The 52460-nt window shown below is 33.2% G+C and overlaps 2 protein-coding genes across 2 annotated transcripts; both read left to right on the forward strand.

Moving 5' to 3' along the window:
* Positions 1-5359: 5359 nt before the first annotated feature.
* Positions 5360-10239, forward strand: LOC139497825 (cysteine-rich venom protein ophanin-like). The gene is made up of 4 exons (XM_071286061.1): positions 5360-5464; positions 7213-7333; positions 9820-9962; positions 10222-10239. Exons 1-4 carry the CDS (start codon positions 5360-5362, stop codon positions 10237-10239), a joined length of 387 nt encoding a protein of 128 aa, XP_071142162.1.
* Positions 10240-34186: 23947 nt separating this feature from the next.
* On the forward strand, positions 34187-41185 carry LOC139499097 (elongation factor 1-alpha-like). Its single transcript, XM_071287774.1, has 6 exons — positions 34187-34350; positions 34988-35156; positions 35943-36121; positions 37854-38133; positions 39220-39476; positions 40803-41185. The coding sequence occupies exons 1-6, from the start codon at positions 34201-34203 to the stop codon at positions 41157-41159; spliced, it is 1392 nt and encodes a 463-aa protein (XP_071143875.1). The 5' UTR covers positions 34187-34200; the 3' UTR covers positions 41160-41185.
* The last annotated feature ends 11275 nt before the right edge of the window (positions 41186-52460 follow it).

The following is a 52460-nucleotide window of genomic DNA, read 5'->3' on the forward strand; positions in this document are numbered from 1 at the left end:
ATATACTTTATACATTACTATATGATTTATACCCTTTTTGACCCCCGAACACGATGAGTAGATATCAAACAATGTCAACTCGCCCCACTGGCCAATCGGCCCAACCTATATCGCCACTTATGAAAAAAAATCGCCCCACTCTTGTTTACCGACTCGCCCCACTTTGAAAAAGTGTAAAATCAAACTAAACAATCACTGACAACTCACTTATTAACGAAAAGTGTTCAAACCCCATTGAATAAAGGTCTGCAAACTCGCCCCACTTATGAAAATATCTTGCTTCCTTTAAGTATGTTAAATTACTGATAGTTCGTATCCAGTCGTCCTGGTATAGTGGTTGTGTCGTGGCTTGATATGCTAAAGGTCTTGAGTTCGAATCCCAGCATATACACTGGATTTTTTCTTCGTGAATTTTGATAGATAGTCTTTTCCGTATAATTGTATATTCAATTATAAGCTTTATAGTGGATTTGACATTCCCGCCAAAATGTTACTGAACAAAAGAAAGCATGCATAACAAAGAACTCAAACTGGTGTGATCTGGTAGGGGCGATCCGGCTCAGATCACTCCAGTTAGAACAAAGGAGCTGGGATGTAATCGAGTTTTTCTTTATCTAAAATACACGTTAATATTTAGGATTTGTCAGGCTACAAATCGTTCAATAGTCCATAAAATTATCAATGAATGAAACTCGAACAGTTGTCATGACCAACAATATGCCATGAACACTAATTCCCTAAAATGAAATAATTAAATCCCGCACTTCGTAGTCTTTTTGCTTCAGGTTTAAATTGTGTACCTCATATTAAAAGTGCGCATATCGTCTGGATTTTCTTTATTTTTGGTTCATGACAGGTTGCTGGATTAGGCATTTTAATAAAATATGAAAGGCACGAAGAGTACAGACTCCGGCTTACATCTCCAACATGTGGAATTTCAAGCTGAAACTTTTATATTTCGCCTTTTTTCTTTCTTCAAAGAATGCATATATGATCTCAAGATTTGTTTTGTAAATAATTTTCCACAAATGACAGACTTTTGAACTTTGTGAAATTTCGCATAATGTTTGCAATAATAAAATTAACGGTACCAATTTTCTTGCACCAGATGCGCATTTCGACAAAACATGTCTCTTCAGTGATGCTCGTGGCCAAAATATTTGAAATCAAAAGCTTATAAAAAAGATGAAGAGCTATAATCTAAAAGGTCCAAAAAGTATAGCCAAATCCGTGAAAGGAATCAGAGCTTTGCATGAGGGAAATACATTCCTTAATTTATAATAATTTCTATCATTTTGTAACAATGTTTGTCCGACTTGCTGAGCAACCAACTTACACATTCACACCAAGCAGAGTAAACTATACTAATGTATGTAGCAAGTCAAGACTATAAGTTTTGAATTTTTCTTTGAGTTTGTTATGTGTATTTTTTCAGAATCATTATTTTCCCTCACAAGTTTCATAATTAACAGAATGTTAAAACTTGTGCTTCAAATGTGTCTTTTATAAATAACTGTTTTCTAAATTGTAATGTATCGTCCCGAACATGCATGAACTATTTGCCACTGAATGTTAATCGACCATCAAAAACCGAGCAACTGTTAACTGAATCAACTCTATTTCTGCATTGATGAAGCAATGATACCACCATTGACTTAAAGGATGGAGTTAAAAAAAAACTCAAATGAATCACACGTACAAATTTTCATGTTATTTTCACGTGAACTTTACAAAATTATGAAGGTATTTTTAATGATGTTAATAAAATTTTAGAATAAAGATATTATTTGAATAATCTAATTTAAAAATTTACGTGAATTTAACGTGTACCAAATTCCGGTAAATTATTTATGAATTATTATCATAAGATTCACGTGGAACCAACTAAACCAGTTCAAGCAAGTTTCAAGTATATGCTCTTTTGGACGATCAGACGAGATTAATGTTAATTCATGTGAGTGAAATTTCCATGTGCAGGACGAAATAAATTATATCAGTAGAATTTTATTTTACATTACTAGGAAATTTACGAAACCCGACATGGGAAATGAAAATAAAATAAACACTTTTCAAATTCCGACACATATTTTGTTTTCCATATTTCTGAGTAGGAATAACGTTACATTCTGTATTCAATAACGTCACACGTTTTCGGTCAAATTATAAGGGTATCAATCAACTTTGAAGCCATTTATCTCAAAAACAAGGATGGTGATATATGATTTTCTATGCGGGTATGGATTCAGCCTGCAACCTGGATATTATGTTAGTTTTTTGTTGTTCTCCGTATATAAGGACATAGCCATCCATTGGAAAATCTATAAAGGTAGGCCGAAAAATAGGCATTTCCCCTATCTATCTATGTAAAGTTGTCGCCAAAATTGAAGTTTCCGTATGAAAATACCAAAAAAACAAAAATGGTGATCCCTATTTTATATTACATTTTCCGATGTAACTCGATTCAACGAACACGTGTACCAAAAAGTTTGGAAATCGGGAGATATGCCATTCGGTATCGTGTTACTTTAACCGTGTTTTAAGCAAAATTCCTGAAAATGTTAGTAATAATATGCAATCCCTAAAATTAAAAGCTTTATTTCATACTTCGTGGAATTTAAAGATTTAACACATTACCACAAAACAAATATGCATTTCAAATAGAAATCAGTATTACCAAAATGTATGTAGACACCATGTAACTTGCGGTAAAGAAAAGACGATGAAAGTTGGCGAACAACGGATTCGTACAATGCACAGACATAAAGTTAAACGAGCAGAAACACAATCGTGGAAATAGAGACCTCACATTAAATAGCCATCGTTCATTAAACGGCTATAAAGGGCAATACTGGAATCTGACCATGAAACATGAGATTATGATCAGATAATTAGTAATGCATCTTCCGATGTCTAATTGACCTATTTAGCAGATGTTTTTAATGAACAATTTATTTTTTCGTCTAAGTGTAGTTAAATCAGAATCATTGTGTGAAGGCTATTAAAGGTGATTATTTCTGTTTATTTAGATTTTTTAAACGAAAAGGATAAGCAGCGAAAATGTTCAATAGTAAAGGGTCTGGATGATGTTCAATAGTAAAGGGTCTGGATGATGTTTACTGAATAGCGAATAATGAATAAAGAGTGCAAAATAAAGGGCTAAAATATAAAGAAAAGACAAATTAGACAAATCAATAAGAATTAGGAGATAACTGTATTGTATTTTAAGCTTGGCCTTCGTAAAACGTAGATTTTACTGTCTCAAATTGAGTTTACCTAGCGACGCGGAGCGGAGATAGGTAAACGGATATATATTTGCGACAGTAAAATTAAGTTTAACGAAGGCCAAGCTTAAAATTCAATACAGTTATCTTCATTCTAATGCCACATATTAAAATATATTTAATTTAATAAATGTTTTAGCTTGAAAATGCCATAAATAAAAACGTCCGCGAAACTGTTGCATCGTCCTAAGCATCTAAACAATGTGATGTCATATGTATACTCATGATGTCAAACATGAATACAAAACATTTTTTTAATTTTCGAACGCTTCAGAATGGTTTTAAAATAGACTAGCTTGTTAACTTTTTGAGAAATACATACCCCAAAAAATATCGGAATTTCAAATGGTAGCTTTCTTTGTTACGGACTGGTAGATTGAGGAATCTAACCCTCAAAATATTTGTCAACGTCCAATGAAAATTATCGTTACAAACTAATTGCATTAGAATAGAAAGTAAAAGTGTGATAAAATATACAGAATAGAGACAAATTAATAAAATGAATAAAGTAAAGAGAAAAATGGTCTTACAAATTAATGAATAAGAAATTAGGAACAAACGATCGAGACCCTAATAGTAGATGTCTTCCAACTTTACAATGTTATTTGTAAAAAAAGAAATGAGTTATACTTCATATTTCAATTTTTCTGTTTCTCCGGTTGTTTAAATATTAATTTATAAAAAACAACAATATTTTCCTTTTAGTCGTTGGAATTTTATTCCTGTGATTATGTATAGTCCATGACATTTTGTCTAGTATTTTTAAAAGAAAAAATCCTGAAAATGTAAGTAATATTATTTTAAAGTTAACAACTTCAATATACAATTCCTGAAAATTTCAGGATTAATACACAATCTCTTACTTTACAAATTCACTGTAAAATTACAAACCAGAAGCAATGCATTGACTGCATAATATGTATCAGTATTTTGTATGTATTATATTCTAGACAGCAGATAGTTAACCATCTAGATGAGCTACTACGACTGCCTACGGGAAGTATAAATATAGATATAAATATATAAAGAGCACGTTGGAATTGTCTAGGTCTAGATAACAAAACATTATGCACTAAACATGTTAAAGTTTAGGCATTACTACATAGCGATGATTTATAAATCAGAAAGGAGAAGTGGTATGATTGCCAATGATACAACTCTGCACAATATCCAAATGTAGTTGATGCAAGTAATTATAGGCAAAAGTACGTCAATAATGACAAAAAACATATCGTACAGTCATCTATAAAGGATTTCTACATGAAAAATATGATACAATTAAATTAAGAAAACTAGCGGCCTAATCTATAACAAAACCATCTGCAAAAAAAAAACAAATATGAAAAGAAACGACAACCCCTTGCACTTAAGGCTTCTGGCTTGTTACACTTCTTATGTATTATTATTATATCTTTTTGTTAACTTATAGTCTTGTGTTTTCCTTTACTGAATTTAATTGGGCGTCCTTTAAGTTTTCATGAGTAACTGTAGAAATATAAGACACACGACTTTCTGTCAGACACTTGTCTGTTGTTGTGATATTTAATTTGGGGGAAAAGTGTCCATAGCATATTGTTGAGCATACAATTTAACAAATATATGATTGTGGTTATAGTTGATAGGTGGCATAGATATATTGAAATGAGAAAAGCTGACACCACATTAAAACAAAGTCGATTTGACAATTCAATCGTTTATCGAAAACAAATATGATTGATTCAATGAAATGAAGTATTTGATTGTTAAAAAGCTGACACTATTTCGAAAATTCAATCGTATTTCAAAAGCAAATATAATGGATGGATTATATGATGAATGTCTAACGGTAAAAAAAATATGACACCATTTTCGAAACAGAAAAAAAAACATTAAAGGGACATCAAAAAAATAATATGTAACCTAATCGCTGCACATGTTGATGTGACTTAACTATAAATAACAACAACGAAACAAACCAGAGCATTTACATGTCCTATTGTATCTTATTGCGCCTGTATTTCAAAGATTTCGACAATATGTTAAGATATCAGTTTGTTTTCTCTTGTATGCTTTTTGTTGCAATCTATGTCAACGTGTCTATGGGAGATGAGTTGTCACAAAAAGAAAAAGATCAAATTGTATCTATGCATAATAGGATACGTGGCGAAGTGTCGCCAGCTGCTAGCCCTGCTCTACCAAACTTGGTAAGTAGTTCTATATTTTATTTTGTAATTTACGAAAGAAAGAGCTTTACCAAAACTACATGATATCTTTATATTTACAGCCGATTGTATTGAGTATGTAGGCAAAGGTAAAATATTTGGTTCGCTTGCTTGCTAGCTGAACTGTGAAGTCATTATTAAATTAGGTATACTACCCCTCTTTCGAAGTTGTCTAGTTCTACAGACAGATAGATTGATTATCTGTCAGACTAGTCTATTCTTAAAAGAGGGAAGTTTAACAAGGAATGTGTTTTTTAATTTGATAGATGCTTTTTGTATTTTTTGTATATCTTTGTTTGTCTTGAGATTGTAACATAGTGATGACTGCTGTAACCATATTTTGACTGTTTTACCGGTTATGTCTGTTTTGTTCACGCATCGTTGTAACACAGAATTTGATGCAACTGTCATGCGAGTTTAAGCGTTATAAATCCAGGTTCAATCCACCATTTTCTGCATTTGAAAATGCCTGTACTAAGTCACAAATATGAAAGTTGGTGTCTATTCGTTTGGTGTGTTTTATTCTTTAATTTTGCCATTTGATTAGGGATTTTCCGTTTTGAATTTTCGTCAGAGTTCAGTATTTTTTGTGATTTTACTTTTTACCTAAGGTAAATAATGACTTCATGCCAGTGAAATAATGTTTTTTTTAAAAGATTTTAATTAATTCTACAATATAAACTGGAATGGAACATTTTGAGTTAGATATAAATGTACAATAAGGTTTTAAGTAAACAATTGAGTGTAACAATAAAAGAAGGGAAAAGGAAAGCTTCAATTTCTTAATTGAAAGAGAAAAATGAATTTTAGTTTAATTTATTAACCTTATTTTAATTATTCTGTTTCTATTCTATATATATGATATACACGTATTCTATTAATATGCCAAAAAATAACCTCATCCAAAATGAAATCATTATTTTGAAGATTGCCAATAGACTTTTAATATAATCTGGACTTTGTATTAGGGAGGCTCGAGGGTACAAATTTCAACCAAATTTTTAGCACTTTTATTTTAGTGAAAATTTTATTTATTATACTATTAGTTATTACTTTATAATATGGTACAAAATTAGAGCAAATGAATTAATTCGTGTTGGCCGCAGATGACTTTTAAAATGTTAACATCATTTAAAATGCTCCAAAGCATCTTCCTTTTGTACAAAAATGCCATTTTGTAGTCATAAAATTGAAATATCTTTTTTACTCATCGGTGACCTATATATTTTTTATTACTTTTATCAAATAAGCTGTCCTTAAACTAAAAAGTTGTAGAATTTAAACGATTCCTTTAATTAAGTTCTGTTTTCATTTCGATATTACCTCTATTTCTCTATTTATTGATTTATACACAAGTTCCCCTTAAATATAAACTAATGTGTAAGAATGTATGAGTGTTCAAGATAAAAAAAAAACAGAAAGAAAAAACATAGGATTTAATAATTAAATACAAAATTTATTGATTTATTTTAAAAACAAATCCAAATCATTTGACATAATTGAGCAACTTAATAATACGTTCTTACTTGAAAATAAATACAGTTATATATCATTAAAAAGAATGGTAGAATCTTCCAAACGAATTGTAAAACTCATAAGTCGAAAACAAACTGATAATTAACGTCATCCTAAAACCAATACTCGACAAAAAAAAAACAACAGTCTAATAAACTCAATACAGACCAAAGATTGCATTACATGTTGTTCAATATATTGATACGTTTTTGTAGGAATGGGAGGACCATTTAGCCAGTAAGGCGGAACAGTGGGCACAGGGTTGTGATTTTTCTCACAATCAAGACAAATCAAGTGCTCTCGGTACAGTTGGTGAAAACATTGCAATTAATCAAGGTAAATGATTATACATCTAAGATGATATTTAGTTTAATTTCTTTTGTTAATTCCTATTGATAGGCTCCGTTATTTTTTTTGCGCTCTTTTCCTTGTAATCACAAATGTCTTTTTGAGGGAACTATTAGTTATGCTGTAAAATACCTATGTATATTTTATCGGGAAATCCTGGATAATCATAAGTCTATTCTATGTTCCTTTGGAATTTCAACCAAAGATGAAGAACTGGATCTTCCATCACTGTATTGGATACCTACACTACATAAGTGTCCTTACAAACAACGGTATATTGCTGGGTCTTCCAAGTGCTCCACGAAACTTCTTTCTAAATTATTAACATCTATTTTATCAGCAATCAAAGACGGGCTTCAAAGTTATTGTCTATTCTATTCTAGAGGTTGCGTGAATCAGATGTGGATATTTTAGAGTACATACGATCTAACTCTCTTTCATCGTGTCATATCATTACATCATTTGACTTTTCTACACTTTACACAAGTATTCCACATTGCAAACTAACAGACAAAAGAGGTGGTATTGCTTTGTTTCATAAAAAAGAATGGCCAACCTAGATACAAGTATCTTGTCTGAGAGAGGGATAAATCCTACTTTGTAAAGGATCACTCTGGATCAAGCAAAAAATTCTCTGAAACTGACATTATCAAGATGTTTGATTTCTTTATTGACAACATATTTGTTACGCTCGGAGGACGTGTTTTCAATAGAATGTCGGCATTACAATGGGTACAAATTGTGCCCCACTTCTTGTCGACTTGTCTTCTGTTTATTATTATTATTATGAGGCTGACTTCATACAGGAACTTCTTAGGACGAAGGACAAGAAGTTAGCAATATTCTTTAACTCTACTTTCCGCTATATACATGTAGATGATGTTCTATCACTAAATAATTCAAAATCTGGTAACTATGTTGAACTTATCTATCCCATCGAACTAGATTTAAAGGATACTACAGATACAGTAAAGTCGGCTTCATATCTTGACTTACATCTAGAAAAATGACTATGAGGGTCGGTTGAAAACAAAACTTTCCGACAAAAGAGATGATTTCAGCTTTCTAATTGTGAGCTTTCTATTACAAAGTAGCAACACTCCAGCAGCACCTGCATACGGGGTAAATATTTCCCAATTGATACGATATTCCCTTTCCCGTGCTTGCATTTCTTGTCATGATTTTCTTGATAGAGGGTTGCTGCTCACATAGAAGCTATTAAAACAAGAGTTCAAAATGGTGAAGTTGAAATCATCCCTTTGTAAATTTTACGGACGCCATCACGAGTTGGTTGACCGTATTGGAATAACCGTTTCACAAATGATATCGGATATGTTCCTTACGTCGTAACTACAATCCCCTTCCCTTTCATGAATGTGACCTACCGAAAATACTATTTACCGAATTTGTTATTACATAAGCAACACGACGGGTGCCACATGTGGAACAGGATCTGTTTTTCCTTCCGGAGCACCTGAGATCACCCCTAGTTTTTTGTGGGGTTCGTGTTGCTTATTCTTTAGTTTTCCTTGTTGTGTCATGTGTACTATTTTTTGTCTGTTTGTCTTTTTTTTTCATTTTTAGCCATGGCGTTGTCAGTTTATTTTCGATTTATGAGTTTGACTGTCCCTCTTGTATCTTTCATCCGTCCCTCTTTTATCTGTTATGTTATCAATCAGATCAAATGTTGAATAATTTTTATTTACTATTTGTATGTGACAAAAGTATCAAAGGTTGAAGTTGTATCATATATATATAAGTGTTTAAAACAAATGTCAATGCAATAGGAAGAATGTCTGTTTCGTTGTGCGGCAATTTATTATTAATCTTGATTTTAAACTAGTTGTCTATACATTCAAACACATTTAATTCCTCATCTAATTGGTCTACCAAATTAACACGATCCCAGCAATATAACTGTAAGAAATTGGCAAGACAGTATGGATATTATTTAAATCAATCTGCCTTTATAAAACTTAAGAAAAGACTTAATTAAAATAATGTGAATAAAAACAAAAATTGGACAGTTTTCCCTATATAGGTACATCAACGTTTTCTTGAGTATTTAGGTTTATCTAGAATAGTTACAGAAAATGTTTCACTTCAAAATCGAAAATATAAATAAGTAGATTTTGTATTTTACTACTGCATGTAAAAAATGAAATAACAAATATACCGAACTCCAAGAAAAATTTAAAACGGACAGCCACCCATCAAACGGCAAAATGAAAATCTCAAACACAACAAACGAATAAAAAACAAATGTGATATTGATGACTAAATACAGGCATTTCCTCTTGTAGAAAATATTGGATTATACCGATCTTTGACACTGGATGTAGTTGTCGTTTTAACATGCCATTTTAGCATTTTTTATTTATACCTCACTACTTCACATTTACTTTCGTGAATTACATGATATATTTGGATAAAGTATAAGAAAACAATAAATATATTTTGTTTCAATTTAAAAGACCCGATACACGGTGGCATTAAGCATTGGGAATCGGAGAAAAGTCACTGGACATATGGCAATTCTGATACAGGATGTACAGGAGGTTCATGTGGTCATTATACACAGGTATGTACAGGGGGTTCATATGGTCATTATACACAGGTATGTACAAGGGGTTCATGTGGTCATTATACACAGGTATGTACAGGGGTGGTTCATGTTGTCATTATACACAGGTATGTACAGGGGGCTCATGTGGTCATTAAACACAGGTATGTACAGGTGGTTCATGTGGTCTTTATACACAGGTGTGTACAGGGAGTTCATGTGGTCATTATACACAGGTATTAAAGTTATCTGATATTGAGTAATTAACTTAATTGATATTGATCAGTTGTATGAAATATTTATTTGTTTATAGACATTACAAGGATCATAAAACAATCAATAACAGTCTAAAAGTTTTAGCGAAAAAAGGCACAAAGAACACTTTTAATGATATATATTTTGCAATTTCTAAGTAAGGTCATAGTATTTATAAATCTTTCCATGACATAAAACAGTTGAGTTTTAATTTGATTTTCATCTCATCGTTTAGAGGTGGAAAAAAACAACAACAAAACATAAAAACGAGAGCTAAAAAAACAATGTTTAAAAGTGTTCCATATATATAAGAAAACAAATTTTACGAAAAGATAAATCGATGATAATTTTAAATCGATAAAAACAGTTGTGCTATTCCAGCTATATAAAGGAAATATCAACAGATGATGTTTCCCAGTATATACAATGTTGAACAGTACCTCATATCTTTTCACAACCCACTCGTTTTTGGATCATATTTATCAACGGAATATCATTTTCATTACCAGTAACAGCATGAATGAAAGGCCATTCATGGATTTTATATTTATTTTTTCATATATTGTATATCTACAAAGATAATATGGGCAGCTACAACCAAAATAGGATGCGGCGTTTATACCTGTAGCCAATTTTCCTCTAGCAATGGCGGTGACATGTCAGGGTTTGATGGGTACAAATACTTAGTCTGTAATTATTACCAAGCGTAAGTTTCTTAATTTATATATCTTCAATTGTGTATATAAATATGACGACGGATATGTTCCAATTGCTGTAACCATACTCCAGTTCTGTTTTCCTGGGGTATGATTTACACAATTAGACTCGTTAATGGGTTTGTACTTACATGAGCATTCCGACGGGTGTAATTTTTGAAGCCGGATCTGTCTACCATTCCGGAGCTTCTGCAATACCCCCGGGATTTTGGTAAAGTCGTGTCGAACAGTTTTGATTTTAAAAAAAATAATGTTGTGTTTTAGGAACAGTGGTCTGTGGTTTGTTTTTGTTTTTGCCATGACATTATCAGTTTGTTTTCGACTTAAGCGTTTGAGTGTCCATTAGTAATCTTTTGTCTCTTTAATATATTAAGGATGTTTGCTACTCTGTTTAAAAATAACAAGCTTTTTAAAAGACTGTTATAAATTGAAAGTATATAAATAAGGAAAATAAAAAAGCAGAAAAAAACGGAGGGTCCGTGTGCTTGTTTTCGAGATATAAGCCGTTGAAAATTTGGCGGGAAATAATTCTCTCTAGATTTTTCTTTCACTTAACATTGGCACCTTTTTTGTTTAAAAAACTGAAAAATAACAAAGATTCCATAAGATTTTAAAATATGGCTTTTTAAATAATTTGTAATAAAAAAAATGAAAAGAAAAGTAGTGGTTAGTGGGCAATTTTTTTTTAATGTTAATACATGGATAAAACCAGAGGATTCTGAAAATCTGACAAAAAATCAAAAAGTAGAGGAGCAAACATCCTTAAGGAATATTCTTGGTTCAAATATTCATTGGAGACAGATATCATGGGTTCGATTACAAGTTAGCATGTTGATGGTCCTTTTCGGTTTTAAAGCAATTTATATAGGTTTAACGAAGTTTAGATTTTTTTTATTGTCGAAAAGACCGTACTTTGACCTAGGCCTATAATGATTTATTTTTATAGATTGTGACTGGGTCGGAGAGTTGTCTTATTGGCACTCATATCACAACTTCTTATATCTGTTATCTAATGTTTAGCTCACCTGCCCAAAAAAGCCAAGAGAGCTTTTTTCATCGCTTGGCGTCCGTCTTCCGTCGTGTTAATTTTTACAAAAATCCTCTCCTTTTAAATTATTTGGCAAAATTTAACCAAACTTGGCCTAAATCATCCCTATGGTATATAGTTAAAAGCTATATCTGACGACCCCGCCCACAAACCAAGAGAACCGACATGGCTAAAAATAGAACATAGGGTGAAATGCAGTTTTTAACTTATATCTTTGAAACTAAAGCATTTAGATCAAATCCGACATGGGGTGAAAATGTTCATCAGGTCAAGATCTATCTGTCCTTAATTGCCAGACGCATTAAACAGTCGCTGTTGGGTTGCATTCCCTGAATTAATAATTTTAAGGAAATTATGCAGTTTATGGTTATTATCTTGAATATTTCAATAGATAAACTGTAAACAACAAAGTCAATGTATTACAATTTTTCGTATTCTTTGTAATCTTTTACAAAAATTTGTCTCTGAAACTACTGAGACAAATTGAGCAAAACTTGGCATCAATCATCCTTATGGTATCTAGTTTTAAACTTATGACCGATTACCACGACTCCAACCAACATGACTTAAAATAGAACATAGAGGTAAAATGCAAGTTTTTTCTATTATTTTAAAAACCGTTGTAAATAGAGAAAATCTGAGAGGGCAAAAAGGTTTAGAATGTTGAAATCTACCTACTGTCTATTTACATCAAAATTGTCAGCCGATTTCTTATAGGAGTTATTGCTCTTAAATGACAAATTTGCCTTTTTTGATGTATGCCTATTATCTTGAAAAACTATCATAGATAAAGAGAAATATCAACTGAAGTTGCAAAATATTCAGCAAGACATGTTCTACTGTGATGTTTACATTGTCGAAATCTTCAGCCTACTCCTTTGGAGAATTATTGACCTTTGGTGATGATTTTTACAATATTTTGCGTTCTTGCCTTTTTTCGTAAAATTTTTAATAGATAGATACATAGAAACTTCAATAGGCTAAACAAATATCAGTAAGACACAGTCTACAATTAAGACAATAAAGAGGTAATCGTCAGACTTACTTAAAAGTCACATTTTGCTGATGAAGGTAGTAGACTGTCACTTTTATATTAATGATTACACAGCCCATTTAGGTGGTACCCAACAATTTCACTAAAACTAATTTGGCTTGTTTAATTTTCATAAAATTTTAACAAAGTATTAACTTTGACCCTTTGACAAAAATATAAAAAATTCAAAAAATTTGAACCAACCAATTTATCAGAAAAATTACACTGGTTAAATAACAGTTTGACAAACACTTATTTTGATCATTGAGAAGCTTAAAATTCCCTTAACAACACAATTATTAAAACGTTTAGCTGATTTAACAGAGTTATCTCCCTGTAGTGTTAGGTACCAACTTAATCAATGATTTGTTTCACCTTCTTTTGTGTTTTGAGCATACACTAAAGCAGATAGAGAGAAACTAAAGATACCAAATGATCAGCAATACAAGATCAACAAAATAGATTTTTTTTCCCATGAATTCTAATAGTGTCTTCAATGTCTTCAATGTTTGATAGTGTCATTTGTTGAATATGCACATATACCAAGGTGAGCGAAAGAGGATCTTGAGATCTAGTTGCTTAAATTCATTGATAAATCAATACCTTAAACACTCTATCTTATCGTGAAACTATCAAATCGGTTTCGTTATAATTTTACTAATGTCTTTTAGTGGTTTTATTCTATGCTTTTCTAGCGGTAACTTCCCTGGTGAACCTCCTTACAAAACAGGAAAAGGAGGAGAGAAAATAACAGGAGAAGAAAAACCAACAGAAGGTGGAACCAACTGGTGGATGGGAAACAATAGGAGAAGGAAAACCAACAGGAGGATGGGAAACAATCGGATAAGAGAAAACAACAGGAGAAACTAATATTGTATGTTTGAATAGATGTAACTTATTTATTTTTATAGGAATCTTAGTGGTCAAGTGGTCTGAGTAGATCGTGGTAAGGGATTAGAGACTGTTGACATCGAGGTTGTGAGTAAAAAACCCGCTCGTGATTGGTGCATTCATTTGATCGAATAAAGCACACACATACATATCTTATGACAAAATATCTCGTGAAAAGGGATAAGTTTTTAATCAAATTTAATAAATATATAATATTGTGTATTGAACTACTATATCGGAAATCGAGTTTTATATATCAGATCTACATGTATACAACTTCTTGAGGAATGCCTCGTGTTATAACTGTATTTATCGGGCAAGGAAAATTATTTGAGTTTTAACTTTGATGCCCAATAGAGTTTTCTTTCTATTCCATTCATTGATTACATATATGTGTGTTTTTATGTATGTGTGTATGAAAGTTTGAATGTATGTTAATCTAAGTAACGTAATTTAATTTTTATTTTGTTTCATTTTAGGAGAGTTTCTACTGAAGAAAAAGTCTTTTAATGATTATGCAGAATAAATAAGGACTGGATGAACATTAATTAATCATTACATAGAATAAATCTCCAAAACATTTATTGTTTATCTTATATCATTCTTTAAAACAGGTCAAACATGTCAAACGAACTTCTCACGGTTTTGGTGCAATAGTTTTTCTAAAAGAGATTTAAAAAATATGATTGAAATATAGGCAAGAAACGGATAGATTCCTGAATTGTCTTCTTCAAACATTAGTTAATGTATTCGCTATTTTCCGAATTTCTTTGATCTTACTGGCTTCCTTTCTTAACGCAGTAGAGTGATATAAAAAATTATCACAAGGAACCAAGGACGCACGTGCCGTTGATAATGAAATTAACAACGTTGTCATAGGTAAAATAGCGATAATCAGATTATCATTGGTCATCTCAACTCGATTGCTTTTCTCGCTTTCAACTTACCGGCTCAAGCGAGATAATCAATCTCGTTGAGATGACCAACGATACTCTATAAGTAAAAACAAATAAGGTATAGACTTTTGAACAACCGTCATAATCCTGAATTGGTACAACATTTTTATATGTAGAAAATGGTGGATTTTGGTTTTAAAGCTAGCTAAATCTCTCACTTGTATGACGGTCGCATTAAATACTATTATATTGACTACGATGTGTGAACAAAACAAACACATACCAGGTAAACATGTCAAAAATAGGGGTACAGCAGTCAACATAGTGCTTTAATCTTAATTACTATAAAACAAACAAATATGTCACAAAGAAGCAAAAAATGTCATATAGACCAAGCATATTAGCAAAAACTAAAGACAAGAATACACAAAATTACCATATTACAATAACACAATGACGGGATGTATAAGTACAATATGGAAAATGAAAAATTCAAACAAACTATATTTTTATTGGAACACAGTTAAAGGCAATAATACAGTTCAGTGAAAGATTAAGTATTAAATTTCAGTAATATAATCTTTTATGTGTGAATATCTGCTTGGCATTGAATTTGACACTTCAATCAGCTAAACAAACCAAATTGTTTTAGTTATCAAAATCAATTATACTATATTTAACTATACATACAATATTTTATGAACTAGAAATTAAAGAGACAACAGACACGGCTTCATCCGCCTCATCTTTAGACTTATTCCTCGAATTTGACATACACAGTCATCTCAGTACCAGAATCTATGACAAACGAGACGATTTTAAATTTGAAATTATCAATTTCCCCCACCTTATTAGCAATATACCAACTTCACCTGCATATGGAATATACAATTCCCAACTTATTCGGTATTCAAGAGCTTGCAGCTCCTACTCAGACTTTGTAAAACGTCACCAGTGTCTGAGTAGAAAGTTGTTGAACCAGGGGTATGTCAAAGAACGTCTCGTCCTTATTCTAAAAAAGTTCATCGGAAGGTACCAAGAACTTGTTGATACATATTCCGTATCAACTTCACAAATCATACACGATGGTCTTGAAGTATAGATTTTGCGTACTGACGTTGTTTATCATCTTAATAACGTGTTATAGTTATAGTGATTAACTCACTGTTGACTGCTGTATCCCTATTTTTGACATTTTTACCTATTATGTCTGTTTGTTTTGTTCACGCATCGTTGACAATGTAATGGAATTTGATGCGACTGTCATACAACATTTGTACAAGTGAGAGGTTTAGCTAGCTATAAAACCAGGTTCAATCCACCATTTTCTACATAAGAAAATGCCTGTACCAAGTCAGGAATATGACAGTTGTTATCCATTCATTTGATGTGTTTGAACTTTTGATTTTGCCATTTGATTTAGGACTTTCCTTTTTGAATTTTCCTTGGAGTTCAGTATTTTTGTGATTTTACTTTTTATGGCAATATTCTTTAAAAAGCACAAAAACCTAAAAACAGACTTACTTAGAAAGAATATAGTTACGACATTTATCAGGTCATTAAAGATGATATCTTATAGCTTTAATATTGAATCACGTATAGCATTGTATAGGGTTTTTGCATCGAACATAAATACATTTATTCTATTAAATGTTATCACAGAGATATGTCTCGCGAATTTGTACTTTTCATTATGCAAATGTTTACATTAAGATAGCAACACTTAACATGTTACCTAAGTTAGGCAAATATTCAAAGTCGATGAACCATGCCTGAGATACTTGGCTGAGCAATCTTCATGTAAATGAGATGTGCCAATGATAAAACAACTGCAAACAAAATATCATTGACTTATTATAAGTTTACTCTTTAAACACACATAATTACAAACAGTAACTTGTAAACTTTGTAAACGTTTCAAAGACAATGAACCGTAAAGATGGGGTGGAGCTATATAACCTCTGTGGAAACAAAAAGTCAAATACATTTGCATACCAAATACCATTGACTTAACATTAACATTTCATCTTAAGGTGATCTAATCCCAAACTAATACATATAAACTAAGCAAAATCTTTAAAGTCAATAGACCATGACTGAAGGGACGGGCCATATATTATCCATGGAAATGAGATGTGCTAATGCTGATACAACTGAATAACAATTACCATTTTTCCAATATGTTTTCCCTTTTATTTGTATTGTAGTCCTGTTATGTTGTTTTGTCATTTTAATGTGATAACATGCCATAAAACCAGGTTCAACCCACCATTTTATTCTTTCTGAAAAATGTCCTGTACCAAGTCAGGAATATGGCCATTGTTATATTATAGTTCGTTTCTGTGTGTGTTACATTTTAACGTTGTGTTTCTGTTGTGTCGTTTGTTTCCTCTTTTGTTTGAGTGTGAAATCACATTACTATCAGACATGAGACGGTAATTTCTATCCCAAATTCATGTATTTAGTTTTGATATTATATTTTTTATTCTCATCGGATTTTTTCTAATGCTTAGTTCGTTTCTGTGTGTGTTACATTTTAATGTTGTGTCGTTGTTCTTCTCTTTTATTTAATGCGTTTCCCTATGTTTTAGTTTGTAACCCGGATTATTGTTTTTTCTATTTCGATCAGCGGTAAACTACTGTTGCCTTTATCTACCACTAATGGTTCCCCTGAAATGACCTAATCGCAAACTAATACATGTAAAGTAAGACAAACGTGCAAAGTCAATAGACTGTGACTTAGGGGGTGGAGTCAAATATATCCATGGAAATGAGATATACCAATGTTTTTACAACTGCTTATCAAATATCATTGATCTACCACTAGTGGTTCCACATAAACTGACCTAATCACAATCTAATACATGTAAACCAAGCAAAAGTGTCAAAGTCAAAAGATCATGACTGAGGTTACAGAGCCAAATAATCGCCAACTAGATCTTTTTCATACGTTTACTATTTTACATTGGCTAGAGGTATACAGGGAGGGTTGATATCTCATAAACATGTTTAACCCCGCCGCATTTTTGCGCCTGTCCCAAGTCAGGAGCCTCTGGCCTTTGTTAGTCTTGTATTATTTTTAATTTTAGTTTCTTGTGTACAATTTGGAGTTTGGTATGGCGTTCATTATCACTGAACTAGTATATTTGTTTAGGGGTCGGTTGAAGAACGCCTCCGGTTTCGGGAATTTCTCGCTACATTGAAGACCTGTTGGTGACCTTCTGCTGTTGTCTTTTCTATGGTCGGGTTGTTGTCTCTTTGACACATTCCCCATTTCCATTCACAATTGTACTAATAACATTGTGACGCCGCCGCCGTAGTCGTCGCCAACGCTGGAAACATCACACCAGAAACAAAAACCAGTTGTTTATATGATACCGTAGATGTTCTTCTCATATATTTTATGATGGTATGATACTAAACCCATAACGAGAGGGATTGTGCTTGATAATTATATGATGACGACAAAACTGTTCAATCAGTTTAATTGGGGTCTGTAGCTGGCATGTCAGTAACTGCTAGTAGTTCTTTGTTAATTCATGTATCATTGTTATTATATTTAGTTCATTTTGTTACCTATTCTGACATCGGACTCGGAGTTCTTTAAAACAGATTTCACCTGTGCGTATTGCTGTGTGTTTGATTTTTCTATATTTGCTAAATATATGGGGAGGCTTGAGATTTTAAAAAAAATATGATTAACCAATCCGCATTGTTGTGCCTGTCCCAATTCAAGATCCTCTGGCATTTTGTGAGTAATTATAGTTTATTTATATATTTCGGAGATTAGTATGCCGTCCATTATCACTGAACTAGTACACAGTGTTGTATAGGGGCCGACTAAGGCACGCCTCCGGGTGCGGGATTTTCCTGCTGTATCGAAGACCCACTGGTGGCCTTTGGCTGTTTCGATTTATGACTTTTGAACAGAGGTATACTACTGTTGCCTTTATTCATTTCCTCTTCCTAGATTGTTTTCATAATTGAGTCAAGGAAAGTAAAACTTTATTAGCGTCGTTCGTCATAGCACTATTCTAAAAAGAAATCATCAGAAACGCTACAACCAACACATTTGTTAGCCAATGAAATTATGAGAACGCGTGAAGGGCTTTATCCCCTAAAGGAACTCCCGTGAATGCAATAATACGATATATTAAAACTGCACTGGAATGGTGATCCGATTCACAAATGATATGGGATAAGTTCCTTAACATGTTAAGTCGTAACTACAATCTCCTTCCCTTTTCACGAATGTGACATACCGAATTAGATTATTTATCGAATGTATAATCACATGAGCAACACGCCGATTGCCAAATGTGGGGCAGGATCGGAGTGCTCTTTGTGTTTGTTAGAGTTTTTGTTGCTTAGTCTTTAGTGCTCATGTTGTGTCTTGTGTACTATTATTTGACTGTTTGTATTTTGTCTTTTTTAGCCATGGCGTTGTCATGGTTTGTTTTCGATCTATGAGTTTGAATGTCCCGCTGGTATCTTTCGACGCTCTTTTCAAAATGAATGTTCAAGAATGTATGAGTTTCGAATGCGAGCACCTTGGCAAAACAAAGACAGACAGACAAACAAACAAACAAAAACAAAACACATTAAACACGAATATTATATATCATTCTTAATAGGTCTTGTATACAAAGATTGTCAAAACCCCGAAATCAAATATTATACCTGTATAGATGGATAATCCTTCTGTAGAGGGATAATTTTATCCCTCCATGGAGATTATCCCTCTATAAAGGTATAAACACCATATAGAGGGTTTGTTCCTAGCCTTCTAAGGACAATCTATTTGAAGATATGTGCGATAAGGATGATTGCCGTTATAATTATCATTGTTTTCTAATCACCTATCAGTATCACTAAATGGATATACAAAAGAACTGAGTGTACGATACAGGACTAATAACTGGACACTTCAATGCTGAATTTATCCCAAAACGCCTGTCTACAGATTGACTGATCATGATGAGCGAACCGGTTAAACCCCGCCTAGTCAAGGGAAATAAATTAAGTCACGCTAAAAAAAAAATTAAAATCAATAGAGTATTATCATGATTAATGTGAAAATTATTTTAGTGTATATTCGTCTTTATGCAAAAACAGGAAAACCGTTACATTTTAAAGAATAACATGAGAAAACGTTTTTTGTACGTTTTAACCTGTAAATAAATATTAATTAATTAATATGTATTAATGCTACAATTAGCAGTAACAGCTCGCTGACCATGCTCACTTATCATACATTAACAGCCCAACAGATATAGCTAGCCTTTATTTGTATACTATACAGATATTGCTGTAAAGCTCCTCTCAATGCCGTACTTTTATGTGTATTGCTGTTGACGAGTGTTGTATGAACTTTCATGACATCAGAATGTGTACTGCAATTGCATTCGAATGACGTATTTCTCCGTTAGTAAATGTTTCAGTCTCCGATCCACTACCCACTTTCTGGTTATAGACAGACATGAACATCAGAATTATCTCCATTTCTACAGCGCCAATCTTCAAGTTCAAATCTTTAGTTGTGTAAATGTGTACTAGAGTTAATTGGTTGTAAAGGTTGAGTTTAGATCACATAACTTACACTACAAACTGGTCAGAGTCCATATTTGGAGATCGACCAGTAAGGTAAACAGTAAACTATGGTCTTTTCAGACTCTGAGCAGTTTGTAGTGTAAGTGATCAAGTAGAAAAAAAGTGTCATCCAATTCGAAGAATTTCTTTTTCGTTGTATAATAATTTATTTTCGATTCCAAAACTGTGTGGAGAGGCATTGCCGCCAACATAATACTACGTTTTGATATCAAGGTAATAAAATTATGACAAACCTTTTGCAAGAAAAAAATGTGTTTTCTTCTATAGTTCATGTTGAACTGTTTTGCGGCTGTCTTAATTCAACTTTCTACTCCGATGTAGTAGTCAAAATAACTATTTATATCCGAGCAAGATTTTCCGGCAAACGTTCAAGAAAAATCTGAAAAAAACCACAAAAACAGACAAATGTACTAGTATATAAAATATAACATAGAAAACTGACCGACACAATTTTTGTGTTAACTTTTGAAAACAATACAACTCCATAGCTCTTCGATCTAAGTTAATCAAATTTAATCCATAAAATAAAGTTTATAATGATCTATAATGTGTCCTCTAGGTTAATACGATGCCAGCTCTATTACTTTAAGCAATTTGGTATTGGCATGACAGTATGGATAACGTTTACTTTAATTTTCCTTTTTAAAACTTAAATCTTTTAAAATAACCAAATGTACCATCCTTCAAGCTTAGCTCTGATCCTTGTTAGAGTTTTGCAATGAATTAGACATTTTCGATTATCATGAGTTATAAAGGTACCTTAACGTTTCTAGACGATTTCGGATTTCAAAGATATAAGCCTCCATTAACTCTAAAAACAAATATAAGGTCGAAATATCATTTTCAATATTGATCCTTCTGATCGATTCTTTATATACATTCGAGCAGAAACATTTTTACCGCGGTAGTTTTGGAACAATGTGAAACATCAACAAAAACGTATTAAAATTACAAAATGCGTTTGAAAACATAAGCAACACGGCGGGTGCCACATGTGGAGCAGGACCTGCTTACCCTTCCGGAGCATCCGAGATCACCCCTAGTTTTTAATGGGATTCTTGTTGCTTAGACTTTAGATTTTCATGTTGTGTCATGTGTACCATTACTTGTCTGTTTGTCTTTTTCAATTTTAGCCATGGTGTTGTCATTCTATTTTCGTTCTATGAGTTTGACTATCCCTCTGGCATCTTTCGTCCCTCCTTGAAAAGCATTTTTTTAAACGAATTAATGTCCATATGGCAATATAAGTATGAAAGCTTTAGAACATATGTTACTGTTTACTATACTGTTATATTTCTTTTAAATAACAATATAAGTTATAAAATGAAAAACCTTAAACAATGAATAAATTGTGTTCCCTTTAATATGCCATGTTTATATATTTTTGTTAATACCTTAATACTGCACTTTTATTACGTTCGTAAATTACCTGATAAAAGATGCCAAAGGGATAGAACGAAAATGAAATGACAACACCATGGCTAAAAATTGAAAAAGACAAATAGACAAATAAATTACCTGATAAATTTGGATGATAGAAAAATATAGCATGATTATATGTCTAACATATCGTACACCCTGTCACAACACATTTTCTTTTAATGTTACAGAAATAGTTGGTGGCATTCACCAATGGGAAAAGGAGAAAAGTGACTGGCTGTTGGATTCAAAATGTAGTTCATGTGGTCATTATACACAGGTATTTTATGTTACTGTAAACCAACTAATTTTCGCGAGCGATTTATTTTCGCGACTTTCGCGAGTGAAACAATAAATCGTCGCGAATATGTAAAACTTGGATTTTTACTCACATAACTTCACCAAGTCAATTTGAGAATAGCGAAATTAAATCGCTGCGAAATGGACTAGAAAGGGCTAAACGCGAAATAAATTATCCGCGAAAATAACTTGGTTTACAGTATCTAATATTTATTAATTTATTTAATTGATATTAAATTTTGTATGAAGTATTTATATGTTGGTGACAATTTCAAGGATTATAAAACAATCAATGATAGTTAACATTGTTTATGAAATCATAAACAAATAAACGAAAAAACAATAAAATGTTTTCAGAAGGCACTCCAACTTTTTATATTTTCAATTTCTTTTATCAAATTCGTATTCTCAAAAAAAATAACATCGTTTCATTATATGAAGCAGTTGAGTTTTCATTGATTTTTTAAGGGGGAAAATCGGAAAGACGAAAGCTTATTGAAATCAGTTTTTATGAATTGTTTCAGACATTAGATAAAAACATTCACGAATAAATGGAGTTTGCTTAGCACATCGTCAAATTAGGATAAGACACCTCAATTTTTCCTTTGTTTTCTTCTAATAGTTGATGTGTTTCCATCGGTTTAATATATAAAAAAAAAAAGATGTGGAAAAATCAAAAATCCACAGGTCCCAGGGGCGGATCCAGCCATTGTAAAAAGGTGGGGTTCCATCCACATTTCCCCATTCAAATGCATTGATCGTTCAAAAAAGGGGGGTTACTACCCCAGACCCCCCACCCCCTTGGATCCGCCCCTGGCTCCTTTTATTTTTAACTTTCATTGATAAAACCAAAAACTCTGCTACTCAAGCATTTTTTACATATTTACAGTATAAACCTATTTTTATAACGCTTTCTTTCTGCTTTTGTAGAGGTAATTTTGTTTGGTAAAGGACCCTTTGAAGCATAAACTGGAGATGGGTACTGGAAAAGTAGAAGAAATTGCAACTGAATAGGTATGATGAAATAGATATAACTATGGCAAGCCGTTCTGCTATCTATTCTTACTTCAAGATATCTCATAAACTTTATAAGATATCTTATATAGTTTATAAGATGTCTTATATAGTTTATAAGATATCTAATATAGTTTATCAGATATATTTTATAATTGTCTTTATAATATATCTCATAAACTATATAAGATATCTTATAAACTATATGAAATATCTTATAAACTATATAAGATATCTTATAAATTATATAAGATGTCTTATATAAAAAATGTTTATAAGATATCTCATATACTTTATAAGATATCTTATAAACTTTAAAAGATATCCTATAAAGTATAAGATATCTTATAAATTTTAGGAGATATCTTATATAACATTAAAGATATTTTATATAATATATAAGATATATCCTATAATATATAAGATATATCCTATAATATATAAGATATATCCTATAATATATAAGATATAATCTCATAAAAATGAAATAATATAAGATATCTTATATATTATAGGAGATATCTTATATAATATAGGAGATATCTTATATAATATAGGAGATATCTTATATATTATAGGAGATATCTTATTTTGTTTATAAGATATATTATATAGTTTATAAGATATCTTATATTCTCATATAATTGTCTTTATAAGAAATCTCAAAAACTATATAAGATATGTTAAACATTATATAAGTTTTCTTATAAATTATATAAGATATCTTATATGAAAATTGTTTAGAAGATATCTCATATACTTTATCAGATATCTTATAAACTTCAGAAAATATCTTATGAAGTATATAAGATATCATATAAACTTTATGAGATATCTTACATAACATTAAAGATATCTTATATAATATATGAGATATCTTTTAAAAATGAAATTATATAAGATATCTTATATATTAAAGGAGATATCTTATATATTATATAAGATAACTTATATATTACAGGAGATATATTGAAATTCGAATAAATATTAAAACGGCTTGCCATATATAACTCACATATTTTTGTTTCAATTCGATGGTTTATGTAGATGTTTTTATTGATCACAAGCCCGTCGTGAGTTCGAACCCTGATCATGGCTGGTGCATTCGACTCCTATCTTAATTGACCAGAATTGACAATTCTCCTGCCGCCGGTCAGTGGTTTTCTCCACCAATTATCAATGACAGCCACGATATATTCATTAGTGCCGAAAGTGGCAAGCTCAAACGAATAGATAACAACTGTCATGCTCCAAGACGACAGTCAAGGGACAGTCAAGGTATAACTATTATTTTATTTAAGTAAAATGCTTTCACAATGCAGCACCATGTTATGATCACATCATCTAAGCTTACGTCCTTTGTTTTAATCATGCACACAAATCATAGGACAAACTGTCGTTTCAAAAGGGATAAAATTGTTAAAATTTGTTTCAAATTCCATAACGTATGTTTTGTATTTAATTATATATGTTATCAAAAACCGAGTTTTAGTTTGGTCCTCGATGCTCTTCAATTTCGTACTTTATTTGGCGTCGCTGATGAGTCTTCTGTAGACGAAACACACGTCTGGTGCAAATACAAAATTTCAATCCTGGTACTTTAGTATCTATGATGAGTTTATTTAGATACAAATAGATATGAGAAGATTAACTATGTATGTATACAACTTCACGAGGAACATCTGTATATTCTGAAAACTATAATTGGAGTTGATTGGGAAACAATACATTTTAAATAGTAGCTTGTACACATAATGAATGTTTGTTTTTAAATTGAAAATAAATATACAATACTAACAAAGTCAAGGGGCTCCTGACTTGAGGCAGGCGCAAAAATAAGGCGGTGTTTTGTGAGATATTAACCCTTCCCCTGTACCAATGTAGAATAAATAAGTATGTATATATGTATGTATGTTTGTTTATCAACGTTATGCATCATTTAGTTAGGTCTTTCCTAGACCTTTTGTTTTCTTTTTTTTCTGCCGTCTGAGATGCTTTTTTGTCTTACAACATATCGAATGGATTTTTTGGCCAATGATGTTGTACAATAATGGGGGTTTCAAAACTCACCCTGTGTGACTGAACACTAAATCTTATAGGAGTTATTTCCCTGCGTCCCCTTTTTCTTGTTATCACTATATCTCTCAAACCGTAAAAGATTTTAGCAAACTGTTTTCACCAAATTGTTCGTCTACTCTAGAGAATGATTTGGTTTATTTTGACTTGAGTGATCGGAGGACATCTTATGGGAGTTCTTTCCCTTTGAAAATTTTAGGTAGGCGATTTGTTGGATAATTTCATACGTTATATGTTGGAGAGGCCAACAGTATTTTGATATGAAGTCCTTGGTCCATTTGAAGGAAATTGAGGTCAAGGTCAAAGGTCAAGGTCATGATCTAAATTTTGAATTTTGCTTGTTATCGTTATTCCACAGAAAATGTGACAGTAAATAATATGATGTGTTTGCCAAATAATTGTTTACAATAAGGCGCAACTTCAACCGATTTCAGTCAAAGTGTTTTGGTTAACCCTTATAGGAGTTTTCTCCCCTTATGTATTTCAAATCAGTACTTCTCCACAACCATACAAGTGATTGACCTCCAGTCTTCCGTTTGGAATTCACTGACCTATGACCTTGAAATTGAGATCAAGGTCGAAGGTCAAGGTCATGTTATAAATTTTGGATTTTGCTTGTTATCGTTATTCAAAAGAAACTGTTACAGTTAATGATATGATTTGTTTGCCAAATTACTGTTTACAAAAAGGCGCAACTTCAACCTATTTCAGTCGAAGTGTTTTGATTAACCCTTATAGTTTTCTCCCCTTATGCATTTGAAATCAGTATTCTCCACAACCATACAAATGATTGACCTGGGGGTCTTTTGATTTGAGATCACTGACCAATGACCTTGAAATTGAGGTCAAGGTCAAATGTCAATTTGACGTTCTAGATTTTGTCCTTTGCTAAAAATTATTTTCTGTTCATAATAAAACAATTAAGTCTTCTGCATATACTTATTAATCTTTATATCAGTTTGATTTACAACATAACATCAACACGGAATGACATTTTCAACATCGTTTTTTAAGTTTCATTCTTATTATCAAGGTGGAAAGACCTTCAATTGTTCTCTGAAGAATTGGTTTTTAATTTTATCTATTTTAATTTTAGCTGTATGAAATGTGAAGAAATTGCTGAAAAGTGTTAAATCAGTATGCAGAATAAATCTACAAAAGAAATGTTGCAAATTATTATTTTTTTGTTCATATAACGTATTAAGTCTGTACATCATGTGGACAATATAAAAAAGAAGATGTGGTATGATTGCCAATGAGACAACTATCCACAAACGACCAAAATGACACAGACATTAACAACTATAGGTCACCGTACGGCTTTCAACAATGAGCAAAGCCCATACCGCATAGTCAGCTATAATAGGCCCCGATAAGACAATGTAAAACAATTCAAACCAGAAAACTAAAGGCCTTATTTATGTAAAAAAAAAATGAACGAAAAACAAATATGTAACACATAAACAAACGACAACCACTGAATTACAGGCTCCTGACTTGGGACAGGCAAGTTTGTTTGTCAATCGTCTTTTGAAAACAATAATACAATTTCATGTTAGCCTACAAATAAACTGATCACAGATACCAGGATTAAATTTTGTTTTTACGCCAGACGAGCGTTTCGTCTACAACAGACTCATCAGTGACGCTCGAATCCAAAAAAGATAAAAAGGCCAAATAAAGTACAAAGTTGAAGAGCATTGAGAACCAAAATTCATAAAAGTGTTTACTAAGGTAATCTATTCCTGAGGTAGAAAAGCCTTGGTATTTCAAAAATTCAAAAGATTTGTTTGGATGTGTTTATTAATCCGAAAAAACAGGGGATCCCAAAAGTTCTTTAAAGCAGAAAGTGTAGTGGAGCGTTTTCAGATCATCGTACATTTTATAGATTATAATTGTTTATTCTATGGTCTTCAACTCTCCAAATCAGCTCAGATGGTTACTATGGTAAGATTGCAAATGAGACGATTATTTACACTGTCAAGAAGAAATGAAACAGAAATTAACACGAATGTGTCCATAATACACGGGTGCCCCACTCGCACTATCATTTTCTATGTTTAGTGGACCATGAAATAGGGGTAAAAACTCTAATTTGGCATTAAAATTAGAAAGATCATATCATAGGGAACATGTATACTAAGTTTCAAGTTGATTGGACTTCAACTTCATCCAAAACTACCTTGACCAAAATATTTAACCTGAAACTTGCACTATCATTTTCTATGTTCAGTGGACCATGAAATTGGGGTCAATACTCTAATTTGACTTTAGAATGAGAAAGATCAAAAGTTTTAAGTTGATTGGACTTTAACTTCATCAAAAACTACCTCGACCAAAAACTTTAACCTGAAGTGGGACGAACGGACGATAATAAAACGATAAACTAAAGGTCTACTTAATGTACATAAAAAGAAAAAAACGATAAACTTAAGGTCTACAAAAAATATACAAAAAATGAACGAAAAAAAAATATGGAACACTAGAACCGACAACCACTTAATTACAGGCTTTACAATGGGGACAGGCACATAAAAAGAGAATGTGGTTGGGTTAAACATGTTAACGAGATCCCAATCCTGCCCTAACCTTGGACAGCGATGTGACAGTTCAACACAACGACGAACTATAAAAGTCAGTTAAAAAAGGCTTAACTTATTAGATGGATACAACACAAAGAAATACGTCGAACAAAAACGCATGTGGATGACATCATGTGGCCGTGTACCTGTACAACACAACAAAAAAAAAAGATCTGAGAGTTCTCGCAGTTACTGACAATAAGCCAATAACATAAAACAAAACAATAGCATGCATCTAAGACTAAATTATCAATCAACCAACTGCAAAGGGATTTATTGTAAAGCAGTCATAAACAGTCAGAGAATAGCATGACCTTGTGCAATATCAGGAAATATGTGTCGACAAACTGTAGGTCCTTCAAAGTGCATAATGTTAATAACAAAAATATTTAGTTGGAATTTACTGAAAACAAAGTCAATATTAGTACCAATAGAAACAATATTCAAAAATGTAATAACATTGTTGAATTGGTAATCTTACAGAATAACTTTACTTAAAGGATCGATAAGTTTACCAAGATCGTTTCTAAATTTCCAGGGACAGTAAATATAATCTCCATAAAAATGGGGATGCTATCGAATTTATAAAAGTAAACCATTATAGGTCAAAGTACGGTCTTCAACACAGAGACTTGGCTCACACCGAACATGCTATGTATGCATGTTAGGTAAGTGAGATTCGACTTTGTATTACAGGTTGTTTTATATGTCAAATTAGACTGTTTTATGTTGTGTATATGTTTTTATATTCGGTCAAAAGCTCCATAGCTTATTATCGATAGTTGTTTACATATTTTTGACAGCACGATATAGTCGATTTAGAAATTTGGGGAATTAGTATTTACGTTTCGAAAAATCAGACGACATGTCTCTTTGTAATTGAAAAAAAATAGTATTAATTCTTTCTTTCCAAAAGCAATACAGCTTATAGGCATATGTGTATATCAAAATACATGCATATCAAATTTTAATAGACACAATTATGTAAAAACAGTAAAATCGATATACAATTGTATAATAACTAGCAAAGCATGATACACAACATTTATGAATTACGAAGTTTTTTGGCAGCAAACACATACTTCCCGAAATTGTTACAGCTAATTTCCTGAAGCTTGTAGAGCAAGACTTTAGTTAGCTTGCTTGCTTTGTTTTTATATTGGACAATTATTAGGATAACACCCAATTAAATTCAAATATTATATATACAGGTTAAACTATGCCTATATATATATTATTTAAAGATGTAAATCTTATTAACATAGCTTGTATGAACAATTATACAAACAAAGCAAGCAATCCAACCAAAGTTTTGCTTTACATGCCGTAGGAAATTAGCTGTAAGTTCTTTTCATTTTGTTCTACTAATAAATGAATACGTTTTAAGGCTGATGGAATATATGGAATTGTATGCGACTGTCATACAAGTGAGAGGTTATAAAACTATGTATATTCACCATTTTCTACATAAGAAAATGCCTGTACCAAGTCAGGAATATGACAGTTGTTACATTCGTTTGATGTGAACTTTTGATTTTGTCATTTGATTAGAGACTCCTTTTGAAATTTTCCTCGGAGTTCAGTATTTGTGTGATTTTACTTCATTAATTGTATTGTTTTATGTATCTTTTACGTTTATTTCCATATCACTACATTTTCTACATATTGAAATAAAATGATACTCATCTCTAATCAATCTATCGTTATACATTAAACAGATATATCATGCCATGCTTACCGATGGGCCTGATGGGTTATTTTCGTTCTACGTGATCGGCGCATTTTCGCTATCGTGATCCGTTTCTCTATAGATATTTTTTTTCTTTATATGTTCGTGGTCCGTGAGCATGAAAATTTATTTTCTGTGAATCGTGATTGACAAAAAAATCAACTCGTGGATCGTGTTGAGGACCACCCCCACCCCCACATCAGGCCCCTCCTTACTAATTAAAACACAAGAAGAGCGCGCATGTCACTTTAAATATGTTAATAACTTTTAAAACTCTTTAGATCATCGAACTAACTTTGAACATTATTTGTTTTTATTATAATGATTTATCTTGATGTCGCAGGGAAAATGAGGCACCAGATACTTGGTTTACAATTTGTATATTTGCAGATTAATATAGTAAAGTATTTAAACTGGACGACTCATTCACTGCAGCAAATGGCCCAATACTTATAACACGTCCATAGTATCAGTGGTTATTAGTGACTTATAAACACCCAGGTTGGCGATAGTATTGGTGTCCCATTTTTGCTGCGACATTGATCTTGGTGCATATTTATACCTAATTTCATTCATTCTATGAATTCATCAATCTTCAGTGGATTCAATCAACAATATGACAACTGGACACATTACACAAATTCGGCGCGTCCAATGTGAAATGTTAATAACTATTTCATTTCAGAATATATTTAAACCAACATTTGAATATATATATATGCTCTTCATTCAAAGCTTTATCGTACTGAATGATCTTGGTGCTTATATGACTGTTCCATCATGGAATTATTGCAGTTTAAGGAGCTTAAAGCACCAAGGCGACCTAGTTTAAAATAGACGTACCGTTATGGAGGTATATTTGCGAAGCAACTAAATTTTCATCCAAGCTTAATATTTGTTCTACCAGGGTTAAATGATTCCGCATAATAATGTGGTCCGTCTTTTTAACACGATCACTGAGCGGCGAAATACAAACGAAAAACTATTACAGTAGTAATTTGTGAAAGTTGTTTTAGTGTTATCTTTCCCTCATTCCACCCTCTTTCTAGTAGTAGCTGTGTCCGCTTAAAACTTATGTTATTATATAACATGCTGATATTGATACATAAAATTGAGAATGGAAATGGGGAATGTGTCAAAGAGACAACAACTCGACCATAGAACAGACAACTAATGGGTCTTCAATGCAGCGAGAAATTCCCCCACCCGGAGGCGTCCTTCAGCTGGCCCCTAAACAAATATATACTAGTTCAGTGATAATGAACGCCATATTAAACTCCGAATTGTACACAAGAAACTAAAATTAAAAATAACTAGAACACACTCGCGAAATCGCGGGCATTCAGAGCGTAGTTTAAAGTATGTAAAGTGTTGTTGGAAGAATTTTGTAAAATACAGAATGACTGGAGAATTTCAGCAAAAGTATCATAAGTCATAGGTTATTGGGGACAGGAAAATGTTTTTTACCCTCCACCTTTATTTCCAAAGTTCCCAATTTTTGGTTTTCTATCAATTTCAATATGAACATACATTTAGTATGTGATGAACATTTATTTAAGTAAGGAGCCTGTAATTCAGTGGTTGTCGTTTGTTTATGTGTTACATATTTGTTTTTCGTTCATTTTTTGCACATAAATAAGGCCGCTAAGTTTACTAATCGATCCATGGTGATCATTGATATAGTATACAGACCCTCTCTATTTAATAAACCCTGTGACCGCCGTGGATAGTAAACTTGAAAATGATAGCAGATAAAATTCTGAAAATACACTTTATTCGTAGTATATGTATGTTCAAAGTATACAGAAAAACGCAAACCGGAAGTCTAATCTGACTTAAAATTTCGTACAATGACGGTACAATATCCAGATGCCTTTTTTCTCGTTTTTCTCCTAAAATAACTCAATCTAAATAATCATATGAATGGATGACAAATGCGACTATACACTGTACCTATAAGACACAGAGGCGTGTTGATTAATTTATTCTGGAAAGAAGAGAAGCGACACCAAAAATGAGGTCTTCTCGTTTAATAGTATAGATACAAGACTAACAAAGGCCAGAGGATACATATAATCTTTATGATTGTTTCATATAATCTTTATGATTGTTTTGTTCATTTGTTTAATTATATAAAATGTATGCGATCCAATTTCTTGTTTGTTGTTTATTTTAGTTATATCATAAAATATTTATTTTAGTACGAATGATACTGAGGTAGTAAATAACATTGAGCCATCATTGTCCCTTTCATAGCTGATTACGTCTAGTAACGTTAACGGAGTGACACATCAAAAATGGTCGCTTATTTTAAAAGTTTATTGGACCGACACACCTCAAGGCTGAAAATCCACATACATGACATGAGTAAAAATTTAATTTACTGTCATTTTATATTAGTCCTGTCGTAGAATTTTCTATGGTGCAGAATTATGTTTCAAATTGCTATAAAGTGTAGTTTCCGATTTTTGGTTTTTCGCCATCTGACACTGAAATACTTATAATGAATTCCCTAATGATGATTATAACATGGTTTTGCTATAAAACGAAACCAAACTAGGCTACTATTCAACACCTAACTTAATATCCTACGATAGCACAAATTAAATTAATTGGACGATTTTCGAATGCATGTGACATTTTTTTAAATTGTATTTTACAGTCTGTCGAAGTGTATAAAATTTCTTTCATATTGCATTCATACTATAATTTCACAAAGCGTAACTGAATGGTAACTGCGCAAGCGAATGTATAGGGGAGGGGGTCTCATTGACTTCGTTTTCGATTTTCAAGCACAATGACTCGACTTTTCACGTGTAACGCTTACAAACTATAGAGGCTCTGAAGAGCCTGTGTCGATCACCTGTATTTACTGATGCTATGGAAATCATGTAAAATAAGGTTTAAATCATAATTAATAGTATTAGAAAAAGATACTATAATGATATCTAAGATAATAACAAAAAACTGCAAAATTTCCGTAAAATTACTAACTCAGGGGCAGCAACCCAACAACGGGTTGTCGGATTCGTCTGAAAATTTCAGGGCAGATATATCTAAATCTGATGAATATTTTTGCCACCTGTCAGATTTGCTCCAAATGCTTTAGTTTCAGAGGTATAAACCAAAAACTGCGTTTTACCCCTATGTTCTATTTCTAACCATGTCGGCCATGATGGTTGGAAGGCAGGGTCATCAGACACATGGTTTTTTTTTAACAAGATACCCTAATAATGATTATGGCCAAGTATGGTTAAAGGAGTAGGTTCATTAAGACCCCTTTTTGGCCCCAAAATATAGCAGTTTTACAAAATTGTTTAAATGTAAACTTTTAGTTATTTTTTGAAAGATATAATGCCTCTGTTACATAAATACTAAAATAAGCCTTCCGAGATGTTATTACTTGTGTAAACATAATCTTTAAAAAACTAACAGTTTGATGACATGATGCAAGGGATAAAACATAATCAAGGATGTAGGGCGATAATAACGTCCTTGATACGGACGTGTCAAGGTCTTATGCGTTTCAGGATGCGCACTGGCTATAAAGGTTCAATAAGGTCCCGGATGATTGAATAAGGTTCAACAGTTTGTCTCCATCGTTTGAAACGAAAGGTAAGATTGTACGGTTTACAAAAAAAAAAAATAAGAAATGTTTTAATTAGTTTTTTGATATTTTTTGGTTTTTTTGTTCGTTTTGTGTTTTGTTTTAAATAAAGGATAAAAATCTATCGTAAGGCCAATGAATTCAGTTTGAAGCGTTACGATATACGTAAGACTGTCTGGTTTATTTTCTAAAAACATAATCAAATATCATTATAATTCATTCTGTTTCAAATAAGGAACAGATCTATCGTATGGTCTGATTATTAATAGGGGTTCTATAGGTTTAGGAAGACAAACAAAATTAATGGAATAAATAAAAATTCTTCCTTTTTTCTTCCTTTTTTTGGGGGGGTCGGGGGGAGAAAAAAAGGAAATTGATCATTATAATGCGGGATATATATATAGCTAAGAAAATTTACCTCCGCGCAGAAGTAGGCCGTTCATTATTCTTTATTAATTTTTCGGAATTCAGTTTTCAACTATGAATAATTAAAGAGTTCTTTAGTAATTCAACTTTGAAGTTTGAATAATGAAAAAAGTTTATATTTTTCTATTCATGTGGAATAATTAATCATTTTACATGTATTGCACAGTGAAAATGTGTGTTCAAGATCTTATACCTTATTTAACTATTGCTGAATTTAAAACGTATTTATTCGACCGTAAGTTTTCCTGTTTGAATTGTTTTACACTAGTTGTTGTGTGACCCTTTCTAGCTTGCTGTTCGGTGTGAGCCAAGGCTCCGTGTTGAAGGCATTACGTTGACCTATAATTGTTTACTTTTTACACATTGTGATTTGGATGGAGATTTGCCTCATTGGCAATCATACCACATCCTCTTATTTGTATCCTTTGATTATTTGATTTTGTTATTAATCATTGTACGTCTGTTTTTATGTGCTCATCAAAAGTAAAGTATTAAAATATATAAAAATATAATTTATACCTTTCAGTTAACAACCGGATAACTAGAGTCGTTTGTTGTTCGGGCTTACATATAATTCCTTAAAATAAATTTCTCCTCCCCCCTCTTTTTCCAAGAAAAAAATTAAAAACTTAATTTTTTAATTGTTATGTTGACAATATCATGTCTTTACAAATAGATCACCAATCCGTCATGTCGGCAAGTAAGGCAAAGACACATATCAACATTGTCGTCATTGGACACGTCGACTCTGGAAAGTCAACATCAACTGGCCATTTGATTTACAAATGTGGTGGAATCGACAAAAGAACCATTGAGAAATTCGAGAAGGAAGCAGCTGAGGTAAGTGATACAACTCTTCCAGGACCCTTAAGCTTACTTCCGGTTTTATCTTGCGTTTAAAGACTTGTTCCCGATCGCAATATTCAGTATGTTACACCTATATCAATTTAAGCTACATGTAATACCGGGAACGTAGTACCGGGAACCAGGATACCGGAGCACCTACGCTTATTTTCGGTTGGCTTAAATGAGATAAAGAATTACAGATTTTTATCGTCTCAGGATAACACGTCAAATGCCGGAAAATTAACTATATGTCTATGACATTTCAGATCTACTGTCACCTGCTTTTATTTCTTATTTCCTACGGTAGTTTTGTGGTCGCGCCCTCTTTAATAACTTGATATTATCTGTAACCCGACAATTTGTTTGTCAGGATACCCTTCATATATGAAGACTACTTTATCAGGTCATTTGCCAGATTAAAAATCAACTAAAAATTAGTTTTTTTTACTAAATTTTGGTTGAAGATTGCATGAAATGCAATCAGAACCCTATGTTACTGACTTGATATCTAAATCTTCCAAGGCTGAAGAAACTGACCAACACAAATAAAACTATCATCGAAGTTATTTTTTTTGCAGATTCCGAACAGTTCTGATCATCTTTCAAATAAAATGTTTTATTATTTGTTTAGGTGGGGAAGGGTTCCTTCAAGTATGCCTGGGTTTTGGACAAACTGAAGGCTGAGCGTGAACGTGGTATTACCATTGACATTGCTTTGTGGAAATTTGAGTCGACAAAGTACTACGTCACCGTTATTGATGCTCCCGGACATAGAGATTTCATCAAAAACATGATCACAGGTGAGTTTTAAAAAAAGGGAAATCTTGTCAATGCTCCTTGACGCAGAGATTTCATCAAAAACATGATCACCGGTGAGTTTTAAAAAAGGGAATTTCGCCAACCAGAATTCGATCTTTAACTTGAAAGATGTCTTTTCGCAAAAATTGTTGGTATTTCTTTTAATTGTTGGTTAATTTTTTATATTAAATTTTTCAAAGTAAATTACCGTCCGCAGAACTCGCCTTAAAACGAAAACAAAATATAACAAAAATCACTCCAGTTAAAGAAAAATTATCGCCTTATTAATAATTTAAGGGAATAAGAGATAGTATTTCTTGATGGTCGATTATAGTTCTGATATAAAAGAAAAGAAAAAGATAAAAACTGTCTAATGGACTAAAAATGTATATAAGTTAATACTTTAGTAGTCTAAATAATTCTAAACTGTGATGGGTGAGGATTTCTGGGAGTTGGGGGTCTGGATAGGGTTTACAGAATAGAGAATAATGGGTAAAACGTGCAGAATAAACATAAAAAACATATAAATGAACTAAAATTAAAAAAACATAGTATACAAGACCAACAAAGGCCAGTACGAAACATATACAGAATAGAGAAAAATAGGCCATATAAAGATAAAGAATAATAGGGTGCTGAAATATAATTAAACGAGAATAAGGGTCAACATCAATAAAGAATAAATAAAAATGGCATAAAAAGTTAAAGAATAAAGAAATGAAGGACCCCCATCCAGACCCTCATCTCTATAAAGATCTTTGAAGGTATTTGATTTATCTTTTAATCAGGTACATCTCAAGCTGACTGTGCCGTGTTAATTGTTGCTGCTAGTACTGGTGAATTTGAAGCTGGTATCTCAAAAAATGGTCAAACAAGAGAACATGCCCTACTGGCTTACACGCTTGGTGTCAAGCAGATGATTGTCGGCGTCAACAAGATGGACAATACAGAGCCACCATACAGTGAAGTAAGCAACTAATTAAACCATATTGTAATCACCTTCTCCGTCCGTTCGTTTGTCCGTCTGTTTGTCCATTCGTTCGTCCAACAAAAACTTTCGGAAGAATTTTCTCAGAAACTTCGTCATATTAAGACCGCAGCTTGACTGTGGTGAGTTGTTACACGTGAACAAATTTCAGACCTGTCGGATCCCTAATTCCTGTTTGCCGATACTTTGAATTTTTCAATATGTATCAAATGAACGTTTTCGTCACACATTTCTCCAATACTACTCAACCGAATGACTTATCATTTGGCCATTAGCTTTAGGATGTTTGATACTCTTGTTTTTTTTAATAATTTTTTTTCAGATATTTGGAATCCTCTGGTTTTATCCATATAGTGCCATTAAAAATTTTACCCACTAACCTCTTCTTTTCTTTCCATAATTTTATTACATATTGTTTAAAAAGCCATATTTGAAAATCTAATAAAATCCTTGTTATTTTTCATAGGTTTTGAAAGAAAAAAGGTGTCAATGTTAAATGTATTGGAAATCCGCATGGAGAGAATCATTTCCCGCCAAATTTTCAATGGCTTATATATATCGGAAACAAGGACAAACACCCTTCATTTTTTTCTGCTTTTTTTGTTCCGTTATTTGTATTCTATCAATTTATAGCAGTCTTTTAAAAAGCTTATTATTTTGAGTAGCGAACCTCCCTAACCATGAAGAGTTGTAAATAGTGTACTGTTTTGGGGTCTGTCAGAAATCTTTTTTCCTGTTTTCCGATACTTTTAATTGCGAGCGGTTGTATGTTTAACACAAATGTTTGCTCTTCTGTTTAAAAATAATAAGTGTTATGAAAGACTGTTTTAAATTGATAGTTTATAAATATAGAGGAAGTTAAAAAGCAGGGAAAATATACAGGTCTGAGTCCTTCTGGCTTGTTCTTGAGTTTTATCAATTAAACATTTGGCGGGAAATGATTCTCACTATATTTTTCAGAGATTGAACATTTGCACCTTTTTTCTTTCAAACACTGAAAAAGTAGCAAGGATTGTATAAGATTTTTAAAAATGGCTTTAGAAAATATACGTAATAAAACTAGCGTTCAAAATTTGTATTGGCACTACAGAAATATATTAGATAGAATTGAATCAAAGTGTCCATCTTTTGTTAATGTGTTGCAATTTAGGCATACTCATACTTCAACAATAAGCAAAAGCCATACAATATAGTCAGTTACAAAAAGACCTGACGATACAATGTGTGAAACAACAAAACAGAAAACTAACGGCTTGATTTATAACAAAACGAACAATAAAATACAAACATGACACGCAGAAACCAACGAAAATACTTTTATCGAATCCTGAAGAATGCTTGAAAATCTATGACCTTACACCTGTAACAGGAAGGCTATGAACTTAATCAACGTTAACACCTTTTATTGATTGTTATCCCTTTTTTAATCTCTGAGGATTGTCCCCCTTTATCAAAATAAGTCGATAATAATAATTAAACAAAAATCACTTACAGCACCTTCATTACATATGGTTGCCTTAAAGTGCATGCTTAAACTGAGGTTTTGTCAGATGTTTTAGATTTAGAATACAAATATTGTACTTCGAAGATTTGATGGTCGCTAATGCGCAGATAGTAAACTCGATTTGCGACTATCAAATCGTCAATTGATGTTCACAATGGCAAAAATCTTCAAATACAATACAATTATCTCCCAAATTATTTTTTTCAGCCTCGTTTTAATGAAATAAAAAAAGAAATCGGCTCTTATTTGAAGAAAGTGGGATACAATCCGAAAGCCGTGGCTGTTGTTCCTATTTCCGGTTGGCATGGAGATAACATGGTTGAAGAATCTGAAAAGATGCCGTGGTACAAGGGATGGGACATTGAAAGGAAACAAGGAAATGCCAGTGGCAAGACCTTGCTTCAGGCTCTTGATGCTATTCTACCACCAGAGAGACCATCATCGCTACCACTTCGCCTCCCACTTCAGGATGTGTACAAAATAGGAGGTATATTTTATTAATGACTGTAATATTTTTTCTGTCTATGAAGAAATAACATAAAAAATTTGGTGCACACTGAATAACGTGCGTAGCGGGTTACTTAACAGTGTGCACCACATTTTTTATGTCATTTCACTTGACTAAATTATGTCTATGGGCTAATAACAAAATAACGTCAGCCAATCAGAAGACGCGTTACATCCAAAATTAAATTATATACATGTATATCTTCTTAGAAGGGGGCAGGACCTTTTTCGGGACGTCGGGATCGGGTGTTTTTAAGCTCGGGATTTCGGGATTTGAATTTCTTTAAATTCGGGACCTCGGGATTTCATGTTTTAAACCCGGGATTTCGGGATCAGGACCCCTCCGACACCCCTCCCCCTTTCTTACATATTATTGTTGAATAAGAATAGTGGTAAGGCCATAGGCAACATATACACTACCAACATGAAATATCAAGAATTATCAAATAGAGATTCTTGCTTTATACACAACGTGTATAATAATGTATTTGTTAGATCTTGTAAAGGGCTCAGTGGATAGAATAGAGAATAGAACCGGGAAATGTGTCAAAGAGCCAACAACCCGACCAAAGAGCAGAAAACAGCAAAAGGCCAACATTAGGTCTTCAACGCAGCGAGAAAATCCCGCACCTGGAGGGAGGCTTCAGCTGGCCCCTAAACTATCATGTATAATGTACTAGTTCCAGTAAATGGACGCCACACTAAACTCCGAAACAAACAAATGAACCAAAATTAAAAAAACACACAAGACTTTAAAAAAAGCTAGAGGTTCCTGTTTTGTTGTGCACTGTTAAAATTGGGTTAACTCCCTTTAACCAGAAAAGAATAATCTTTTAATACCTTAAAAAATCTATTACAAATACATAATACAGATGACTTAATACAGATGACTGACTGGTATGCTGCTTTAAGTAAAGTTTAAATTGTATCACATGTATGTGTTTGCGTGTGTGTGTGTGCGTGGATCACTATATTCAGATTACACGCATGAAAGTTTTAGTATATTTTCTTCAACAATAAAGCAATAAATTTAAAAATAACGATATAGTATACTATAATTCATAAGGTATTGGAACAGTGCCAGTAGGTAGAGTAGAAACTGGTATCATCAAGCCTGGTATGGTTGTTACCTTTGCTCCAGCCAACATCAGTACTGAAGTTAAGTCCGTAGAAATGCACCACGAGGCTCTCCCTGAAGCATTGCCTGGTGACAATGTAGGTTTCAACGTAAAGAACGTCTCTATCAGAGAAGTCCGGAGAGGAATGGTCTGTGGTGACAGCAAAAATGACCCACCCAAAGGAGCCAAAAGTTTCCTTTCACAGGTAAGCTTTTAGCTTAATTTTTTGTCTTGTAATGCAGGAAGCAATAATTATGCCATTTAATCATCTGATTTCTGATTTAAACTGGAGCTGTTTCAGCACTTTGGAAGAGTGAACATCTAAAAATTCAATATTCTTGATGTGCATATATTTATTTTTTGGACTTATTCCGTCTAGTTTGTGTTTACATTGAACAAAATAAAGTGAAAATATATCAAGGCCTGGTTTGGGTTTACAGAGTAGAGAACAATGGGCTAAAAGGACAACATAAAACGTGCTAAGGCAACTTTCTTAGCTACTACAAGTCACAGGGCAACATAAAACGTGCTAAGGCAACTTTCTTAGCTACTACAAGTCACAGGGCAACATAAAACGTGCTAAGGCAACTTTCTTAGCTACTACAAGTCACAGGGAAACAATATAGTTGGTCTATCGAATCATGTTTAGAGTATACGCTTATATTAGGAGCAACCTTACCTTGGCCTCATGTTGCAACGATAAGGGTTGTTTTCATGCTAAGGTCACATTTAGAATAGAGAAAAATATGCAAAAAATATAAAGAAAAGTGAATGATTGTGTGCTAAATAATATAGAATAGGGTAATGGGCCTGTACATGTCACTATAGAATAGGGTAATGGGCCTGTACATGTCACTATAGAATAGGGTAATGGGCCTGTACATGTCACTATAGAATAGGGTAATGGGCCTGTACATGTCACTATAGAATAGGGTAATGGGCCTGTACATGTCACTATAGAATAGGGTAATGGGCCTGTACATGTCACTATAGAATAGGGTAATGGGCCTGTACATGTCACTATAGAATAGTGACATGGGCCTGTACATGTCACTATAGAATAGGGTAATGGGCCTGTACATGACACTATAGAATAGGGTAATGGGCCTGTACATGTCACTATAGAATAGGGTAATGGGCCTGTACATGTCACTATAGAGTAGGGTAATGGGCCTGTACATGTCACTATAGAATAGGGTAATGGGCCTGTACATGTCACTATAGAATAGGGTAATGGGCCTGTACATGTCACTCTGGCTGGTTTCACCTGACTCTGACCTCATTTTCACGTTTCATTGGTCAATGTTAAGCTTTTGTGTTTTGGTTTGTTTTTCTTATAGTATAAGCAATAGGTCAACTATAGTTGGTGTATGGGATTGTTTTACGGTGGATATGCCAGTCTGGCAGATATCATCTGTCATTAAGTAATTAAGATTTCTTAAAAAAAAAAAAATCATACGAGAAAAGAAAAACAATGTCCGACCTCACAAGTGTTTTTGCGTCTAAGCACTGCAATAATTTATTTTGACAGGTTATTGTCTTGAATCACCCTGGTGAAATACATGCTGGCTATTCACCCGTCTTGGATTGTCATACCGCTCATGTAGCCTGCAAGTTTTCAGAGTTAAAACAAAAAATTGACAGAAGAAGTGGTAAAATACTGGAAGAAAATCCCAAAATGATCAAATCTGGAGATGCAGCCATTGTAAACATGCTCCCATCTAAGCCTATGTGTGTTGAAAGCTTCGAAGCATATGCCCCGTTAGGACGTTTTGCTGTCAGAGACATGAGACAGACAGTCGCCGTAGGAGTCATCAAAGAAGTCATAAAAGTTGAAGCTGCAGAAGGAAAAGTCACCAAAGCTGCACAGAAAGCTGGCAAAAGATAAATTGAAGACGTGACGTAACTTGCCTTTATACCATATTTATTTATTGAAATTATTAAATAAAATTATATTTAAGTTTAATACCAATCTGATGAGTCAAAGCCCTTTCCAACTATTTTACAATTTATTACAAGAGAGGCGAAAGAAAGGGACATTCAATTCATAAGTCATAAGTCGAAAATAAACTGACAATGCCATGGCAAAAAAAAGACAAACAACAGTATATGAAACACAACATCGAAAATTCAGAGTCTGACTGAGTAACACGACCCCCCCCCCTCCCCCCCCCCCACAAAAAAAGAAAAAGAAAAAAGACGGGGAGAGATCTCATGTGCTCCGGAAGAGTAAGCAGATTATGCTCCAAAAGTAGCACCAGTGGTGTTGCTCATGTAAATTCAAACCCGGTGATAAGTCAAATTCGGTAGGTCACATTTAGAGAAAAGGAGGACAGGGTTGTGGTAACGACAATTGGAACATTTTGTGCTGTTTCGGATTATTGAAGGCGCTGTATTGTGACACCCTTGGCATGTGCTCTTTAGTATAGAGTTGTTTCATTGGCAATCATTTCACATCTCCTTGTTTTAATTATATGTATTCTAGGAGCATAACATCTGCTACTCTTCCTGTACATTTCAAAGTCCGGTGACATGAATTAAGCTGTACTACTGATAAAAATATGAAGATGTGGTGATTACCAATGAGACAATTTTCTGAAATGACGTAGAAATAAGCTACTGTCGGTCGCCGTAGTCTCTCAACAATGAGCAAAATCCATATCAGTTCTTATCCCATTTTCTATATGACCGACATTTATATATTATAAATGACTTCAAGGATGTCTCAATGTGAAATATTTCGGCCTTCTACTAAAATAGGTAACTCTGACCTATTTATTTGTTTTTAAAGTGGTTTAAGTTTAACCTGCAATCTAGTCTGAGGTGCGTTTGCATATCGGTGTATAAGGGCCTGCATGGGTTTAGCAGAATTAGAGACTAAATGGCGAACGTCCAGAATGAAGGGCCAAAAATTAAGAAAAAAAGAGAAAAACAGACCTATAAAATAAAGAATATAGAAGGATGGGGTGCTAAAATATAAAGAATATAGAATAATGGGCCTGTACATGTCACTCTGGCTGATTTCATCTGACTTTGACCTCATTTTCACGGTTCATTGGTTATTGTTACGATTTTGTGTTTTAGTTTGTTTTTCTTATACTATAATCAATGGTCAACAATATTTGGTTTATGGGATGGTTTAACGGTGGACCTGTCAGTCTGGCAGGTATCATCTGCCCTTGATCTCAATTTAATGGTTCATTGGTCGATGTTAAGTTTCATACCCAGTAATTTTAACTAATATCGTATTATGTCACTAGTACACTGTTACTAATATCAATTTGTACTTGCCCAACTCATGCCTATCTTTTTCGAGCCTGTGACATTCCGTATATTATTGCAAATAAATGAAATTCAGATTTTGTCAATTAACCTTACACTATAACATACTGACAGCAGGGGCCCCGCCTACAGCAGCAGAGACACGTGGTTCCGCGAACCGTTGGAACCCCCTTTTTTTTCGATCAATGCATTTGAATGGGGACAATTAGTTGGACCCCCCCTTATAAATAGCTGGATCCGCCCTTGCGTTACGTATGAATTCATTATTGTAAACACCCAGCTTTGGAAGCTAATAATTTGCAAACATTGTTCATCAATGTTGAAGTTTGTACTGCAGAGTCTTATCTAGGGTTCGATGAAAATTGGGTTTGATAATGATAAAACATTGTTGATCACTGTGTATCGTTATGATGCAGAAATATGTAATTAAATATATAATTTTATGCTAGAAGTAAGTGTCCGACCAAATACGGTTCGCTTTTAATGCCTTATAAATCTGCCAATCTACAAGAACATCATTATTTCTTGTCATGCTGTATTACAGAGAGACATATGTGACAACTTGTCATGATGTATTACAGTGAGACACATGTGACAACTTGTCATGATGTATTACAGTGAGACACATGTGACAACTTGTCATGATGTATTACAGTGAGACACATGTGACAACTTGTCATGATGTATTACAGTGAGACACATGTGACAACTTGTCATGATGTATTACAGTGAGACTTATGTGACAACTTTTTATGATGTATAACAGTGAGACACATGTGACAACTTGTCATGATGTATTACAGTGAGACATATGTGACAACTTGTCATGATGTATTACAGTGAGACATATGTGACAACTTGTCATGATTTATCAGTTATACACATGCGACAGTTTGTCATGATGTATTACAGTGAGACACATGTGACTTGTCGTGATATATTACAGTGAGACACATGTGACAATGGCTCATGATGTATTTCAATTAGACAGATGTGACAACGTGTCATGATGTATTACAGCGAGACACTTGTGACAACTTGTCATGATATATTACAGTGAGACACATGAGACAAGTTGTCCTGATTTATTACAGTGAGACACACGTGGCAACGTGTCATGATGTATGACAGTGAGACACATGTGACAACTTATCATGATGTATTACAGTGAGACACATTTGAAAACGTGTCATCATGTAATACAGTGAGACACTTGTGACAACTTGTCATGATGTATTGCAGTGAGACTCATGTGACAACTTTGTCATGATGTATTACAGTGAGACATATGTGACAACTTGTCATGATTTATCAGTTAGACACATGCGACAACTTGTCATGATGTATTTTACAGTGAGACACATGTGACTTGTCATGATCGATGTATTACAGTGAGAAATATATGACAACTTGTCATGATGTATTACAGCGAGACACATGTGACAACTTGTCATGATTTATCAGTTAGACACATGCGACAACTTGTCATGATGTATTACAGTAAGACACATGTGTCAATGTCTCATGATGTATTACAGTGAGACACTTGTGACAACTTGTCATGATGAATTACAGTGAGACACATGTGACAACTTGTCATGATGTATTACAGTGAGACACATGTGACAACTTTGTCATGATGTATTACAGTGAGACATATGTGACTTGTCATGATGTATTACATTGACACACTAGTGACTTGTCATGATGTATTACAGTGAGACATATATTACAACTTGTCATAATGTATTACAGTGAGACATATATGACAACTTGTCATATTGTATTACAGTGAGACATATATGACAACTTGTCATGATGTATTACACTGAGACATATGTGACAACTTGTCATGATTTATCAGTTAGACACATGCAACAACTTGTCATGATGTATTACAGTAAGACACATGTGACAATGTCTCATGATGTATTACAGTGAGACACTTGTGACAACTTGTCATGATGAATTACAGTGAGACACATGTGACAACTTGTCATGATGTATTACAGTGAGACACATGTGACAACTTTGTCATGATGTATTACAGTGAGACATATGTGACAACTTGTCATGATTTATCAGTGAGACACATGCGACAACTTGTCATGATGTATTTTACAGTGAGACACATGTGGCAATTTGTCATGATTTGTATTAGTGAGAAACATGTGACATATTGCAACATTGTCATATCATATTTGTGAAATAAGTTGTCATGATGTATTACAGTGAGACATATGTGACAACTTGTCATGATTTATCAGTTAGACCCATGCGACAACTTGACATGATGTATTACAGTGAGACACATGTGACTTGTCATGATGTATTACAATGACACACATGTGACTTGTCATGATGTATTACAGTGAGACACATATGATAACGTGTCATGATGTATTACAATGAGACATATGTGACAACTTGTCATATCACTTGTCATGATGTATTACAGTGAGACATATGTGACAACTTGTCATGATTTATCAGTAAGACACATGCGACAACTTGACATGATGTATAACAGTGAGACACATGTGACTTGTCATGATGTATTACATTGACACACTAGTGACTTGTCATGATGTATTACAGTGAGACATATATTACAACTTGTCATAATGTATTACAGTGAGACATATATGACAACTTGTCATATTGTATTACAGTGAGACATATATGACAACTTGTCATGATGTATTACACTGAGACATATGACAACTTGTCATGATTTATAAGTTAGACACATGCGACAACTTGTCATGATGTACACACATGTGACTTGTCTTGATATAATACAGTGAGACACATATGACAATGTCTCATGATGTATTGCAGTGAGACTCATGTGACAACTTTGTCATGATGTATTACAGTGAGACATATGTGACAACTTGTCATGATTTATCAGTTAGACACATGCGACAACTTGTCATGATGTATTTTACAGTGAGACACATGTGACTTGTCATGATCGATGTATTACAGTGAGAAATATATGACAACTTGTCATGATGTATTACAGCGAGACACATGTGACAACTTGTCATGATTTATCAGTTAGACACATGCGACAACTTGTCATGATGTATTACAGTAAGACACATGTGACAATGTCTCATGATGTATTACAGTGAGACACTTGTGACAACTTGTCATGATGAATTACAGTGAGACACATGTGACAACTTGTCATGATGTATTACAGTGAGACACATGTGACAACTTTGTCATGATGTATTATAGTGAGACATATGTGACAACTTGTCATGATTTATCAGTGAGACACATGCGACAACTTGTCATGATGTATTTTACAGTGAGACACATGTGGCAAGTTGTCATGATTTGTATTAGTGAGAAACATGTGACAAATTGCAACATTATCATATCATATTTGTGAAATAAGTTGTCATGATGTATTACAGTGAGACATATGTGACAACTTGTCATGATTTATCAGTTAGACACATGCGACAACTTGTCATGATGTATTTTACAGTGAGACACATGTGACTTGTCATGATGTATTACAATGACACACATGTGACTTGTCATGATGTATTACAGTGAGATACATATGATAATGTGTCATGATGTATTACAATGAGACATATGTGACAACTTGTCATATCACATGTCATGATGTATTACAGTGAGACATATGTGACAACTTGTCATGATTTATCAGTTAGACACATGCGACAACTTGACATGATGTATAACAGTGAGACACATGTGACTTGTCATGATGTATTACATTGACACACTAGTGACTTGTCATGATGTATTACAGTGAGACATATATTACAACTTGTCATAATGTATTACAGTGAGACATATATGACTACTTGTCATATTGTATTACAGTGAGACATATATGACAACTTGTCATGATGTATTACACTGAGACATATGACAACTTGTCATGATTTATAAGTTAGACACATGCGACAACTTGTCATGATGTACACACATGTGACTTGTCTTGATATAATACAGTGAGACACATATGACAATGTCTCATGATGTATTACAGTGAGACACATGTGACAACTTGTTATGATGTATTAGTGAGACATATGTGACAACTTGTCATGATGTATTACAGTGAGACATATGTGACAACTTGTCATGATTTATCAGTTAGACACATGCGACAATTTGTCATGATGTATTACAGTGAGACACATGTGACTTGTCGTGATATATTACAGTGAGACACCTGTGACAATGTATCATGATGTATTTCAATTAGACACATGTGACAACGTGTCATGATGTATTACAGCGAGACACTTGTGACAACTTGTCTTGATATATTACAGTGAGACACATAGGACAAGTTGTCATGATGTATTACAGTGAGACACACGTGGCAACGTGTCATGATGTATGACAGTGAGACACATGTGACAACTTATCATGATGTATTACAGTGAGACACATTTGAAAACGTGTCATTGTGTAATACAGTGAGACACTTGTGACAACTTGTCATGATGAATTACAGTGAGACACATGTGACAACTTGTCATGATGTATTACAGTGAGACACATGTGACAACTTTGTCATGATGTATTACAGTGAGACATATGTGACAACTTGTCATGATTTATCAGTGAGACACATGCGAAAACTTGTCATGATGTATTTTACAGTGAGACACATGTGGCAAGTTGTCATGATTTGTATTAGTGAGAAACATGTGACAAATTGCAACATTATCATATCATATTTGTGAAATAAGCAAGTTTTTTTTTTTTCGTTTTCTCTTTTTTAGTGACGAGGTAACGGTCAGGTAAGTTTGTTTCTTTTCTTTTCTTTTTTTAAGTGGTGAGGTCAAGGTCAGGTTATATTGTTTCTTCATTTATATCTATACGATTGATGAGCAAACTGTTTTCGATTTTAAACACACAGCCAAGAAAGTATTTTTTTAAAAGCTCTTTCTCATAAATGGTGAATGTGTTCATGGGACACAGATGATGCCCCTGCTTTCACATAACGTTACAAAGGGACATAACTCGAGAACCGTAGAAGTGACACTACCCAAATTTGTAATTGATCATAGTTTTATGGTAATAAGCATTGTGTATAAGTTATATAACATTTGGTTGAGGCAAACTTAAGAAAGAGAAGGGAAACGAAAAATTCAGCATTTTTTGCATTTGTAAAGGGGGCATAACTCTAGAACGGTATAAGTGACGCCACTAAAATTCAAACTTGATCTGTGTTTTGTAGTAATAAGCATTGTGTATAAGATTCATAACATTTTGTTGAGGCAAACTAAAGAGAACGGAAACCAATTTTGGAACGTACGGACGGACAAGGGTAAAACTTAATGCCCCTCCGCTATGGCAGGGGCATTAAAAGTTTTCAAGCAAGGTTTACAATCAAAACAAGCATTCTGAGAGTATTGCATGGCAATACATAGTCCCCTACCGGGTAAAAATTACATTATACTGGAACAAAATGCTAACTTGTTCTATAACTTGTCATGGTGTAAACAAAAAGTAAATATCAAGTCATTATATTTAAGCATGACTAAAAACAGTGTGAATAACTGATTATATGAGTGAATTTTTCAAATCCAAGGACAATAACATGCAGAAAATTATCAGACCAAAACAAAAATTTGAACTTGATCTGGTACTTGTCATGATAAAACTATATACCAAGTATCAATCAATATCTTCAAGCATGATGAAAAAAAGTGTGGAAAACATTGGATATGATTAATAGTTCTCTAAAATTAGATATGATGTAATACAATGTATATCTATTTTCAAATTATAATCAAATATAATTAATAGTTCGAAATATTTTTTCTTTCATTTGTCACAAACTAATATAGATTTGTAACTTATCTATTATAGTATAAAGTATCAACAACTTTTATCTACACACGGTAATGTAATAAAAATGGGTCATTATCTAATTAAAGGATGCCACTTAATAATATTTTTTTATATATAGTATTCCGAAAATTAGTTAATACAAAATAACAAACAAACAAACTGGCACAAATTTTTCAAACAATTTTCTAAAGAATTTCTTTAAAAAATGAGTTATCTCTCTTTGTATAGAAATATGGTTTATAGCTTGTTGTTCGGTGTGAGCCAAAGCTCCGTGTTGAAGGCCGTACTTTAACCTATAATGGTTTACCTTTTAAATTGTTATTTGTATGGAGAGTTGTCTCATTGGCACTCACACCACATCTTCCTATATCTATTTTAACATAGTACTCTAACATTAGATATGGATTTTTTTATGGACCATAACTCTGGACTAAATCATCAGAATGGAACAAAATTCGCACTTGATCTATAACTTGTCATGATAAAACCATATAACAAATATTAAATCAATATCTTTAAGAACAAAGAAAAAAATTGTAGAAAGCTGATTTGCCGGACTGGCGGTTGGACAAACAGACAGACGGACGGAGTGCAAACCTAAAGCCCCCTTCGACTTCGTTGGTAGGGGACTAAAAACTTTCTTACGCTGTCAGAACCTTTATTTTTCCGGAAGGGGATGTATTACAGTGAGACAGTCACACATGTGACAACTTAATGGGGGACTTACTTTGTTATAAATGGAAGGGCTGAGCCATACGTTCATTATAAGGTTGATCATTATATGATAAGGTCATGAAATTAAGATAAAATAATTGATTAGGTTGCTGATTAAATCATAAGTATCTGAAACTTATCAGATGTAAAGGTTTCACATATGTTATTAAATCCACAGTCGTAAATGCATCAGATATTTATCAAATCTAATATTATCTCCATGTAAATGGTAACCATGAAAGCTAGTTATATTTTTTTTTGATAAAAATGTATGATAGGTTATGTATTTTTGTAATTCAAAATATAATATGTAAGGCTAGATATCTTGTTCATCTGTACCACATATAGAAGTGCCCATAAACATCAAATACATCAGAAAGAGTTGAAATGCTCAAAATACTTATAGTTTCTCTCTTATAACGTTAACTTAACTTGACTAATGAACCATGAAAATGAGGTTAAGATCCGATGAATCTTGTCAGACATACACGTGTTCTGGTTGGCTTTTTGTAAGATGGTGCCTTCTGTTAGTCAGTGTGAGGACTGTCATGTTGACCACTAGTTTAGAGAGCTAACGTTACAGCTCTGAACTGGAGCTGCATTTTTGGGACCATTTGTTCCTCCCACATGGTTATCTCTTCCATAGGGGGATTCAGGGGGGGGGCTTTTGTGGGAAAAATTTGGTTGATTATATAGGGAATCACTGAAGTATGACTGGAGCGCCCCCCCCCCCCCCCCCCCCTTATGAAAAGTTCTGGATCCGCCACTGTCTTCAAGTGGTGCCGTCCTCTCATAGTGGTCAGTTATACTACCACACATCAATTAGTGTGGAACCCTGCTTCGATCTTAATTGACACCAATTGCTAGTTTTCTTGCCTTTTTTAACCAAAAGAAGAGTGCACACACTGAAATGTCTCGTCTGCATATTTTTTTAATCAAAATTGAATAATAATTACGAGGTCACGGTCAAATGAATCATGCCAGACAGACATGTTCATCTTACTATCATTCCATACACCAAGTACTATTGACCTACAGGTTACATTATCAGATTAACATTGACAGGATCCATAAAAATGACGTTAATGTCAGATGAACCTGCAAGACAGATATGTACACCTTACAATCTTATCATTTTCTGTGCTTTATTTTGTAATTCCTTTGATTGTATAGCTCAAATTTTGGGCACCATGATTGGTAAATAAAATTATCTATCTATCTATCTACCTTACAATCATTCAAGATACCAAGTATAGTAGCCCTATTGCTTATGGTATCTGATCAACTGACAATTCCATGAAAACTTAAAATAGACCAATGAGCCATGAAATAAATATCAATGTCAAGGTCATATAAAACCTACCAGACAGATATATGTACACAATCATTCTATGCGAGAAATAAAGTGTCCTATTGCTTAAAGTATCTGAGAAATAGACCAAACCACAAAAACTGTGTTCACTGAACTATGAAATAAAGGTCAAGGTCTGATGCAACCTGTCAGTTGGACATGTACATCTTACAATCATTCCATGCACCAAATAAAGAGGACCTATTGCTGTAAGAATCTGAGATACGGACTTGACCACAAAACTTAAACCTTGACCATTGATCCAGGAAATGAGTTGAGATGAACTCTGTCTGGCAGACATGTAGACCTTGCAAAGATCCTATATACCTATTGTCATGATTGTAGTTGTCCTACAAATATTTTTCAAGCAGTCACTAAACCATGAAAATGAGGTCAAGGACAATGAAAATAAGACAGATGGAAACTACATAACATAATGTATTTGCATGCATGGTAACAAGAATCATAGTCCTTTACTTTTTAGAGCTTTATACAAATAGTTTATGTCGTCGCCGCTTTCGTTTGTTTCTTTTTCTTGCATTATGCAACTTTCTTTGCAGGCAAGACAAAAATCTGACAAACAATGAACGTAATATAGCCAAGGTCACTGAAAGTGGTATTAAACACTCAAAAGATACCGTAAAAGAAGATAAACTATAATCAAGATACAAAAGATAGATCTTGTCAAAGGAAAAGATTCCCTTTAAAACAAATATGGTATTGAATTTCAAAATTTATCATAAAATTTCAAAATGGTCATAATTTGGTTGTTACATGGATTGATTATTAAATTGGTTGCAATTTCATTCCTCTAACATCATACAATAGGTGTTGTCAAGACGTTGCATCAAAGCAAATTGTGAATGCATAGAAAAAGATATAGTTCCTTGCATTTTCTACTTTATTTCCATTAAAAAGCCCATGATCAATGTAATAAAAACCAGGTGCTCCGCAGGGCGCAGCTTTATACGACCCCAGTGGTTGAACCCTGAACAGTTGGGGCAAATTTGATCATAATATTCAAGCTTGATTCTGTTTGAATTTGGATTGTGATCAAATTTTTGACATAATATAGGTTTTTGTCACAAAATTAATGTGGTCAAAGATCTAACAAATCTATTGCACAATACTGTGCAATTGAAGATTTCTTCTTGAAACTTTTCAAAATTCGAAATTTGAAAAATGTTGAAAAAAAATGAAGCCCTTCAAAAAATGGTAAACAAAAAATCCCCCCCCCCACTTTTTGAAACCCCCTTATAACCCTTAAACTCAATCCCATGCTTTCCATTGCAGTATTGAACCTTGTAGTACAATTTCAGAGAGATCCATACACTGAAACACAAGTTATTGTCATGATTGTTTGGAAACTAGAAACATGCTTCTTTAATTCCTACATATTTTAGGCAATTAACTCAAAACTGAATCCCAGCCTCCCCTTTGTTATATGGTACATTGTGGTACAATTTCAGAGAGATCTATACAATTACACGTAAGTAATTGTCTTGAAACTAGCAAAATGCTTGTTTTGACCCCTTTTTGGCCCTTAATTCCTAAACTTTGGCCCCATAACCCCTTAATTGAATCCAAACCTTCTACTTGTGGTTTTAAACATTGCGGTATGATTTCAGAGCAATTGAAATACTTCTGACAACAAGTTATTATCCTGAAACTGAGAAATGCTTGTTTTGGGCCCCTTTTGGGCCCATGATTCCTTATCCGTTGGGACCATCATCCCCAAAATCAATCCCAACCTTCCTTTTGTGGTATTGAACCTTCTGAAAAAATTTCATGAAGATCTATTCACTTAAACTACAGTTATTATCTGGAAACCAATGTGTCTTCGGACAACGACATCATACCATTATACGATCCCAAAAATTTTTTGAGGTCGTATAAAAATAACTAATCAAAGAATTCAAATATTGAAAAATATTCAACTCGTGACATAACAACACTGAAAATTAACTCATGCGCATTAAT

The sequence above is a fragment of the Mytilus edulis genome, chromosome 12 (assembly GCF_963676685.1).
Source record: "Mytilus edulis chromosome 12, xbMytEdul2.2, whole genome shotgun sequence".
Classification (NCBI taxonomy): Eukaryota; Metazoa; Mollusca; class Bivalvia; order Mytilida; family Mytilidae; genus Mytilus; species Mytilus edulis.

What these genes read in the sequence shown, in the direction of transcription:
- LOC139497825 (XM_071286061.1), top strand. Translation starts at nt 5,360, where the DNA reads ATGGGAGATGAGTTGTCACAAAAAGAAAAAGATCAAATTGTATCTATG. An exon ending in GCCCTGCTCTACCAAACTTG is followed by an intron (nt 5,465 to 7,212) that starts GTAAGTAGTTCT and finishes ACGTTTTTGTAG; the next exon opens with GAATGGGAGGACCATTTAGC. An exon ending in AAACATTGCAATTAATCAAG is followed by an intron (nt 7,334 to 9,819) that starts GTAAATGATTAT and finishes TCAATTTAAAAG; the next exon opens with ACCCGATACACGGTGGCATT.
- LOC139499097 (XM_071287774.1), top strand. Translation starts at nt 34,201, where the DNA reads ATGTCGGCAAGTAAGGCAAAGACACATATCAACATTGTCGTCATTGGA. An exon ending in CATCAAAAACATGATCACAG is followed by an intron (nt 35,157 to 35,942) that starts GTGAGTTTTAAA and finishes TCTTTTAATCAG; the next exon opens with GTACATCTCAAGCTGACTGT. An exon ending in CCAAAAGTTTCCTTTCACAG is followed by an intron (nt 39,477 to 40,802) that starts GTAAGCTTTTAG and finishes TTATTTTGACAG; the next exon opens with GTTATTGTCTTGAATCACCC.